This window comes from Carassius gibelio, chromosome B24 (genome assembly GCF_023724105.1).
Source record: "Carassius gibelio isolate Cgi1373 ecotype wild population from Czech Republic chromosome B24, carGib1.2-hapl.c, whole genome shotgun sequence".
NCBI classification, from domain to species: Eukaryota; Metazoa; Chordata; class Actinopteri; order Cypriniformes; family Cyprinidae; genus Carassius; species Carassius gibelio.
Window position 1 is genome coordinate 13,597,495 of NC_068419.1, and position 72,089 is coordinate 13,669,583.

At 36.9% G+C, this 72,089-nt stretch overlaps 1 protein-coding gene across 10 annotated transcripts; it reads right to left on the reverse strand.

Annotated features, from left to right (window-relative positions):
• Positions 1-3,382: 3,382 nt before the first annotated feature.
• On the reverse strand, positions 3,383-57,891 carry LOC128013683 (eyes absent homolog 1-like). 10 transcript variants are annotated; one of them, XM_052596821.1, is made up of 18 exons: positions 57,840-57,891; positions 38,587-38,714; positions 37,960-38,025; positions 35,797-35,874; positions 34,201-34,267; positions 33,691-33,836; positions 31,999-32,136; positions 27,755-27,837; positions 27,207-27,393; positions 25,773-25,915; positions 24,386-24,469; positions 18,893-18,982; positions 9,113-9,171; positions 8,857-9,017; positions 8,559-8,673; positions 8,215-8,336; positions 7,483-7,583; positions 3,383-5,423 (listed from the first exon to the last, which is right to left on the reverse strand). In XM_052596821.1, exons 2-18 carry the CDS (start codon positions 38,708-38,710, stop codon positions 5,343-5,345), a joined length of 1,845 nt encoding a protein of 614 aa, XP_052452781.1. In that variant the 5' UTR covers positions 38,711-38,714; positions 57,840-57,891; the 3' UTR covers positions 3,383-5,342. The 10 variants fall into 10 exon arrangements, with proteins under 10 accessions (XP_052452781.1, XP_052452782.1, XP_052452783.1 ...); XM_052596822.1 differs by lacking the exon at positions 57,840-57,891 and adding an exon at positions 44,547-44,866 and having other exon boundaries at positions 33,691-33,833; XM_052596823.1 differs by lacking the exon at positions 57,840-57,891 and adding an exon at positions 44,547-44,865 and having other exon boundaries at positions 35,797-35,865.
• Between the last annotated feature and the right edge of the window lie 14,198 nt (positions 57,892-72,089).

Consider the following 72,089-nt stretch of genomic DNA (forward strand, 5'->3'; position numbering starts at 1 on the left):
GATACAACACACAAGGCACTGCTTTAGTGTTGCACTCAAGAACATCCTCTTAGAATTGTTAATAGATCAAAGATACGTTCACTGAGCCAATGGGAGAGACACTTTAACAAGGCCAATATCATAAATTGCACATAACTCAAAAAATCTATGTAGTATAATGTAATAGATTACTGGATTTGAGCCAAGGTCCTCATAGACCGAACAGGACTACAACAATAAAGCATCTGAAGACTCGGTTTGGCGTAAAAATGGAATTACCTCTTCATGATACTTTCATACTCTGTTCCAAACCTAGTGAGCTTCTTCAGTAGACATCTTGAGCTCCATTTCTATAAAAGATTTGCACAAAACGTTTGCGATATTGTATAAATCTCAATAAGATAACTATTGCAAAATGCCAGCGTTTCTCTTAACAAATGGTATGCAACTAAAACTGAAAATTTTTCCTCTCGCGATAAGTTATGATGATGGATGCTGGAAGGTTTACATAAATAGCTGCCACCGCACTAGTCATTATTTTTAATCGAATGAGATGTAGGTGTGTATCTTTAGCGAAACAATGCAGAAAGCTGTATCTGGGATGATTCTGAATAATGCGACGGCGCAGCTGGTATAAACACAAGCATTAACTAGAGTCGTTGCAATAGAGCAGTAATGCGTCTGTGTAAATAAAGGGTTATCTAAGCATTAATGGCATGGAAAGCCCCTTATAATTGAGAGTAGCCACAAAAGAAGGTGTTTATTGGAGTTTATAGTGCATCAAAGAGTTATCATATGATTTTTAAGTCAGGTGACCTGTAAAATTTCCAATGCAGTTTTGTGAAATATAGCTTTTTGAATTGCCTGAAAACCACCTCATACAAGCGTCAACATATTTTTGCGATATGTGGGGGATTTTGTGAAATTGATTTGTTTCCATTCAGTATATTTTCAATGCACAGTTTCAGTCTGCACAATTTGAACAGTAATGAAAATGCAGCTATAGGCTGCCGTTCCAAAAGGGCATGTCTACACTTGGCAGAGAAACAAACACTGGTGCGATTGTTCTGTTTGTGTGGTTCATTTGAATAAGAGTGAACGCTGAACTCTACTCCTTGGTTCACGCCGAACAAGAGGACCGAGACCAACCTTTAAGGGGTCTCAGTCCGCTTCCAAATGAGCTCTGGTGTGGTTTGGCTGATATATGAACAAAACACTGACCAAAGACATCTAAACAAACCAAAAACAGGATGCAATATCAGAAGATGTGACTTTTAAAAGGACAAAATGCTCTAGGATGCATTGTTGTTCTCATCATAATACCTTAAAGTCATTAAATCACATAAAAAATTTTGTATCTGTAACTGTCTCAACTTTTTCACCCCTCATGAAACAAACAAAACAAAAACATACAAACCAAAAGGCCCACTATGAGCAGCAAGGCAGCTGGAATGGCAGGTCATTTGCTCCCCGGGAGAATTTAAGTAAGTCTTTACTCTGAGCAGTAAATCGGCCTGTCTAAAACCCACCATGAAAAGAGGCAACAATAACTTCAGATATGTTTTTCTTCTCCCAAAGGCAAACATCATAATTAAAGACGATGGCAGTAAAATGACAGGCACCGCTGACTTATGTAGTTTCATAATGTTACTGTTGGAGGAAAGAGGGAGGAATGTGGATTTCAAGTCCTTTATTAGAACACTCTCGCTCTCCCTTGTCAGCAGTGTAAAGACGAAGTGAACTCCCTCGGCTTGAAACACATTAGCTACCGCATCTGTGGGGAACAAGGGCCTTTTAATAGACCCTCCGGCTGTAAAGTAACTCATGCGGAGTGAGTTTTTATTGTTTGATATGTATGTAATACAATATTAGTTCACTTACGATGGACTAGGAGTGACTCTTTCTTTTTGGATCTGCATGAAATCGGTGTCTGGGCTAAAGCAGTAAATCACTCTGCTGTTTGTCAAGGCATTACTGGAATAGAAGTTTTTCTTTTCTTTTTTTTTAAAACAGAATGTAAAGTATAACTTGTAAATAATCAAATCTATGTAAAAAAAAAAAAAAATTAAGCTGGGTGAATTAGTGAGAAAACTATTTTTTTGTGTTTTGCATTAAAAATGCTACTATTTTTTATGTCGAGGATAAAATCTTTTTTTTTTTTTTTATCGTGGTCTCTTAGGGTCTTTTGGACCCCATTGTATATCAAAGGGAACAAAACCCATTCTGTCTCAATGTGGTAAATGAGCCTCTGACATTATTTTGGCTTTCAGTTGCTGAGTTGTGGGAAAAGGTTTTTTTTTTTTTTTTTGCATTCCAAGGATAACAGCCCTATCTGCTCTTCCTGCCAGCCTTCAAGTCCCCTGGTATATCACTCAGATGCCATCTGAAAACATAATTGACTTCAATATTGAAGAACAGAACCCTGTAAAATAAGACTCCGTGAATGCTTGATTCTTCTGAGCACTTGCAGGAGCGCCTCTATTCCTCTGCCAGTCTCTCGTTACATCTTCATTTTGGCCACCTCATAAAATCAGTCTCATAAATATTTTTCATGTGTTATATAAACCAACTCTACTCCCCAACTGCAAGTGGCCGAGCGGTGTGTTTTTTCGAAAAACACAGGGAAACATTTGTGGAGAGGAGCTGTTATTGGAAGCATTTGGCTGCGCTGCGAAGAAAAATCACAATTAGGTGAGGGTTTCACCTTCAACTGTCCCCAAGAACAACACAAACCTCCCGACTGACAAATCTGCGGGGCCTATGTAGCATGATTATGGCTCATTACCTCATCTGAATCCAGAAATTCTGGCTGAAGCAGAAAATCAAAGCAATGATCAGACTCATCATAACAAAAGGAATTTTTTTTTTTGCTGTCAGTTTATGAGAATTTTAGACGTTGTCTATAGATCACATTGTGTGGATGTGAGTCCTTTAAAACTGAACTAAACACACTGATTTTGATTGCACACTTTGAAATCCCACATATTGTTTTAACAGTTGCTTTGCACAGAGATGAGAGGGACATGGAGCTTTATATGGCATTACATCAGTTATGATGTTTTAAACAAAAGTGCCATACATGACGTGTTGTCTGAGAATCTGTCAGAGGGGGAAATGCTGAATTGCAGACCACCAAACGTCAGAGGAGGCCACACAAATTCTACATTCCCATCCCATAAAATGGGACTTTTATAAAGTATCCTTCTATGCATGTATATATATCTATATAAATTGTTTATATAATGATCTCTGGACATTCATCAATTGGAGAAAACTGCCATTCCGAAACACTTAATTTGGGGGGCATTTGATCGCAAGACCAAACAGTCAATAAATACAAACTCTGTGGCAGAAAATTGCAGAGCCACCATTTCAATCACTTGCATAAAGGGAAAAATATGTGTAACAGTTCACAAATCAGTTTTTATTAATTTAAACACAATCAAATAATAAATGTCAAAAACATCTGTACACATTTTCGTTTTTTTTTTTTTTTTTTTTTTTTTTGCAGACACGACAAACTGTTTCACAATGAGGCCCACATATTGTCAATTATTTCCAGTTTGCATTATGATTGCATCATTTATAAAAAAAAAAAAAAAAATGTGTGTTAAATTTAGAAAACATCTACTGTTACTGTGATCTAGCAGCAAAATGTGATTCCCCGTTACGGGAGGTGGCGGGCGATGCAATAAGAGGAGTGAAATTGTAAATGTGGTGAGAAAGGCTAGGCCAGAGAAGAAGACCTCACCTGCAGGAGCCGAACATTATCATGTGCCTGAAGGGAGAATTAAAAACTGATCGAGTTAGCTGGGGAAATTCACAGTTGATAGCACATGTATGTTCTCAACTCCATTGTGAGTGCGTGTGTGTAGGTGTGAGTGAGTAGTGGCTTTCTTTCTTAAAGTCTAAGAGCTAGAGTTTCCAGTCCACAGTTACCTTAGAACTACCAATATGCATCATGAAAATCCAACTACAGCGATTTCCAAATAAAATAAAAAGACTACTTCATACAAAATTACACTTGCTGTACAAGACTTTCTGCTTTTGCGCCGGTACAAAAGATAATAAAACCTATTTAAGCTTAAACGCCCATGGTGGACGCTGAGGTTCAATGTCCAGCTTGAGCAGGAGATACAGGGGATACAGACATTTACACTCAGTTCGAAGCTTGACATTCAAAAGATTATTATTGTTATTATGCTGCTAATGTTCTGCCTTAGAGTTTGAGCTACCATTGGGATTTAATTCACTTTGAAATCCTGACTGAAAGAGCCACATTTCATGGTGGAGAAAGTCTCTATGGACTCTGCAAGTTCTCACCACCTTTGAGGAGCAGAAGCCTACAAAGGAGGAAGCAAAACATCGCTGAAGAAAATTACGAAATTATTGACACTTGACATCCATGCTTTTGGTCATGACAAAACAATTTTCACAAAAAAAAAGAAAAAAAAAAAGAAAAAATCCTTATCTACATTTATTTATTGAATGAAACCTCGAACACGTCAACACTTTCAGGCTTTGCACGAGCTTCTGCGCCAACGCCTTTACGTACGTAGTTCCAAGAAACGGCTTTCCACAGCATGTACCTTAATCAATATAGGAAGGAATAGTCCAGTGATTACAAATTTACACACACACTCTCACACACACGCACACACGCACACCAAAATGGCTGTACACGATTGTCTCTGCAATGTAAATAACGTTTCGTTAATTTTTTTTCTTTAAATTATTTAGAAAATCCTTTTTTTTCCCTCCGTAGACTTCTTGGTGTAGGGGAATCAAAGTACTTTGTAATGCAAAAAGGCACAAGTCTCTTTTTCAGGGTCGGTGCCGCTCCACAAAGTCTCTCAAAGATTATAAATAAGAAGTGTAGGACATCCAGGGCGAAATAAGGAAAACGTAGGGCTTGTGCTCGACTGTCTTTGTACCATCGGTGGAGACATAAAGAGACAAAACATTACACCAAGTCGCAGTGGGATCGGAGTCCTGCTGAGTTCCAAAGGCATCGGTAGCTCAGTTTTTGTCACAGGTGTGAACCCTTGCCGAGTCCCCTGCATACACAGGGCTGTAAAACATTTTGATGGCTTCGGAAAAAAAGCCAATTCACAGTTAACCAGGGCCAGCAGCTGCAACGCCATAAATTCACTCTCCTCCACTTCGAAAAAGGTTTAGGGTTAAGACGAATTGCGGCCATGTGTCAACACGCTGAGCATGTCGCTCTCTCTCTCTACGTTATGTATGTGAATGGTTTTGTTTTTGGTCTGGTGCTGTAGGAACGCAGACGCTCGGGCGACGCAGGGTATGGGTCTGCAGGGCCCCCGCATGGTCTGGGACAGAGCGATAGGGCCGTCACAGTGCTACAAGTACTCCAGGTCCAGAGCATGATGCAGGGCCATGAGGTCAGAGTGACTAGAGATCCTCCAGAAAGGCATGTTGTGCTGGAAAACACAGGGAGAGAGAGAGAGTGTGTGTTTGAGGGTGAAAGAGAAAATAAAGAAACACAAAACCTGCAATGAACACTTCACTTAGAAAAACAATCACGCCCGTGAGTGCCGTCTGAACAGCCTCGATGGCCCGTAACAATCACACAAGACTTGAAAAGAGAAAGAACTGACAAACTACAACCACTGAAGCAGCACCATACCAATGAGATTACTCAGCAAGTATCAGTTAAGAAAATAATAATAATAATAAAAATACTATGGACAGATAGCTCAATATTACAAGGAAATAAATCTAGTTAAAAATAAAGGACATATATCTACTTCAATAAATGTATTTAATGTATTCTTTGTGTTCATGTTGGTTTAAAAGAAGAAAAAAAAACATTTTCAATTTAAACCATTTTTTTCCTACATTTTGAATACACATGCACATGTGTATCTTAATCTTTTTTAATAATATCAAAAAGGTTTTTGAAAATGTTTAAAAAAGCTTTTATAATAATAATAATAAATAGCATTAATTATTCATTCATAACATATGATTTCATTTTTGGGAGGTCAGCTCACATGATATTGTATAACCTGAACTTGGTCATGAAAAGATTTTAAGAAACTTATGGACCTTGACACACAGTCATGAGATTCTTCAGGGGTCCTCTACTTCTTATTCAGTTTTTTTTTTCTTTCTGCAGGATGATTTGGTGGGTACATGTTGTTCAAATATTAATGAGCAGTGAGGGAAATTAGAGGGGTAAAAAAAAAAATCAGTTTAATTTAAATGAAAAAAATATAATAATATATTTAAAATATGTAAAACAACAAAGGCCCCATTAGAAAACACAGCAAAATGTTTTACTACTTGTAAGGAAATGTAAAGGTGCAATATATATATATATATATATATATATATATATATATATATATATATATATATATATATATACGGCACTTCTGCACAAACTTATCTGAACACAACATTGCAAATAAGGCATTGTTCCTGGGAGAGGCCACAGGGAAATATGATTCTGCCAGAATGAAAGAAGCTTGTCAGCCCAGAGTCGTCTGCACACAAACCATTACTGAATCTTATCAAAGGTATAGCCTCTCTCAAGCATATGTTCCGCTTAAAGAAGCTTGCACTGACCCTTAAAAGACTCTTTTCTTTTGTTTTGTAAATTGTCTTTGCTTTTAACTTTAAAAGCCAGAGATGATATCTACTTTTGCCTTGGTCGGGTTATTAACTAGAGGGGAATTGTTTCTGGGATACGATGGAAAAAACGAAAGTATACAAAGGTTTAACTTTGCTTTGGTGGTTTCCTAGAAAGTCACTTGACGCTAGTGTTGTATCTGACAAAACTGTGGCATTTTATATCAAGCCGGGTTTCTCAAGTGCCAAGGACTTATTAAAATCCCCTCCGCTACGTCGAAACACTTTGTTTCAGAGGAAATGGGGACTGACACGTAAAGCTTAGACTTCCTACATTCACATTCCTTGCATGATCAACTGACAACATGGAACGAATCACTTGGCACGATATAATAATCACACCAACAAGTTTTTGTCTGTTCGGAACCTGTCTGAACAACAAGCAGCTTTGATAATTAATTACACAATGAATCATTTCAGGTTTTGTGGCTTACAGCTTTGGAAAACCTGGTGGATGTTCTGAAAGCACAGGCGGCAGGTAACATAAATCTTCTGGTCTGAACAACAAGAGACGGGACAACAACACTCCTAATGTTCTTCTGAATATCCTCGACTTATCTAACAATGATTTAAGCGCCTTAAATGCATGTTATATTTATGAACCGGCCCCTCTAACATGCCTGAGAGGACTTGTCTAGCATTACACACGGTGAAACGGCACAGTCACATGCAGGGATGTGTAATTATGTCATCTCCCCTCCTTTTACATTCGAGCTGTCAGGGGAATTGAGCTGATTACAATACGAGAATCATTCTCTCACTGGTCAAATGACATTTTCAGAGAATGGACTGGAGAAATTGAAGGTTTAAAGGGAAAGTGCTATAGAGTTCTAAGCATCTTCATACCTTTTTCGAACCTTGCTCCTCCTCCACGCCATCCCCCACCACCACATAAACAACTTTCCTCCCGAACCTCTGGATTACTCTCTCGAAGCAGCTCTCTTTTCCTGGGGAGAGAAGAATCAGGTTTAGGTTGCTGCAGAAAGCAAGGAAGCCACATCCAAGATCCAGTCCTGGTGAGGGGCTCTTTAAATACGCAATAAGTTACACAAAATTACGCAGTATAAACACTTTGCCTTGGCTTGGAGATACGATAAGATCGATGCTCCGATAAAAGTAGTCTGAAAAGCATTAAGTGTGCCTTATTCCTCCCACAACATGGGACAAATGGAGTTTAACAAGCTAAATCAACCTCACATGCAAATGCCGCAGCGAGGGAAGCGCTGAGCTTTGCGCGAATGAAAGTATGAAAGTACAGGTCGGTGTTTATTTTGCATTCACAAAAGCAGAGAAGAAAAAAAACGTCAAAGTGGAATGACATAAATTTGCCGAAGTGGTTTCATATGTAGACCTGAAAAGGAGAGGCCCAGTTCAGGCTGAGCTCCAAGAAAATAATCCCAGCCTGATTAGACCTCTTCCTGAACATCAACCCTCTCGTGTGTCCGCCACTTCTGCAGCCTAACCCAATCACACGCCATGTGTCTCGCACTGTTTACACGTAATATTGCTGCAATTATGGCCACACTCCAATAGAGTCCATTCATACACGCAGGTAGTCAATACTGAGCTCACACTCACCTATTTTCGTGGCGCTATAAATATTTTCAATTGGAAATACTACTCCCAGTCCGTACAGGAGGACCTTGGCGAGGGCTGGTATGAGCTGTGTTGTGGTCACTAAGATGTTCACACAGTTTGATCTGTAATTGAAAGGCAAATAATGTCAAGTTAAATCGCACAAGGGAGGACAAGGCTAAAGAGGAGCGCCATTTGTCATTCAGAATGCTCCATGAAAAATGGATGGTCACTTAAAATGTGTTCTTTGAGGTATTGGGGCATAAAGCACACTGTTATTCATGCCTCTCGCTGATTTATGTGTATCAGAGATGGGCTCTATATAATTCACTCGTGCTAAGGCCTACCTTGAGTGGATTAATGTTAGTGCTTTCAGAGCCAGTGTTAACCAGGAGTCAGTCAGGGCTTCAATTTCTGCTCGCAATTGCAACCAGGCTTCCCTTTTGGCCGGGCCAAGCAGACCTGAAATGAACAGAAACATTGTTTGAGTTGGAACGTCTTTGAATACTTTGCGAAATTTTCGAAATTTACCCAGACCAAGTGGTTTCTGCATAAGAGATTATTTGAGAAACTTGTGAGTGCTTTTGTTGACACACCACCCCTCTTCCCCAGTAATTTTAGCAAAGCAGTTTATTGGGGGATTACCTCCGACGTTATTTTTATAGGTGGTGTAAATTTCTTTTACTCGTCTGTAGCGGAAGGCCAGCTTTCTCATCCAGTCCACACCTCCTCGTACGCCGGTGGCCAGACACAGGTTGGCACTAGTGGCAGCAGCGTGGAATCCGTCTGTGCTAAAATTATATGTACTAAACAGAGAGGAGGGAAAAAGAGAATGAATGGCTTTTGAGCTTGACTTCAATTGGAGATAACTGTGAAAGGACTAGTAAGGTACTAGCTTTACCTTAGATCCTGCCCGTTGTCGTCTGATGACACGTCGTCGATATGGACCTGATCGCACTCCTGGAAACAAGCAAAAACAAAGGGCGGCCATGGTGAGCTGGTTGGAATTAAAATATACCAATTTGATTAATGGTTTTCATGTGCAAAATTGGTTGCGATCTGGCAGCTTGAATCCATGAAGTGAATAATGTCAACAACTGTGGAATTCCCAATTGAAGGCTGAGCTCTCTCCCGAAAGCTCAAATCAACCCTCAACCACTTCCAGCCTCTAACCCCCCACCTGCTAAATCTTAATAAAAATAAACACCATCATCAGGGGACTGGGGATCCAACCCATTTGACCACTACCACTAGGGGGATCTCTTGATATACACATCTGGTGGTATGTAAAGTCGGTATCGGTAGACTCCGGGAAGGTAGCAACTGCCTCTACGTGTTAGGTCTGCTTATCCAGAGTCCGGTGCCTGAACAAAGAGATAGCTGTGGGATAATGAGAGCGTCTGTGCCCCCTTCAGGGTCTCCACTTCTTGGAGAGGCTGAGTGATTCTCCAGCTCAAAGCTGATTCAGCCAGTGTCCACAGTAACACAAACCAGACTTTCTGGTAAATGTAACGTACTAGAAAAATTGAACCTGATGCTAACCGCCAATGAAATTATGACCTCTGATTGCTGCCGAGCCACACACCAACACAGCCCGAGGCCAGCTTTTTGGAGAAAGCAGACTGAAAATCTGTTATTAGTTTTCCATTTATAGTCGTTCTCTCTCCCCTCCCCTTGCAAGAGCTCGAGATGTTAGTGAGCAGGGCATGAGCATTCAAATCAAACAAAAATCACATGGAAAGACAGGGTTGGCGGCTTGTGTGTTCCAAAAATCTTCTGCAAGAAAATAAGTTAACAGATAAAATAATAATAAAATTAAATAATAATAAACTAAACTTAAATATATTATTACATATTAAATAAATTATTAAATAAAATATATATTACATCTATTATTACATTTCTATAATAGATTAAATACAATATAATTATGAATTAAACCCCATCCAATGAAGTAAAAGAAAAATGGGTTGACATTGCCAGCTCTTCTGTTAAACCTCCATTCATATTTCAAGTTTAATCCAACAATTTACTTGGTAGTTGAATATTAAAAGGGGGTATTTCCTTTTAGCTATTATTTTCTAATTTCCTTCCCAGAACTTTAAGCCTTTTAATTAAGTTTCAACAGGCTGCTAAGACACAAAAATACAAAAAGGACTTCCTTGTTTTAACTCAATCTGAACCTGGCCAAATGCTGACGTTATTGCATTCCTGTCTAATGCTACAGCAGGGTAGGGGTAAGCGCTTTAGACCGTAAACCTTTTTTATTTTACTGGTTCCCCTCTGAACAAATTTTTCATCTCTCTGGATTTGTGGGGAGAGGGAGGGGAGAGCGACGTGAAGAGAAACTCAAACCAGCTGTTCTTTAACAGAATTAAAATCTTGACCCCTAACCCCTGCTCTAATGCAGCCATTCTCTCGCCAAGCCTCTCCCAGCAAGCCTCGAGATCCAAAGAGGAAAAGACTTTGACCCGGTGCCCTGCTCCTCCTCTCCAGGGCTCAGATAAGGGGGAGGGGGGCAGGAGGCAGGGGCGTTTGTGGGGGGGAGCTGGGGTGACCTCACATGGAGAACTCAAGAGTGTTGCGGGGCCAAAAGATGGACTGCCAAATGCAGCCGCGGCTCAGGAACACCTCAAGCTATTTGTGTAATCTGTTTCTAGATAGTCAGCGATGGATCTGTAATACATCTGAAGTACCAATTTGTTTTCCAGAGAGGACCTTTGGACAGGCCAAAATCATTACCGAAAGCTGGGGCCTCCATCGCAACGTTTAATCCTAAGTATGACGGTTATGCTGACAAATGCGCCATTTCAGATAAATCAAATATACTGAAATATTTCCAACCGAAAGTATGATTTAGAAAAAAAATCCAAACTATAAAAATTGTCATGCAAAAACACGTTCCAGAAGTACCACCCCCGTTCGAGTGCGTGCAGCTGCCTAGGTCTCTTAACACGTTACCATCTCCGTTTGACGGAATCACCGCATGTTTACATTGCCTTTTAATTCGCTGGTTATTACGACACAATTAACAGTCATGTTGTGGGTTTCCAGACCTCCGGGATGAAAGTGAGGGCAAAGAAAGAATGCACAACCTCTAGCAATTACTGCACACAGCTGGAGCCCACATAAACCACTTGACTGCCTCTCTGGTAGCTGCACCCGGACCCTAATGGAGCCGCCCGGTCCTAATGTCTTACAGTAACTCATGAGACTCATTAGGGCAGCTTCTTAAGCACTCGTAAACACCGTTAAGCCTAATGACCGAGGATGGGCCAGCTTTAAGTGGTTAAATACAGCATGTGGTTGATCTTCAAGGCTGGCTGAAGGTATCTTCAAGAAGGTGTTATGTTGAAAGGGTGAGATAATATAATTATTGTATGAACAATAGCACGACTGAGCTGGTGGTAAAAAAAACACAACAATTAATATATAGGAAAAACCGAGATGGCAATGAAGTTGTCTTTTCTTTTATCGTACTTCTTGTTCACCAAGCAGTGGTTCTTACAGACTTACAATCGCTGCTAACTAACACCAGATGTTCCTACTGTAGGCTGTGTAAAGATCCTCCTCTGCAATCCGTACATAATTACGTCTTACACAAACACATTGTCTCTGTTTAATCCATCAATTTTTTGATCCCTTCTCATTCGTTAAACTCTCCGAAGGTCCTGCTAAAAGAAATAAATGTGTAAATGTGTGGGAAAAATTGCGGGAAACTGCGAGAGGAGCCTAAAAAACTACAAAATAAACACCTTGAAATCAGCTCTTCTCTATTTACATTTACTCGTTCTCATTTTCCTTTCAGTTCCTCCTCCGACTATCCCGGCCTAGAAAAACCTTTTCATTTATGCGAGCTATCAGAGCCTCCTTTGTTCGGCTGGCATCTGTCATTAAGCAATCAGGCCGGACTGGCTGATTCTTCCTGTTGGCCAGAGGAAGGGCTTTGCTGCCGACTGCACAGAAGCGACTGCTGCAGAATGTCAAAAAAGAAAATGATTATTTAAAACTACAAACCTCACTTTCCGTCTCGTCCCGAGCTGGAAACATCCGTATTGCATTACTCTCCCTGGCTACAACCATTTCTCCCCCCTCCCCTCTCTTTCTCTCTCAGCTCAGGAGCATTCATCCCTGGCTTTGCCTTTGGGCCAGACCCTAAACTCTGCTAAAGCGTAGTCTGGAGAAGGAACCGGCTCCCCACACAGGTGAGCGTCCCAGGTAACAAAGGCACAGTGTGAGTGATTACAGCCATCATCACAACATTCCTCCAAGCCTACAAGCTAAGTCCATGTGAAAAAGCCCGATCCACGGTTCGCAGGTTCTCAATGCTGCCACTCCATTGGCAGGTCTATCATCCCCCCATCTGTGAGAGGGGTTCATGACCCCAGTGTCCCCCCCCCCATCACTTTCCCACCACAGTTGGCCCACGTGAAGAGTGAGAGAGGTAGAGGGGAAAGAGGGAGGGTGCAGCTTACCTGTGGGTCGGACACAGGATATGGAGAACAAAGAGAGTTCTTCAGACCCACTTCATTCCAATCCACAGTTTGTGCTTGAACAGTCATGGAATTCAAACAGCCGAGTAAAACAAAGCTCTCTGGAAGCATGACCTTCCTAAAACAGAGGCTTTTCGCACTCTGGCATATGAAGATGGAAAAGAGCAGAGGCCAGATTCATGAAAATCTTCTTAAGAAAGAAACGGTATGATATGATACGATACTTACGATACAAAATATTCTTAACTCTACTCATAAAGAATAAGAATAGCAGTTAAGAAGAATTTCTTAACATTAATAAGTATATTTCGCGAAACTTTAAGTTAAGTAAACTCAAGTAAAGTGAGTATGATGCAGAGAAGATAACGGAAAATATGGTTTGAATTTGGTCAAACGTGGTCTCAGCATACACATCCAAGGCCCAAATGTTCCACTGCATTTGTACTTTATAGGTGTGACGCCAGTTAAAACAAAAGTCCGTCCAAATTGGAAGAAAAGCAAACACCTGCTCTTATTAACAGTTTGACGATTATATCAGCAAATAACATGATACATTGTTCTCATATTGTCTAAACTGAGGATCTTAATTTAAAACACAGTGTTGCTTAAATCCAAAAAAAAAAAAAAAAAAAAACTGCATAAGGATGAAGAAACATTCATTTGTCACCACATTGTTTATAACACTACATTTTCCACAGACGCACAACCCTTATTGCTTTTAGGCCCCATTACTGTGGGCTGCTGGGTAAGAGAGGGGCCGATGCTGAAAGAAGACTTTAGAAGCTCTCTTTTCTCTTTTTAGTCATTCCAAAACACATCAGGGCTCCTGCCTGGGGACCTCTGAAGCCCCGACAGCCAAAAGACACTACCTGCGTCTAGACGTAAAAACACATTAAATCCACAGAGTCAATCGTGTTCCCGAACACACAATGTGTGCAGGGAAAGTTATGATAATGACTTATTTCACTTTCAAAAGAGGTCCCTCCTCTATTTTGATTTGGTCCAAAGAGCTCGAGGAATTTTGATGGAACATTTGCTTGTGGTATTGGCCAGAAATACTGTATATTAAATAACAAAGCTACCATCTACCAAATCTACCTACGTAAATAACCGAGAGGAAAACTGCAAACTAAGATAGGTGAATTGCACTGGAAAGATTTCAGATTTAAACACTGTGTTAAATGTTTTAAAGTCACAAAAAAATGCAATTCTAAAAAAAGTCACACCTCTACTCAATCCCAGTTGTAAACTGATAAGCAAAGGCCCTTCATCCTGGAGGTGCTAAAATCGTCCCGTTTGCAGTGTCACAGGGTTGGCCTCAGGTATGCGTCTGCGGAGGTACGGCCGGGGATAATTAAAACCGTTCCCACCTCGGCAGAGCCAGGGAGGAGAACTCTGTCCGGCAGACGGCTCTGTGTTGTTTTCTCTCCCGGCGAGCAGTGGCCCTTCCCCACTGAGAGGGAGCACGGACGGGCCTCCAGAGACGCACATTCCCACACACCAACCCGCACTCCACCTCTCACCCAACACACAAGAATGCTTTCATCCCCAACACATCCTCAAACTCAGGTACTGCACGCTGCATATCACACAGACTGGGGTAATTGCATACAAGAATTATGGTATAACCAGTTGTGGTATAATTAAAGGGAAGGATGCCAACTAAACCAGTGTGCGTTTATTTATACTCATATTAAATGTGTGACTTCTCCTGTAAAAATGCTATTTGTTGTGCCTTGATTTCTCATAAAAACTATTAAATATTTAAACCAATTAAAGGATTTTTAAAGGGTTTATTTTAGTTTCAAATTCGATTGTGAATATTAAGTTTCCATAGAAAAAGTAAATTATTTTATTTAATTTAATTTAAAATACTCTATGCATATACATTACTTTGAAAGTGATCGGACCATTATGATTTCTTTTTTGTAAAACAAAAACATATTACTGTTATTTATCAAGGGAACATTAATATGATCAAAAGTGGAAGTAAAGTATAATTTGTAAAGTATAATGTTACAAAAAGTGTATATTTCAAATAAATGCTGTTTTTTTTTTTTCATCAAAAAAATCTTGGGGAAAAAATAATGGTTTCTTCAAAAATTATAGCAGGACAACTGTTTTTATCATTGATTATAATTAAAAAATAAGCATCAATTCAGCATCTTAAAATGATTTCTGAAGGATCATGTGACACTGAAGAAAATTATGCTGAAGCTTTGCATTACAGAAAAACACACTTTAAAAAAGAAAACCGTTATTTTAAATGTTAAGAATATTTCACTATTATTGTTTGTACTGTATTTTTGTTCAAATAAACGCATCCTTGGTGAGCATATTACTCAAAAACATAAACAGTTACTGACCCTAAACTTTGAATGCTAGTTTACTTAATGCTACGTGTAAATCAATGACAAAATATAGTACAAAGTAGAAGATTATTTATAAATGTAAAAATTAAAAAGGGCACAGCGTTTTTTAAGATTAAGTACATTTTACACATGCATAAAAAAAAAAAGCAATTCACTTTTTAACTAACCATTCAATAAAATTATTCATAAAAACATCACCAGACATTCTGCACACATTATTTTAGTGTCAAACTTGTGGTTCCTGAAAATAACCACTAAAATCTTCCTCTTTCATGAAGAAATTTGAATCAATATACTGCAATCAATACAAGGATCATATTGCTGCCAAGCATGAAATATTTTCTGTCATTGTTCAACATCAATAATTAAGTGAGCCAAAAAAATAAGACAGAGACCTCTGCGTCAGTATATGTGTGTGTGTAAGTGAAGTACATCCCTTATGACCAATACGACATGGCTTTTTATTACATCCCTATATATGCACAATCGTGCAATTATCAGATATTAAACAAACTCCAATCACACACAGGTGCAAGAAAGCAGGCGGAACCGCGAACAAATAACACAACCCATCCACTACACAGATCCCCCACACATCACCAACACACGCTGACGTTTTAATCACACAGGATGCGACCACAAGAAAATGTATCCATGTGCATTTCTACCCTAAACAGTCTTGGTTTATTCCCCAAAATGAGCGATGTAAGAGTTTGGAGCAAAGCAACTGCCGAGAGGCCGGTGGTGTATTTCTGGACTGCGCCGGCTGTCCTTTGCACATTTGTAAGTTACACAGTTGACAATCACCAGTCACCATTAGACATTTGTATGTGAAAGGCCAGAGAGAACTCTGACTATATTCGACTGAGCATGTGCATTTCTTCAAGGTCTCAAATACATTTCTGCTGTGGAATTATTTACAACTTGAAGTTCTCCACAATTTTGGCCTGTCCTTCTAAACACCCCGTTTAGTTCAAAGAATACATTCTGTTACGGCTTAAAGTAAGTTTTCTGCTTTTGCATGCAATCGCCGTTTTAAGAGAAATGTCCTTAGCTTTAAAGTGTCAAAACGAAATGCAATAATTCCGTTGCTGAGACGTAGTAGAAAGGAAAAACTGCGCATTGCACAATCCAGTCATTTTACAAGATGCCTCGACAGCCGAATCCTACGCGAGTGGTTTAAACACATGAAACGAAATCAAAATACAGGACAGATGTTTTGAAAAGCCACATTTAAGCTTTGTCACAAAACTGTCATAATGTTTTAAATGACAGAAGGGCATATTCATTATACAGAGTGCAGCGGGCACAACTTAGTGTAGCCCAACATACGGAAATATTTAACAGCCAATTGCTGCCAATTAACTTTGATCAAGATGAGTGCGATTGGAATCTCCCCGTCACTCGAATGTCTCGGGCAGCACAAACATTTTCTTTCTCCCTGGTTCTCGCGGCAGGAAAAGCGGAGCAGGGCCGTTGACTAATGAGACTTGGCAGACTCGCAACAGTTCTCCTCACACTTCAGTATCAAACAAAACATTTCCTCCTTCACGGGGTCAGCCACGAGCAGGACACATAGGAAAATCAATGGGTCAGTGGTGTCGGGTTCTGGGGATGAGGGAAGTGGCTCGAAAGTGGTGTCTGGGCTCGGGTGGGTTCAGTGGGATAGGTTAGAGCTGGTGTCCTTTCAAACACAAATTACTGTAATTCTTCAGTGGAACACAAAAGAAGATATTTTGGAGAATGTTCAAGCTGCTCCTTTTCATACAATTAAAATGAATTTGGACAGAAGTTTTCAAAAAGGAGGCAAAGACTCATCAAAGTTGTGCATGTGAGTCAAATTATTGCTTTGTGCGGGACTGAATTTTATGTATATTTAATCACTTATAATCTTCCAACTGTAATCAATGAGTTTAACCCTGTTAAGCCTGACAATTAAAATAAATAAATAAATAAATAAATAAATATATATATATATATATATATATATATATATATATATATATATATATATATATATATATATATATATATATATATACATATATATATATATATATATATATATATATATATATATATATATATATATATATATATATATATTTCCACCATTGTTGTTAAATTAACACAAAAAGACAATTTTCTGTCATATTTGATAAATAAGGCTTTTATTACTTATGCTGAATATTACATAATAAGAATATGGAACTCATACTCAAGGAAGAAGAGTAAAAAAAAAAAAAAAGAAAGCATCTGAATTTTACTCAGAAGCCCAAACAGAGCAAAAATATAAAAGTTGGTGCAGCTGCTGATATTTATATGGGCAAAAAGTAGAAAAAGTATGAAAAAATAATGGCTTTCAATGTAAATTAATTGTGACTATTAAAAACACACTACTTGTATTAAATTATTAAAAATATCAGCTGTTACTCTATATCTCCATTATGTCTCAGTAAGATGCTTTTTAGATGCTTAGTTTTATGTTCAAAGTTCTGTAGTTTTAATTGTAGGCAGGCAAAAAAAAAGCAATTTAATACAGTGATGAGTGAAAAACTAAAACAAATAAACTGTTGATTAAACATGATTTCCCCCCAAAAAAATACAAATAAAAAAAGATGTATGGATAAACCTAATTGCTTCAGTCCAATAACTTTGAAAAATATATTTTTCACTATACAATAGTTATGGTCATATTTACTTTATATAAATCACTGTAAAATGATATATAATATTGGAATTATATTGAAAGGCCTTTTACTTGTTAAAAAAAGTATAGACTGACAATCAGACAACAGTTTATTCAGCAAAGTTTAGATCATATTGATAATTTTGTCTTAGAAATGTGCATATAAAAAATGATACATAATCATATTTATTCTTTTTGTGAACGAATCATTCAGAACAGTTTTGTCTGAACCAAATCAACTGATTAACTGAATAGATTTCCAGCGAATAACAACCTCCATTTTTGTATTTTCTAGCACAAAGCTTTTAAGGGGTTGTGCATCTATTGAATGATTTCACAGTCTGTATTTACAGACCTGCAGCTATTTTAACAAGCCATATCGCTGATCTGTTCAAATCACTAAATGAAGTGTTAGCTCGAGCAACACCAGATCTGGACAAACTGAACTTCACTGCTATGAACAAGTGGAGCGCTGCCAATCACGAGCAGAAGTGACCCTACCAGTCTTATTTTCACCCCTCACCAGGCGGGGCAGACAGACACCTAGATAACCTCTCAGTATCTGCCCCCGGGGGCAGATTTGACAATGATCCGACATGAATCAGGCAGAGCGGGAAGAGCTGCCACTTTCAGACCGTGACTGAGAGTCTGTGGCCGGAGCGGACAGAGACACAGAGCACACAGCACGACATGCAGACAGTCAGAGCATGTACAGAAATATTAGAAGCTGACAAATCGGCCTGGGCGGCAGGGAATGGGGCCGGTGATGGCCGCAGGACGGGGAGACTGACAGTGCATGTCAAATTCATAGTGTCCCATGGGTTCCGAGGTAATACTTCACCACTGAGGGACGTTAGTGCGAAATAGGCACCCTGCTATTAAATGGTTGTTGATGCGATGGCTTAAACTTTAATGGACTGCTCTTGTGCTCGTAATGTAATGTATACACTGTGTTGTGACTTATCCACATCTTGGGGCTGGGTTTTAAATATGGCCGCGAAGAACGCAAGCTGAAGAAGTAATCACTGTATTAGAAGACTTGCATTAAGCTTCGCAGGGGGTGAAGAAAGATAGGGTGACCGCAAAAAACACAATCCCCCCAAAGTCTCAGCAAGTCCTGGACTTACCTCCAAGTCGTTGAAGAAGAAATGTGTGTCGGCCAAGTTGAAGATCATCTCTTCCATTCTTAGTCCCAATGACACTGACGTTGGTGGATCCTGAAAGACACACAGCAAGAAAAAAAAAATGTTTTTTCATATTTACTTAGGAAAATATATTTTGAACATAATACTACATCTCTCTCTCTCTCTCTCTCTCTCTCTCTCTCTCTCTCTCTCTCTCTCTATATATATATATATATAGTAATTTAATGATATTTTATCAAATGTTTCATATTATATGACAGTTAATAATACACACATACAGTATACTGTAGATAGATAGATAGATAGATAGATAGATAGATAGATAGATAGATAGATAGATAGATAGATAGATAGATAGATAGATAGATAGATAGATAGATAGATAGATAGATAGTACTGTGGGCAGTAAAACCCAATCTAAGATGCCTTATAAGTTGAAATGAGTTTGAGGTCAAGGTGTTCTCAAGAATATATCACTGTTCACCTACCTCAGAGCCCAGATCATATTTCTACACATTACTACTGATGCATTTCACCCTCATTTCCCCCAAACAATCTTCTCACATCAGATAAAGCATTTTCCAACAATTTGTGAGAGGCTGAAGTCGGGAATTTAATAGAAACTTCTAGAAACAGGAAGATGCACACTTTTCCTACACAAAACCGCTTTAGCAAGTGATGCTTAAACCTGGGCACTGGCAGTAATCAAAATGGATTACTCACTTAAATTATAATGGACTCTTTTTTAACATGTATTCCATGTATTCAGTTTCCACCGTAATGCAATACTGGCAAGTAATGGCGATCTCGTGTTGTGTTCGAGCTGACACAAAGATGGGAGCGACTGCTCTCTAAATAGTTAATGAATCATTTGCAGAGTGTTTTTTCTCTTTAATACCTAGTCAGCACTCATTAAGGAAGCTCATTACAAAATTACACCTTTGCACATGTATATGGTTAATTTTCTCATCCCAACTGAACTACACATATTTAGGAGTTCGTGCATTTAAAGTGACAGCGCGCAGTGTTGAAACAAAGAAACACTGTAGTACAGCACTGTAAGGCAGCAGGGTTTATTAAATGGATATTTAGACTAGCATTCAATTTAAAATCATCTTTGGTAATCTTCATTCCACACAGGCTTATTTTTCTAATCAGTGGCTGCTCTCTAGTTGTTCATTAAGAGGTTAAAGCAAGTGTGCGAATGAGCGAGGAAAGCAAAGGAGGGGATTTATTCCAGTGTCTGTACAGCCGTGCTGAGTCAGAGAGCTCTGCTCAGGGATTAGAGCTCAAAGCCACCTGAAGAAACGCCTGAGCTTTTCACTGATTACATGTCACACGCAACAAAGAAATCTGCAGAAACCACACAAGAAGAACAGAACCCCAGCAAAAAAAACTGATGAGGTTATTAAATTGATGTTCAAACTGAGTATAGTCTACAAATTAGTATATTTATGATGGCACACAGACATTTTTTTTTTCTGTTCATACACAGTACGATCTCTTTTGCTCATCAAAACTGAAAAGACAGTATATAGTAATAGTGTGAAAATGTAAATAACCGTTTTCTATTTAAATATGTTTTAAAATGTCGTGTATTCCTGTTATGGAAAAGCTATTTTTTTATCTGCCATTACTCCACTCTTCAGTGTCACATGATCTTTCAGAAATCATTCTAAATATGCTGATTTGGTGCTCAAGAAAAAAATTATTATCAGTGTTGAAGACCGTTTTCCAGCAATATCTGATGAATGGAAAGTTCAAAATAACAGCATGCATTTTAAAATAAGTTATTTTTTGTGATATTATGAATGTCTTTACTGTGGAAAAAATCTTACTGACACTTTTAAACATTAACCCACATGTTCTGTTGAGACTGACTCTCACAGACTCCAATTATGTACCAATTATGTAATTATCATGCACCATTTAAAATTTTTAAGTGTGAAATGTCAATTTAATACATTATAGTAACAACAGGAACTCCAGGTTTGAGTTCGTTGACCTCACAAAAAAATAACACACTACTAAAAAAAATAAAATAAATAAATTCGACTAAAACCACTGAAATTGGCAGGCACGCACTTCTATAATTTTTTTTTTTTGCATGTGAAAATCCATCGCAATTATTCTTTGTTTATATCGGAGGCCTCCCAAACTAAAATAAAATATTTCACGGCGGTCGCTGGATGCATGTTAGCAAGTTAAAATGATGTTTATAATCAGTTCTCATGAGTGCAGGAAGTCATCAACCTGATACTTCAATGTTAAGTATGTTTTCAGAGCTATTAAAAGAGTCGTGGAGTCTCTCAGACTGAGAATAAGAACATGAGGTTTAATGAAAAAAGCGATCAATCATTTCACAGTTTATATACACTACTGAGTTGTAACTTTTAATTATAAAAGAAGTTTTTAAATACATAACCTAATCAAAAATAGGTTCTTTCCTTCTTAAGCGCTTCTCCGACTTGTCTGAACAGTCCTCCCTTCCCTCCCGTCTATTTTGAGTCTGCCAGTCAGTGGACTTAATATAAACACCTGCGTATGTATCTGACAGTTAATAAAAGCAGGTTTGGTGGTGAGAGGTATGCAAAGTGCACTTCTCTGGCCCGATGAATCCTCTCCAATTAAATCTAAACAATCATTCAGCGGGAGAGTTAAGAATACAAGCAGGTCGGAGTGCCGGAGGGTCTTCTGCGCTTGCTGCCACCTGTCCCCAAACATCAGTGCCACCCAAAGGGTGCCAAATCCTCCCCCACGAAACCCCCACACCCTGCAAGCTTTCCCTCCAGGGCTGACGGCCACACAGCTGGCCCGAACCATCAGCTTTATGGGAGCAAACTGCCCTGATGCCAATTAGGATAACTGATAACCACAGCAGTGAGCGCTCCAACACGGCTCTATTTATAGAGCTCTTCCTCAACGGATTCGCTGGAAGAAATGCATTTTGCTGGGTTTTCTTACGGTTTATGTCATCTACTCCTCATATCGGAGAAACGTGAAGCACCTTGGTTTTTAATGTAAGGGTTTGAGATGAGTGTGCTGATATGATTTAAGAGCACATTATATGCGGTTTGCGATGTTGCAGGGTAGATGGGATAAGCATATTTCTTCTGGAAGGGCAACGTGTAATCAGATTTCGACACCAGAGAGGAGGACAAAGAACGATTTAGCACTTAAGAAACATTTCTTATTATTTTTCGTGTTGAAAACAGTTGTGCAGCTTAATGTTTTTGTGGAAGCCATGACACTTTTTTTTCTCCTCAGAATTCTTTCATTCTGATATGCTGAAACCGTGATATTTTATTTATTTATTTTATTTATTTTATTTATTTTATTTAATTTACAACTTTTTTCTAATATGCTCATTTGGTGCTCAGTTATTTTCAGTGTTGAAAACAGTTGTGCAGCCTAATATTTTTGTGGAAAACATGACAATTTTTTTTTTTCAGAATTCTTTCTTTCTAATTTTTCAGGTTTCTTTAGGTTCAAAAGAACAGCATTTATTTAAAATATAAATATTTTGTGACATCATAAATATATTCATTGTAATTTTTAAAAAAAATAAATTTAACGTATACATGCAGAATCAAAGTGGTAATTTCTTTAAAAAACAAAAAACAAAATGAAAAATCTTACTGACGAAACATTGGAACATTAGTATAGTAGGAACTGAAATAATTAACAATCATTTTCTGTTGAAACTTTCAGTATCTCCAACTATATGCTTAAAAGTAAATACAGAGAATTTGAAATTAATCTCTCTAAAAAATTTCTAATCCATATAATTCTCCAATTAAATTCTTCAAGTACGTTCCTCTGACCAGTCGAAATCCAGTAGACCGAAATTATTATGTGCGAAATTAGACTTTTCCATAGTAACAACTGAAACATCAGATTGGGTTCTGTTTGAACCTATAAGGAAACACACACACTTAAGATTGGTTAGGACCTTAAAATCAGCCATGGCTGCAGCGACGGCTCAGTTTAAGAGTGTGTGAGTGTGTGTGAGCAAAGTGGACACGGCTGAGGCGCTCTCAGAGTTTCGCTTCTTTACCCAGCATGCTCAGCCAAGATAAAGTAAATAAACAGTGCAGGGTCGAGGGCCAGGGCTCCCTCACCCTTAAAACAAAACACCACCCCCATCAAACACCCTGACTGAGGAACAAAGAGAACAAACCAGCCGCCGGGCCCCGTTCCACTGACATCCGAGCGCTGCTGTCATCTACACTCACCACAAAGAAAAAACCCTTCAAGAAGCTCAGTCAAAAAATGCCAAGGAAGCAGCTTTCTACATTCTTCAGACACAAAGAGGGGTTAAAAACATATGACGAACTCCGCTTTTTTATGAAATTATAATTTGGTGAATCGAACCAATGTTTGAGCGAGTTAAATAAAGCCATGAGATCATTGACAAAGTCTGAGAATTGCAGATCGACATATTTCCCAAATTGTTTGTTTTGAAAGTTCAAATATAGCTTATGACGGTTTATACAAAATAACAAATACAACAACCGCAGAAGTAAACTAGTTCTTACTGCATGTTCATAACCCTTTTGAACCGGCTAGATTTACATTTAAAAATGAAATGATCCCATATTATATAAAAAGCTAAAATGTTATCCACTCTCACACAAAAAATTTAATTTACACGTATATTTTAATACACATTTTGTATAATAAAATTATTGTATGTACATTACCCAAACATTTGAGGACAGTGAGAAATTAATAGTTTTATTTATTAATACTTTTTAAATCCGGTTCTATCAGACTTACTAATAATCGAATAACTCTTAAAAAAACATGTATAATGGTTTCCACAAAATATTAAGCAGCACAACTGTTTTCAACATTGGTGATAATAAAAAGGCTTTTTGAGCTGCAAATCAACATATTACAATGACTTTCAGTAATGATGCTGAAATTTATATTCTTTTAATTTTAAAATATATTAAAATGAAATATATTTTATTGTATCAATATTTTGTATCACCAAATAAATGCATATTCCTTTCAAATACAATATATATATATATAGAGAGAGAGAGAGAGAGAGAAAGAGAGAGGGGGGGGGGGAGACTCTTTGCCTTTATATGCTAGTAAATATATAATTCTAAAATTTAACTTTGCTATAATACATGAGCCCCTCTCAAATGTCAGTTAATGCAAATATTTAATTGAGCTTAACAATGAACCATTTCTGAAGGACAAAACCTTTAAGAAGTGTCAATGGACACTCTCGGTGCAACTGGTTTGTAATCCATGCCTGTTCCAGCCACATAACTCAGACAGCTGCAGGCCGAGCTGAATGCCTGCGAGGCCTCGACCATCTTATTAAAAAAAGAAACAATTACACCGAACTCGGAGTTCCTCGAAGCTGGACGGTGTACCCAAACAGACCCTCTTTCTGTGTATTATTCTAAACTTTGCCGCAATATTTGCCTGTGTTTGCATTTCAAATACATCCCTTACCCTTCCGAATCTGTTGGCGTAAGATCCCGTGAGCAAGGAATGGAAAACGATGATTGTTTCATCCAAGTCCCAAATGAACACGCGCTGAGAAAAGAAAGAGCAAAATCAATGGCTCACTCAGCATGCAAGATGATCTGATTGTCAATAAGAAGGGTGCATAGATTCATGTGGCCCGGGATCAGTAGATATTCAGCACTGATGGTCACCATAGCACCCTGCAACCACCACTGGACAATCCATCTCCTGCCCCTGATGCATTAACACAATCGATACCAACAAACTAATTAACTGGATTTGTTAACACGCTATGATGTCAGCTTGCTAATGGGGCCAAAACCTTCGAGAGCTTCAGGTCATGTTAATGAAAAGACCATGACCTGCACATCTCAAATATGATTGAGATATACAATATACTTCTAAATATACTAAGGCTGTCAAACGATTAATCACAATTAATCGCATTCAAAATATTTTTTATGTAATGTTGTATGTGTACTGTGTATATTTATCATGCATACAGTATATAAATACACACATATACAGATATTTGAAAAATATTTACATCTATATATTTATATTTGTATAATTTATACTATATATAAATATATTTCATATATAAAGTAACCATGTTTTTTTCTTAAATATATACATGCATGTGTGTGTATTTACATAATAAATGTACTCAGTACATACACATATACTTTGTAAACAAAAACTTATATTTTGGATGCAATTAATTGCAATAAATCGTTTGACAGCACTAAAATATACTTCTTGGTGTAGAAACAATTTTTACATAAGTTACACATTTAATTAAATGTGTTAATTAAATGTGAAATTTAGAAGAAGAAATTGCATAAAAAAATTGAAATTGTATTTTCTTTATTTTCTATATAAAAATGTACATAAATAAAAAACTTTTTTTAATTCAAAGCATTTTTAGTAAGTAAATATGCTGGGAATTTTCATTAATATATATTAATAATTATTTTATTTTTATTTATTTATTTTTGCAAAATGTAATAATGCAAGAAAACTATTTATATGATTTTTTAAGTCTTTTTTTTTTCAAGCCTTCTTGTCTTTCATGTGGCATTCACACAAAATAAACTGACAGAGCGCTGATTTAGGCTTTTGCATGCTAAGCGTGCAAAACATGCAAAACAAAGCTTTCACCAAAAAAAAAAAACTCAGTTTAGGGCATTTACATGTTGTAACATGTAAAACTAAGCATGGAAACACACTCTTAAACATGTAAATGCATTCGTTTTAAGTTAAAACAGTGAGCAGAATGGACAATTCTAGATAATCAAAAGTATCTAATAGTAATTAATGAACTGCTGTGATTCCAGCTAGATACATTGACTGAGCGGCAGCGTTCCAATACCTCAAGGTCAGAGTCGGGAGGTGGGGATGGGTTGTTATTCCTCCTTCCCCGGCCACGTGACTTTCCATCTGAAGCCCGACGCAATCGATCTGAATCTGAATCTTTAATGGGGGTTGATGGACTGTGGATTGTACTGTAGTCTCCTGCAAGAGAAAAAAGAAAGGCATAAAGTATATCAAAAGAGGAAAATAAAAAAGACTTTCACCTTCACATTGTGGCTGGATCCGTTTACCTCATCTAGTGTTCAGTGCTGTAGCTGCTGCCCACATGCTCTAATATCACGCTGTTTATCTGATCTCCTTATACCCTAGATACCATTTAAGTCTTAGTATTGGCAATGAGGGTGTTATGCACCATACCATCCTTCCCTAATTACATGACTAGGCAAATGTAAGACAATTCTGAATGGGTCACTGGAGGAGCGAAAATAGTCTAAACAACTGGCAATAACAACCATTTTTCCTGAACGCACAATGATAAGAGCACATATTATCTAAATACATTTTAAGTTTAATTCGTTTTCTATGGAACCCAAGAGCACCCAAACAGAAGTTAGAATCCATCATGGCGGCGCTCAGCGGTTACTCCGAAAAAAAGTGGATAGTATCAAATACAGTGTGAGGATATCAACTACTTGTTTATAGAACTAAGCAATATCAGTTCTGGCTGATGCAAGATAAGATGATCATTATTTTCACATTATGGACAATAATCGATAAATGGCAAAAACTAAGAACAATAATTAATGGATATAAATAATAGATTGATATTAATATTTGTATATTTATATTCTAAACTATGTTTTAAATACATGCTAAGCATCACTATAATGCATGCACATACATCACACACTAATAAAAATCTTATAGATTTCATTTAATAATTTAATACATATATATTACATAAATGTATAACTATTTTGAATATTGCTTTTCAATAGTTTTAATAAATTAATGAGTTTAAAAACTTCATAATACTTTTACAAAATATAAATATTTCAAAACTATTTATACAGATTTTTATAATAATATTTAAAGATTAACTTTGCGCGAGTGTTAGATGACAGCAAGATAAACTAAATGTAAAGAATACTGGAAATAATGCACAAATAATGCACAAAAAAAGTTTGATAACCAATATGGTACCAATATATTGTATCGCATCACAAAAAACATTTACTGGTAATTTAACATTACGTTTAGGGACATTTTTAATCGTAAAATATTGCACACTGTAGTGCATAATTCAAAAAACTGGTAAAACGATAGAAATAAAAAATAAAAACTCAATACAGATAATTGCACATTGGGACATTTTCGATTGCACCATCAGGGTTTAGTGTTGCAAATTTAGCCAATCACGTTTTGTCTTTACAGCAACTTGTTGTAGGACCTCCATACCTTTTTATTTCTCATTCAAACCAAGCTTTCTTACCTGCCGGCTGCTCTGAGAGGGCCTGGCTGGTAATCCCTGATGGAGGTTCCTGTAAGGTGTAGGTGGCAGTGGTGGAGGGTGTGGTGGGGCTGGTGTTGTTACTGGTCATGTATGGAGAAGTGTAAGGGCTACTGTTGTAATACTGCGCATACTGACTCTGGCCAAAAGCTGGGTAGGAGGGGTAGTCCTGCAGAAAGACATCAAGTCAAGTAATGTGAGATAGCCGCACGCAACGCTGCTACTTTACAGCGCAGATTCCAAAATGTAAATGTGAACATATGTCTCCTGCGCGCTACATCTGGACAGCGATCTGTCTTCACTCTTTTTTCCCTCCACTCATGGCATAATTCATTCGCAAAAAGAGCAAGAGGTAATCCTTGCGTACAGTGGTCGAGACATTTCGAGTGATTCATATCATGCGAGCGTACACATGTTCTATAAAGGCTTACAGGAGGAAAGGAAAAAAATACTGGGCGCATGTGCCAAATGGAAGAAAATGTGATTTCAACAGACTAGATAGTGAGGGATAGAAATTTGATTACAGCTACCTGTTGTGTACTATTGAATCCAGTCGAGTTTGTGAGGGAATTGCTTCCAGCGTACAGCCCTGAAGTTGTTGTAAAACTGCCTCCTACGAGAGAAAGAGACATAACCGTGAGCTATCGCAATGCAAAACACACAAAGATCAAATCAAATGAGGCTTTGTTTGCAACTGATGTAATTCTGAGGAAGATAAGTGTAATATAACCGTCAAAATAAATGACATTTTTTAAATTGGAGATGGGGGTCGAGTCAAGCAAGACCTAAAACACCTCAAAGGCATTTAAGACAAAGCCTTGTAGGTCCTATAGGGGCATGAGGGATTGTGTGTGTGTGTGTGTGTGAGAGAGAGAGAGAGAGAGAGAGAGAGAGTGTGTGTTGGTGGGTTGGATATAACAGTGACTCTATATTTTCTTTCTTCATATCAGTGATTGGATCTTGGCCGATGGTTGGAAAGAAAGAGGAAAGGGGGTTGGGTCTATTATTTCATCCATCGCTACCTTTACAATGACAGACACATGGCCACTGTTGGGAATGAGGGGGAGGGAGAGGGAGGGAGTTTTACCTGACATCCTGTCTCAATGAATATGTATATCTGTCTTCTTTTCAAGCTGCTCAAAGAAGCACCTTCTGGGTAATTAAATCTCTCTATGGAGAGATAGCATCTAATGACTTAATAACATACATGACATGAGTTATAGGGGCGAGACAGCCTGGAGGCAGGCTGCGTTCTGAGGCGCTTCTTGGAGTCACGGTGCTCAAAACTGTTTGGAATTCTAAAGCGGACTGAAAGTCTGGTGTGGAAGAATATTCTGGGAATTTATTAAGATTTTCTACAAAAAAAGCCAAAGTCTGGGTTTACAGTGAGACACATAGAATGGAGGCAATTGGATCAATTTATTCAAATATTTCTGTTATGTGCTTTTATCATTTATTATATTTTTATTTTTATTTTCATTTGTTATATAATATTTATTACATTTTATTTCACTTTATATTTATTTTTAATTTATTGTTATATTATTTACATACAATTTTTAGTTTTAGTAATTTTAGTATTTCATATTAAGCTATATTTAATTCAGCTAGTCGCCAAGGCAAAAACATTTTTTTTAGAAAACATATTTATGTGTCTTTAACTAATAATTTTCAATAGTGTTAGTGTCTAAGTAAACTATAACAACACTTAACGTAGAAATGTTAAAGTGCTAAAGTGCTTCGATAAACAAATTTTTTTTTACGTTTCTGCTTTTAAATCCTCAAAAAATTTACCCCATTCATTTCCATTGTAAGTGCCTCAGAGTAACTTAGATTTTTGCTTTTTCTTTTTTTTAAAACAATCAAAACCCATTAACCCTGGAATCATCAAGTATACAACACTCATAAACACAAAGTGGGTACAACATTAACTCAATTTACATAAAAGTGTAACTGGACATATGTTCAGCAAAAAAAAACGTAGCAAAGCCTTTCATCTTCTGGTGTTCAGGAAAATGAGGCCCCTCAGACTGTAACAGACATACAGCTTTACTTGTGGACTACTGTCTGGCTCAACAAGCAAGTTTGTTTCCTTTTCTTGTTTTTTATCTCTTGTTTTTAAAGAACAGCGAGAGGTACTCTAAAAGCTGTTGACTTCCTCCCCAGACTTGAGCCGTCACATAAAGTGAGACACATGAATCTCCCAATGCACAACAAATTAGTTAAATCCACAGTTCAAAAAGTCATAAAAGCCAGGACTCGTAGGAAAGCAGTTGACTCCAGAGAGAGTCCGGAGCCACATAAAAGCCAAAGAAGACCCCCTCCGGTCCCAAAAGAATGACTCCATGCTGGGGAGAGGCCTGGTTTTTCCCAGGGGCAAAAACTCCCCCATTCCTCCCCCTCTCTGCTCTGTCTTGCTCCAGTTAGTTCACTCAAGACGAGACACTGGCTCTCCTTATGGCCTCTCCAATTGGGAGTCCATTTGCTGTGCTTGATCAGTCCTCTCGCCATGGGCTATGTCTATCATCAGTGCACAATATTTGTAGCAGAAGTTTTGTAGGCGTCTCTAGGGAGCAGGCGATCAAGTCCAGATGGGCTTCTTTAAAAAGCAGTCTGCTGCTCCTCTCACACGGTGTGCTGAATGGACGGAGGCCCAATTGTTGCTGTAATTATCATCTACTTTGAGTGAAGTCAGTGAGAGAAGTCACTCTATGGCTCCACTTGTGCTTTACAGCCATTATGATTATGGAAAAGGAAGCCAAGCTCAAACAGGTGTGAAACTGGAAAATTAATTCCTAATTTATACTTGGATGTACTGAGTGAAATCAAAAAGCCACCAAGAAGTCTTACAATTCATTGACGTACAGCGATTCAAATTTCCACCAAGATACATAGATCGATAGATTTATCTTTAAATGTAATTTTTATTTGTATTTTAATTCATTGAAAATATTAATCTTTATTAAAGTTCATGTTCAAATAAAATACAAATAACGATATATATTATATATAATTATTAATGAAGCAAATTAAGTAACCACAATTGATCAAATATATAAATATTTTCGGAGAAACCTCGCGTTCCAAAAATTGAATTTTTAAATTTCAACATAACGGAACAAAGGCCTGATCACGAGCACCCTGAATTTTGATCTGAAATAATATCAGTTAACATTCCCATGTTCTCTCACTATTTTGTTCAATTTATGATAACGCAACAATCTGTGTTGACATTTCAAGCCAGGAAGGGTCCTTCTGTGTTACATTACTGGATCATGTTCAGAGAAAGCCAGCGTCGTTCCATTAGACTTGAAAGAGCGGGGTAAAAACATTAATTTAATTGTATTCCCTCTGACAGCTGGGTTCAGGCTCGCTCTACTAGGGTTATGGGACAACAGTTGGTATCATATAGATGGGGGTCTACATTTGGCTACCGTGTTGAGTCTCTTCCTCTGAGTCCAGACCTGCCTAATCGATGAGGCACAGAGAGGAAGCCAATAGAGACAGACTGGCCTGGTTAATGGTCATCTGTCATCTGCTCTTGCAGTCAGTGGCTAATGTGTTTATGGGTGCGTGGGCTTTGAAAGGAAGACGGAAGGCACCTCAGTTTCTGACGTACAAAAAACTCAATGCAGTGTCATTGGGAAATGACAGTTAAAGAGGTATTTTATGCTACAAATGGAAATTCTATCATTATTTACTTGCCATCATGTAATTCCATACCTATATGCATTTATTTGTGGTAAAAAGAAGTTTGAGAAAGATGGTCACCATTAACTGTCAAGATGTGAAGATGATCTCCTATAGTTTGGAGTGACACAAGGGTTTTATTTTCATTTTTTTTGGGGGGGGGGGTGAACTATATCTTCAAGGACCATTCTTGCCAAATTTTGATGAACAATCATTGGCTTTTACTTAATGTCTTTGTTGATTTTATATCATCTGGAGGCTAAACAAGGTCCTTTAGATTGACTAAAATTACAAAAATGTGGTATCAAACACCATTGGATGCATTTTTGGGGTTCTACACTTTCATGACATTTAGTTTCATTGGACTTGAACGGTGTGAACAGGCCTTTAAACTTCTGCGGTTGGGAAAGTGTAACGCTTACAACCCTGGTGTTGAGGCGGCATCAGCAGAAGCAGAACGTTTCTACTTATGAGGCATGGAAAAGAAGCTTCAACAGACCACATATGTCACATTATTACTCTGGAGAGCGTTCAGAAACGTGGAGATGTTTCTACTGTCACACATTATTTGGAGATTAGAGAGCTCAAACCGGCGCTAACTGTTGGAGGCTCGAAGAAAAACACTAGAGGGAGAAATATGGGAGAAAAAGAAGGGCAGAAAAAGACTGTTGGTTTTGGAGGAGGGACAATGTCTCAAAAAAGAAAACAACAAAACACACAGAGTTTGCCTGATGCACGTTTAATTCCTAGTACGCAAGTGTGACTTCCATGAACTGACCTCAAAGATGAGAGTCACGGGTGTTCCTTCTAAAGAAAACATACTTAAGAAAGTACAGTACATGGCCGAACGCAAAGGGGAAAAGGGGATTTTTGCCATCTGTGTTGGTTCTCTTCAGGCCTAATGCAAAAAAGACTGTGTCTAACTACAACCCAGTACAACCATCTGCTCGGGGATGTTATGAATTGGTCCGTGTCTGCCATTAATTGTGTCCTCTTTTGAAAGGGGCCAGAGAGGAATCACGGCTCTATTTTGTCACTCCACCGGGAAGAGCAGAAGAGGAAAAGAGTATAGGGTGTTCCTGACCTTGCATCTGGTAACTGTAGGGTGCTTGTCCCGTCTGAGGCGTGGAGAAGCTGGAACTGTAGCTGAGGAAGCCACTCTGGCCTGGAGACTGAGCCTGGGTCAGTCCGCCCTCTGTCTTGATGCCTGCCCACAATGGACCTAAATCAGTTAGTGACACCAGAGCAGCATGATGCACAATCCTCAGTGTTACTCCTTCCACGTCAATCAAGAATAAAAGATAACGGTGGCTTGTTTCGCACTGGGCCGTGGTTCAAGCAACCTTTGCATTGAAGTGTTTGTGCCAAACTCGGCATGGACTTCCAAGAATTGGCTGGTTGGAGTTCAAACAAACCTGCTTTTTGATTAGATTGAATCAGGCCCAATGCAGGTTTGCATTTTGCTTCCACTCAAACAAACACGTGAACTCTCGGGAACGTATTTCGAGATTGTTGTACCTAAACAACATTATCTGTGTGCATATTTTCACAAAGGTTTTCATAACGTTCAAACCCCTGGAAAAGCATTTCTAGCTTGAATTGGGCTCTCACAGTGTATAGACGAGGAATCGGAATCTTTATATCTCTCTTATCTGTCGAACTAGCAAAAAAATTGTAACTGTCTAAAGGAGACACAGACTCTGCAAATGCAAAACAAAAGGTCAGCAGAGTCCCAAGGTGGGAAAAGGGGCGACTAAGGGCTGAAGCAAGCATAAGCCTAATCTTAGTGATCAGCACACTGTTAGCTAAGTTTTAGAATTGATCTTAAAACTACATGCTAAGTATGAGACAAAAGGTGCATTCCGTTTGACAGGGTCCCTATGCAGTGTTCACTGCTCCCTACTCCCTATGCACGAATATCCATTGAAGTGGACTTCTATAACAATAATTGCTCATTTAGAATGCGCTAGAATGTCAGCAAAGAATGGCAGCGACAAGATCACGCAGATTATGATGTAACATACATATTGTTATTTATTTTACTTTCAATTTTAAATACATATAAAATACAAATAAAATTATGAATCTAATAAAAAAGTCAGAATTTATGTGTTTATCATACTTGTGCCATTTTCAGTTACCTTCGAACTGAACATGTTCACTCCTTTTCGGGTTGAATCCACTTCGCAGTCCACTTACGGTTAAATTAAACACACCAAAGATGCTAAAAATGCTAAATGCTCAGATTTAACGGAATCTCATTTGATGACTTGTAAATCAATTAAATGCATTAGAAGGACCAAAAACCATTAAATATTGGCCACAATTGTCAACAAATAAGGAAATATCGAAAAACCCGCTCATGAATTTGACTTAGATAGTGTTCGCCTGGTAGAAATATTTTATTTCTAAAATGTGGGCAAGCAAGACAAATCTTGTAAAATGATTATTTGCCAAAAATGTTTTTTAATATTATTCCTAAAGAAATAATAATAATAATAATGAATATATTTATAAAGCTGTCCACATTTCTATCACTCTGAGTAAATAAATAAATTCATTTTAAAAATGACCAAACAAATCCTAAAGCATAAAAAAAAAAAAAAAAAAAAAATCAAATGAAGAATAATTGTTTTAAATACTAATAAATTTAGTTTAATACTATGGCAGACAATATAGAAAATGCTTCATAAGTTTATCTGCTTGAGTGAAAAGCAAAGCACAATCTAAAATGCAAAGCTTTAAAGAATGGAAAAGAATGAACTGAGTCAATTACCATAGGCTGGAATCGCATAGGGCTGTCCTGGCTGAGGGTACGTGCCATAGGCAGCAGCCTGCTGCATTCCTGTGGTGTATTGCGTCTGTCCGTACGCCGCCATATTTTGGGCGGAAGGAGTCGGAAGAATGTGTGGATAGGGTCTGCTATTTAAGAGCAAAATAAGAGAAAAGGGAGACATGTATTTTTACCCAAAAGCCCATATCGCAATATTTGCTCAAAGACAAATTCTCTGTGATTCTGCTACTTAATCATAAATATTTGGCCAAGCTGTGAAACGGAGAAAAATCTAGCCATTTAGCAGCTGATATACATTGGGAAAGAATAATAAATCACAAGGAACATTTTTTGCAAGATAATAATTACAACAGATTTTGGAATACGCAAGCTGCAGACATCAATGAAAACAAAGCAGCTGGGGAGTCCAGAATCTGGCAGCAGGATCTAATTAAAGGCCCAAATGAAGTTGGATGCTGCTTATTTTTTAAAGAAAAATAAAAGAAGCCTTACTTGGAAGGGTAAATCTGGGGAGAGAACTGGTGAGTTTGTCTTGGGCTGAAGCCACTGGTTCCAATGGCTGTGGAGAGTTAAAAAGAAAAGAGGCAAGCACATATTCAAACATTAAAAAATAGGGTAAATATTATTCTTTGCCAACAGAACTTCTGGAGTCCAAGGAAACAGTAATTACATTGCATTACACTATTTATTTCTCTAACCTTATTTTAGGTTGAAAAATTAAGAGCAATAATGAAGGAAAATAATCAGGTAATATTGGAGCATTTTCTGCTGACTGTATACATAAAAACCTACACAGGATGGAAAGGCCTAGTGTCCACAAACAGGCACACACACGGAGCTGGGAATGATGTATAGCCGCACACACTGGAGGGTTTAAAGTAGGCCGTACAATGAGAAATCAGCGGGCCTGATTACAGGTAAGTAGTACACACAAGGAGCCTTCATTAGACACATACTGGCCCTGTGGTTCCCAGCCCTTAATGACGGTGTGGAGGGCCATTCAGTTAGCTCACACAAACCATACAGCAAGATGAGCTCTTTTGATGTGCCAGTGGATGCATGACTTAAGTTTTGAAAATAGCACTCAAATTGTAGTGCCAATATAAAAGGTACATCTCTTTGCCTTTTTTTTTTTTTTAATAATAACTATTACTAATACTATAACTATACTTACTACTTACTATTGCTGTTTTTAGACTTCTAAATATGAATTGGTCCTTTGTGAATTCTCATTTTGTAGGGCTTGGATGTCTTTTCTTTAGGGTCTAGGTATTACGAATAGGCAATTTTCTTGCCTTGCATGTATAATTGGCTGTGACATCTAAAGTAAGGGTTAGTTAAGGAGCTCTTACTCTATGTAACTGTATTCTTTGCACCCCGAAACCAGGACCTTTTCCACACACTTCAGCACCTGGTCTGGGAAAACACTGAACCTCTACACAACTATATCCCCTGAGTATAACGTGGACTCAAATGACTTCAGTTCATTCATATTGTCAGAGATAGAAGTCCAAGCCTTGATTTATATGAGTCTAACATAAAGGTATCAGGTACTTAGTCAAATGGGTAAGGAAATAAGACAAATTAGCAGGAATGTAATACTTTATGAATAGTTCTCACATTTGCTTAGTAAGTAATGTGAGGAGTCTATAACATGGAGAAGACCTAACTAAATTTGTATGCTTAAGTTTGAAAATAGACCATTGAGAGTATAACATTTTTGACACAAAGCAAAAGAGCTGGTTTTGTGGCTCCAAAATGTCTTCTCAATGGAGTACAAATCCAGTAGTATCACTTTACATCTCCCGTCTTAAAAAACTTTATACAGTTTTGAGGTTTTGAACGGCATTTCATAATTTATAAGTCGTGCATCTAAGACCCATAAGATGTATGGACCACCGATGGGGTGTCACTTGATTAGGGCCGAGAAGGGGGATGGGAGGGTCAGCCTGGGAACTGAGACAGAGCCTCACACTACTGGAGCTGGAGCCACAGAGCCACTTCCTGGGCCTCTGCTTATCAGTAATCCATCTGTGGAATCATCTCCCACCAGTCAGCTCTACAGCTTCGAGTGTGTGCGTTTCGTACCTGATCCTGAGAAGCCGTCTAGAGAGCCGTCTGCTACAGAGGTGGTGATTTCACTGCTGCTCATTGGCTCTGTTTTAACTGCAAGCAGAAGGAAAGCAGAGCATTTGTGAGCTGCACTGGTAAAGCCGGTTGTCAGTCACACTACAGGCAAATGCCTTTATGCTTGTAAAATCAACATACTTAATCTTAAAGTAATGCGTGAATTAAAGCATTGCCAAAAAGCAAACTTTTGTAATGCCAAGTGCTCATCCAGATAGTTTTATTGCCTCACAATGTGGAAAGGATCATTAGGTAGGTGGTTGGGTATTGTAAGGATGGCATAATGAAGTGGGCTTCTTTTGAGATAATAAAGCTTTCAGGTTTCAACAGCTCTTTCCTCGGTATCTCATAAGAGAGGCCTACAATTAAAGCTAATCTCTTCTACAAATAAAACAAGGACACTTCCCTTCCAATACACACAGCTCTTGTGTTGATTTATGGACAATAGCCATACTAAACACTATTATTCAAATGCATAAACCAATCTACTTCTGACAGAATGACATGTAAACATCAAAGATCAGAGAGTAGATAAATATATAGTTTCATAAATAAATAACTAAAATATAATATATATATATATATATATATATATATATATATATATATATATATATATATATATATATATATATATACACACACACACACACTTTGGATTCAGTCCATTTTTTCTTTCTTTTTTTTTTCTTTTTTTTTTTTGTTGTTGAAAGAAATCCATTACAAAAGATTCTGTTCTAAACATATCACAAAAATATTACATAGCACAACTGTTTTCAACATTTATATTAATAAGAAAATATTATTTAGCATCGAATCGACATATCAGAATGATTTCTGAATGATGGCTGAATTTAGAAGAAAAGGTTGCTTAAAGTCTGGCTTTGCCATCACAGGGATCAGTTAAGAAATATATAAATAATATTTTTCAATATTTTTCAATATTTTTCTATCTATCTATCTATCTATCTATCTATCTATCTATCTATCTATCTATCTATCTATCTATCTATATAAACTTTCAGTTTAAATTGTAACAATATCACAAAGCATTACTGTTTTTACTGTATGTTTGATTAAATGTATGCACCCTTGGTGAGCATAAGAGACTTCTTTCAAAAACATTAAAAACGTTACCAACTCCAAACTCTGAATTCTATATAATATACTCTTGTTTATTTATTTACTTTTTTAACATTGACAACATTGAACTTTTATTTAATGCCAAACTATGTATTCTAAATATCATTAGTCACTCGTTTTCTTACCGGAAGGGTTTTATGTAGCATCAAGGGAAAACAGGCAAAAAAGGTGGAATTTAATGGCAGGAGTAAACTGTGGAATGCATGGACGTGCAGCATAATTGATATGTCAAGGCAATGCATGGTGTATAAAATGCGTTTGACCCAACCGCTCCGAACTATAAGGGCAACCGGGAGATGATTTCACAGCATTTAGACAGGCCCGGATCTTTGAAATGAATCCATCTCTGTCTCAGGAGGGGGTGGGGTGGAGGTTTACATTTATGAAAGCAAAATTCACAATGTGGGTACAGAGTCATGCCCACTGAAATCCCTCATGGCTGAGGTAGCCATCAGCTTGTCATGTCGAACATGTTGCAGCTATGCTCTCCCTCAAAGGAACACATGTCGATAGGGAGCGGTTTGAAAACGTCCCAACGCTCCCCCCACCCCTCCTTCTCGAAGGGATACGGGAAAATAGTGGCACGGCACATGCAGAAACTAGTGCAGTCAAGTCTTATCACATACCACACATAACCATAAAACCGTCCAGCGGAACATCAAATAAAAAGCTAAACACACATTACGTGTGCCCACAGCTTTTTAACCATTCATTGATGGTCTGGAATCATAGCCAAAAAGTCTCAAACCATGCTTTCAACAGATTCACCATAACACAACACAGAATGCCAAACAAGAGTCCAAATGAAAGGCGCAATAGTTGAAGAGATGTGAGCGCATCAAATTGGCTTTTTCACATTTGTGAATACAATCAGATGGAATTGTTAGGATGGCCTCAGGCTGAAATGACTATATAACGCATGTAATTTCACATATGACGCCAAGTATTGTCCTTTCATTGTTTCGCCAGAACTGCACAAACCTGCAGCGGACTGTGAACTAGAACTTAACAACCAGTCAGCTGTGGTAAGCATAGTGATGTTATCACCTATAGGGAGAAAGAATGGGACAGGACACATGACAATCTGCACTGGCACAGGTTGGGCCTTATCACTGCAGAAATGGGAGAAAACCACAGTTAAGATTACATTGTGTAAACTACTTCAGAGCTGAATAAAATTCTTATGGGCTGTAACATGATCCGTAAAAGAACTGTAAGGTCTACAGTTTATATTGTGCACGCATTGAGTCATTTTTAAAATGAAGCGCTAAAGTGCACTGATGCCTTTGTAATAACTTATGTAGAAATATAGATTCAAGATATTGCAGAGGTCAGGGAAACAGATATTTCAAACTCATGTATATTTAAATGTAATTTTATTTAAAAAAAAAAAAAAATAAGTATATGAATCCCCCTGACATGACAAGCATATCACAAATCCAACAGAGCAAATATCTGCAGATGTTTAACACGGATTCAGCTTTTCACAACTTAACGGTGCATAAATGTTACACAAAGAGAATGGACAGGTAAAAATCCTTGTGCGGTAGTGCTAATAAATCCACAGTAATGAAGGTATACAACCCACCGGAGGATGTGGAGACGTACCTTCAGTGCCATTTGGTGTCATGGAATTGTTATTTATATGTGAGTTGTCGATGTTGGGACCGTTTGGGGACTCACTGCTTCCACTTACTCGGCTGTGTGGACTAGCTAGATCCTGCATTTCCATAGACCTAAGAGGAAGAGACACACGAAATGGTCACATGAAACTAAATGACACGTGCACACACGCTCAAACTAACAAGTACATCAAGATCTGAAATAGGAGTGATCGTTCAAAATACACAATTAATTACATAACATTGACAAAAAAATATTATTACATAATAGAAATCCATGTTTATTTAAAAATCCAATACTGACATTTTATGAAACTAAAATAGATTTTTAGATGCATGTAAAACAATACCTATTACCTTTATAAACAATATATATACTATTAATTATCATTATTTAAATCATTTTAAAATGAAATGAAAACAAATTACATTAAAACAAGAACATTCCAGCAGCTCTCCAGAGAAATCCGCTTAAGGGCATTCCTTTGAGGAACACCAAATGACATTTGACACAAATTTAACAATTAATGAGACATCTGATGATTGATTGACTTTTAAGCATAAAAATGAACCACCATTGGCCCACCGCAATTTTCATACAATGTTCATTTCCCTCAACGATCTCTGATCTGAAACAGATATAACCAGGCCCGTGTGTGAGAGAGAGAGAGATGTGTGATTGTGAGGACTCAAACCTCAACAAGAGCGAATGAAGAGTTCACTACAGCATGATGTTTGCTCTGGCGAGCGTCTTAATTGTTTCTTTGTTTATGTACTGAGGGCCACGCCACTGAAAACATTATTCTACTGGCTCCATCACACACTCGCTGGATTTTATTATGCATAGCAAATGGAAGGTCAGGCCAGTGTGCGTCTGCGGTTGGATGTATGTTACGGGTGTTTGTGTGTGATGTGAATGCGGTCGCAAAACTAAAACACACATCAGTCTCCAGAAAAGCATTATTGTGCTAATTGCGCCAAAAATGTGATTCCTTGTGTGCCGGGCTGCCAGAATCAATTAGGAATGGTTGTGTCACTGCTATCAACAATCAGTTGGATTTTTATGAATAACAAAGAAGAGGAAATAAGAAACGCATTATCAGCGTAGATTATCATACCTCTTTTTAGCCGTCGTTCTTGATCGGCTATAAAATATCCGTTACAGATGGTCGCAGTTAAAACAGGGAAAAAATTACACATGCCATAGAGAAATTTTTAAACTCAACTTGCTTTTTTAAATAACGCCTGTTTCTGACACAAAGCTTATATGTCAAATGTTTTCCTTCTCTAACACCTCTAACTCTCTCTGTCTTGATTCTTTCAAATGTCCAGCAGTTTACAAAAACTTCCAGACACCTTCTCCTGATGTGTCTCAAGCCGTTGAACTTATCTAAACAAGTGGCTGCTTTTCAGTGATGCTGCTGGCAGCAAATCAGCTCCCTCTTACCTGAAAATGGACGGACCTCAACCATTTATGTCAAATAGTGTTTTACCTCGCTTTCTTTCTTTTTCCCTATCCCCTTTTCCACCTGCCAGGACCCTAAAAACAATATCGCTCCTTGTTATTTCAGCTCGATGTCTCTGTGAAGAGCCATCCGTGACACAATAGACGATGTCTGAGAAAACATTTTTGTTATTCTCACACAGAATGGCAAGAGAGGAGTCAGTGGAACAGAGAGGCACATTGTCTGTGTCTCAACCCCTCCACCGTTGTTTCCTCCTTCCAGGTCTTCCCTCCTCCCAGCAGAATGATGGAAAGGTGATTCATCATTGGTCTACGACAGCTGCAAACTGGATTAGTCCTCCCCCAATCAACATGCAAAGCGGCTTAGCCAAGGTAAGCAACAAAGGGAGGGGTGAGTGACCAGGAGGGGGGGGGTGCGGTTTTGGGCGAGCCAGCCAGGGGCGCCTGCTCTTGGTCGCTGCCGCTGTTTCCTCTGGAAGTGTAGGGAAGGGGGGGGGGTCAAGGCTAAGAGAGATGGGACTTTGTTGAACAGAAGCTAGTCAAGCATGACACCCCTAGCATCTTTCATCTGCAACTGACACTATCTGAAATTTATCTACACTCCCGCTCCAGGCGCACTGACAGTTCCTAATGATGGTCAGAGGGATGACTGCGACTTCGCTTGAGGGTTTGGGGGACAAATAGATACTACTCATTGCATCTTCTACAATAAGACATAGTGAAACCTATTTGGTGTATCTTGCTTAAGAAGTTGAACGAGTTGAACGTATTGAGTGCATCTTGTACAGTTGGAGTGGAACCTTTGGGGCCCACATATGTTTTCTATGATACTTCAAATGGTACAATTACTCTTTTTAGCTGACAATTACATTCTGCTGTCCACTACTGCACTGATACCTGCGGCGCTATTACCCAATATCAGACCGGAGCTGAATTGTTGGATCTAGGTCACGGTTATTCGGCCTTTCCACCAAAACGTCTGAAAAATCCTTGCATGAATTTTTAATGCTGGGCTGTTTTCATGATTTAGTAACCCGAGCTGTTTGGTCTTGGTGTTTTTTGCCCCCCTCTTCCCACAATGGCCATGCTGTGATGAATAATGGTCAAGTTTTTTTCCAAATTTCTCCTTCTCTTGACCCCGTCTAGTCATATTAACACAGTTTTGTGCTCTAAAGTCATTCTTTACATCACCCTAAGCTTGGGAACATTACTTTGGCTTTCTATAAAAAGTCTAGCACAAGCTGTTTCATTGCAAGACAAGGGAGATAAAGAAGGAAGGGATATAAAGAACTTGCTACGGCCTGCATTCAGTGCCCTGAGCTTACGAGGCATTACGCATGCCGCTCTCACGGCAAAGCCCCTCATCCAGCAGGTGATTTTTTCACCAGGTGAACGGGCAAAGGAGGGGCCGGGGGGGGGGGGGTTTAAAAGCAGAAACAAGCCCTTGTGCTGTACTGCTAAATATTTATTGTTTAAACAAAAAAGGAGTGCATTCAGCATCTTTGATGTGCGCTTCAATTCAACCTGAACTGAGCTGTCTTTGAAGCTCTCGGGAACAAAGGGCTGCGTTGGAAGTGTCATCAAAAAAGCCGAACACGCTTCACTCACAACTGTTTGCACGGCTTTTTGTCTCGCTTTGCTTATTTCAAGCGCTGTTTTTTCTATCGGCAAACACCGCCAGGCTTTTAACATTGATCATTGTAGAGCACGCGGGTTGTCTGAGCCGCTCCGTCACAGATGAGATTCACCTGAATACTTCAATTCTGATGTAATAACAAGCACAGCTGGCATATTTTGTGGTATTTATTATACTGTGGGATTTTTTCTTTTTTTGTCAATTATATTTTAATTCAAATAAGATTTTTCAAATTAAAAAAAGATATATTGAAATATTATCATTCACTTTCCCCTGCCTGCTTTCCAGCCACGGTTTACAAGATTGTAATTTTATAGGGCAAGACATGCATGTCTCTTTTTGAATTTCATAGACTATGCAAAACATGTGTTGTAAGTTACTAGTTTTGAAAAACAACGCTTTAATCAAAATAACTTTAAAACAACTAATCCCAACTTAAGCTGGTCAGCTGAATCCACATGGTGGCCCAGGAAAAATAAATCCACTTGCAAAGAATGTCGATGTAGACAACAATTGAACACAGATGTGACTAGAATTAGACACAGTTTACAAAATGCTACACTTCACTGGACTCTGAGAGCAGAAAGCAAAGAAATGTGCACTGCCAGCAAAACACTGATTACCTTAAGCATAAAAAAGAACAGAATGGGAAATGCGTGCTTGTAATATCAGATTAAATTTTGTTGCAGGCATATGCTTTAAAGCCCCCCCCCCCCCATAACAAAATTATGTATTTAAAATTGTGAATGAACTAAAATACTAATAATATTTTAACAAGAAATTACATGAAAACTATCCACTTAAGATAATCAATATATACTTATAAATGAGGCCTATAAAAATGTATGTGGAAACGCACACTTTATGTGGAAACACACACTTGGACACATTTTCACAAAAAAAAAAAAAAAAAAAAAAAAAATTGCTATTTGCTTTTTTAATTGTTCATTTAAACAGAGAATTGAAACTTCATTCTGAACACGTGATGCAGTTTTCTTATTTGTCTCTTCAATTTTGTTCAATCTGAGCTCAAGCAATGGACAGTGAAGCTACATTAAATCTGTTAATTTGCTCAACTGTTTCCAGAAGTCCATCCGCTTTGAATGTCCACCAGAGAAGATTTAAGGTACACATCTGATCAAATTCTCCCCACCGCAGTGTAAAAGGAAAAAAAGCGATCACACTGCGAACACGTAAATTGTTACTGAAAAAGCATTTAATTTTAATGCAAACTTTTCTTCTCGACTTTTAATTTTACAAAAACACTCCATTGCAATTAATTTAAATAATAAAAAAACAAAAACTGATTTTATTGTTAGACATTAACATTTAATTTTTTATTTCCCCTATTTTCTTTAATTCACAACACTAAAACCTGAATCTACACAGACATCCTAAAAGCAAAAAAAAAAAAAAAAGATACTCAGGTTTAGCTCATCCTCTGCGTCTCTGCTTAAGTAAACAAACTCCTTGATTACATGTAAACAAACACAAAGGATTTGTTCATGTAGAAGAGCCGTAATCAATTGAGCTTCTCAGCCCTTATTTCCTTCTCCCTGAGCGACATTTTCCTGAGACCAACGGTGGCATGTTAACAAAATAACACTCTACTGTGTTTAGTAAACAACTAATCGCCACAAACTGTTTCCGCTGTCTCTATCTCGTAAACAGTGGAGCGCAGCAGTTTCAATTAACCCTGTGTCTTTCACCGCGCACCGTTTCCAGCTCGGCCGCACACATACGGAACGCATTGGGCCTTCAGCAAACAACGGCGCGTCGTTGGGCTGAACGCATGAGGGCTTATCAGAAAGAGCTTAATGCAGTCGAACTTATGGCTTATTAAAACAAATACACTGTGTAAACAGTAGAAATCAAGCAGCCCATTATGAGGTAATTAGATAAGCGGGGTTATTGTGCGAAAGGAACACAGAGAGAGAGCGGCTGGAGGCAACACCGTATTAACACACTCTGGAAAAATCAACGCGAGCCGGGAAACAGCTGCCGTGGGGATGGCTTTTCAATTATTATAAAAGAAAAGCAGATTTAAGAAAACAATTTCCAGTGCTTCTTTACTAAATTAATGTACAACAACTTAAAATTACAAGACTAAAGTAAGAACAACATTATCAATTTTGAGAAGTCCTGCATAATTTGAACAGATAACACAAAATGCAAAATTCTCAAAGAAACTTCCTAGTTCTCCCATAGGAAGCAACTCTTTCAAAAATGTACGGGTGTCTTGGTTTTGGTGGCTGCCTGTTGGTGTCTTACAAGACCCCAGTCTGCCTTTCTGTCTACCCTAATGCATTCCTGCCTGCAGCAGATGGCATTGGATGTCAACTGCTAAAACTGAATTGGTTTTGTTTATTCTGCCAGCTGAATAGAATCTTGGGTTTTGCTTGTTGGATGAAAAATAGAAACTTATTGTCTAGGACTCAAAATGGGGTCATTGTTTACAATGCGATCTCTTATTTCATTGCCTTGTACACCTGTTTTAAAGTATCAAAATGTTGTCCCCATCCGAGGGCTAAGGAGATGTAAAAAGGTGAATCTGAAATGGGTGAAGATGTGAATCAGGTGCGTGAGCTCTCAGGTGTGAGAAAGAGTCACTGGGGATTTAAATTTGAGCGGCAAATGGTGAAAGTGACATGATGCATCTTAAAGACTTAAAACTGTTTAAGCTGTATCTTATAAGGAATTTTATGTTAAAATAAAAAGTGTGTATTCATTCAAATTTTTTTATAAAACTGAAATTGCTGTAACTCTAAAGATTACGTGAAAATTTCAACACGGGACGCGTAAAATAATAAAAGTAGAAGAAAAGACTAATCAAAATAGTACTCACTACAATGATGGTAGAATCCTTGCACTTTTTCTTTTATTCCTCCCTTTTTTTGCAATCTTCTGTTAAGTGTCTGTCCGTTCCAGAGCAAATAAAGTAGTATTTAAAAAAATAAATAAACTTCTCTCAGAGTTGGTTTTAAACGCGCAGATTAGCGATAAAAGTCAACTTTTTTCTTTTTCATTTTAAGGGTGAAAAGTCATGGAGCCCCGTGCTAGATCTCAAGAGACAGACTCCGAGCAAGAACGAGAGTTGTCCGATTACTGCTGCAGGCAGTGACTAGCTAGTGTCTGACGAAGAGAAAAAAAAAGAGTGAAAGAGAGAGAGCCAGTTGAGAGAGACTGAGGGAGGGAGGGAGGGAGCTTGCAGTTCGAAAGCGCAGAAAGTTGCTCACTTCTCTCTTTCACAGGAAGACTTTAGTTTGGAGGAGGCACTGGGGAGTTTTCTTCACACCAGTCCTCCATATGTCATTCGCTCACAGCTTTAAGCAATATAGCCTTCCTCTAGATTGTATCAGTGATCCTAAGACAATGAAACGGCAGATCCTGCATGTATCTCTGCTAGTCTGCTGGATCCTGTGGCTCTGCACACACACAGCCCCAGGGCAAAGCTTTTTTTCCCTCTCTCTCTTTCCTCTCTCTCTCCCGTTTATTTTTATTTTCTTCTTTCCACAAACCGGCTCTTTTTTGTGGCTGATTCTCTCTGGTTTGTCCCTGACAAAAGGATCCTAGTAGGCATGCATTGTGTAAATATAGTTTGTAAATGATGGAGGTGATTTTATTGGAGCAAACTGGCTCGTTCGATCAGCGTTATAGTGGAAGCCCTCCATCAACAAGTAGACTGTTCACTGCTGTTTGCAAGGTAATGACTGCCGTCTGTCTGCTCCAGCTTATTACTTCATTTGTTTCCAAAGTTTACCTTCACTGCTTCCTCACAATGGAATACTACCAACTGCAATCTATTACATAAAGAAATGCATTCCTATTGTGGAATTTATACATTATTATATACATAAAGATATACATTTACACTGAAATAAAGATGCATACTCATGTATTAAAATATAACATGCAATTCCATTTATTTTAAATGTAATTAGATCGATAGCTAGATAGATAGCCAGTTATGTTAATATGTAATATATTTGTATGTGTGTGTGTGTGTGTGTGCATATATATATATATATATATATATATATATATATATATATATATATATATATATATACAAACACAAACACACACACACACACACACATTATGAAATAACTTTATATGTTAATATAATGGTCTTAATTTTAATGCCATTTTAAGCTAAATTACAAACATAACATAGTTACATTATTAGGACCATTAAGAATGTAAATGAACATATATTAACAAACAAGTGCATGTCTATATTATACATTATATACATATAATGTATATAAAATATAAGTATATATAAAATATAAGTACATTTATTTTATACAAAAATAATAAAAAATAACACACACACACATACAAACAAACATAAAGTGAATTTCTACTAAATACATATAAAATCTAAATATAATAAAGAAATATGTAATTAAGTAGCTTGTTTGTTTGTTTTTAACCTGTAAATTTATGAGGAAAACCTTTCTTTTTTTTAACTGGAGATACAATACGGTGAAAACTATAATTACATTTTTCAAATAATTTATGAAATATAAATAAATATCTATACAATTTGTTCTATAATGAACAAAAGCAGCCTTATTTTGTATATACAGTATACAGGCCTATAATAATAATAAAAACATTCCCAAATAAGCTACGAGGTGGCTAAAAAGACAAACACACACTCACAAATTGACTCGCACACCTTCATGAAGCTGGTGTGTCACAATGAAAAGGGCTCAGCAGCCATATATGGGACAGCAGGTCAAACCTCTGCCATTCACCTCAGTATAAATAGACCCAAGCTTGACTTCTCCTCATCTAGATGTGGTGCTACTAAAGCAGTTGTCATGCAAATGCACAGGCATTAACGCTACAGATGTGCCTACAGGTAAAAGCCAGCGTTTCACATTTCAGCCTGAGAAAATTAAATATATTGCATTTTGAAGAGGCTCTTGATAACTCAATAGACTAATAAATGCAGAGGGGATCTCAAGTAACTATTCGCCGTAGCTGAGGGGTTTATACGCCAATCGAGTTATAACCCCCTCTCTCGCACATAAAATTAACTTTCAATGTAATTTTGCAGATATTTTAAAATTGCACAGCATAATTATCCCAAGCTCTTTGTCTCCCAAACAAACACTTTCAATTTCCCCTAAGCAAAGCTTCAACGTCAACGGAAAGGTATGTTTCACATTACTGTACCGTAACTATAAATAGCACAATATCAGGTGAAAGATCTCTCATAATATTCAATAAGACTGAGATTAAGATTCTGAGAGATATATTGACTCACTTAAATGAAAGGCCATGAATAACTTAACTAAATTAATATCATGGGAAAATAAACAAATTGCTAGTTTCAAAGTCGAAAGCTAGTTTCAAAGTTCTGATAATTTGGTTTTATCGTATTGTGTAATATTGCTGTGTGAGTATATTCAAATATATTTAGTTCTGAAATCTAAGCCTCAACAGCCTTATTTTTCCACTAGACTTAAACATGTAGCAAAACGGCCCTTTAGAATTAGACAATCAAGCTCGCGATGTTCCTATTATGTGCCCGCGGTGGACTTAACAAAGATGCATTGATAGTCCTAGACTGACATCAGTGCTAAAACATTACTTGCCAAAAACTATATCACGCTAGAAACATGAGAAGTGGGTAAGATTAAAAGTGAAGCCGTTCTTTATTAAGGATTATGTCGATGGGATCCTGCAGTCTTACTGGGAGGCTGCAGAGATGTCTGCTTGAAATCTAGACACATGGGGGGATCTACAGTGTCCTGCATTGCACCGGGGGTTATCAAGAAATTATGTCACAAATGCATAATTATGCTGTGATTCATGCATTGCCCACAGCTGACCCACTAAAAACAACTGGCTGAAGTTGAGCTACTCATTACTCACTAAAGTAATTCAGCTGAAAGACAATAAAAGGATGCCCTGATGGAATGTCATTATTGTTATTGTATAGGACAATTACGCTTCTTCAAACTACGAGCAATTTCTGCTTTGAGAAAACTGAGAAAACATACAGCCTTTGTGATGCTAATAATGCTAATGCTAACCAACACAACAACACTGGGTGTTTGCAATCCGCTAGCCGAGTGTTTACACAATGTCACACTTCGAGGGGATCGAGTTGCTTTTTCTGCCCGTCTCCCAGAACATAAAACTCTAACGCTTCCCCCAAGATACGAAACCTGAACTTCAGTTTGTGAATAATGAAAGCAACTTTTTACACATTTCACATAATATTTACCTACTAACGAGAGGGAAAAATTATTCTGGGCCTCTAAATTCATGTCCCTGACAGGAGGAGGATGGGAGAGTTGGCTTTGTGGAGATCTTACCAAGCCATCAAGCAGCTGATACTGGATATTTCTTCATACTTTAAAGGATTATTTTCATAGCAAGTACGTTTTTTGCTTTAAATAACCGAGCTACAAAAAAAAAAAAAAAACTGATTATAGACACCTTTGATGTAAATCAACACATCCTAAACAATTAACATTTTACTAATACTTTAAAAGATAATTCACCAGGGAGAAAATAAAAGAGTTACTTACTAATCACAGTCAATTTAATGGCATGTTTAGCATGCGTTTATGAGGCCATTTAGCATATTTTATATAATCTGTACAGTAAAATTGAGGTAAACCTTAAAATAAGACAATACTTTTCCAAGACTGCATATGTAAATAATATGCAGTGTTGGAAAAAGTCTGCTGTGTTTATATTGTCTTATGTACAAATCCTTATTGTCATTTTGTGGGCTGATACTTTTTTAAAGGAAGAAAACAATTGTTTTCAACAGTGATAAAAATAATAAATAATAATTCTGGAGCAGCAAATCAGAATTTTTGAAGGATCGTGTGACACTGAAGATGACTGCTAAAACTTACGTTTTTCATCACAGGAATAAATTACATTTTTAAATATATTTAAATAGAACATACTTTAAATTCTAATATTATTTCACAATATAGCAGTTTTTACTGCATTTTTTTATCAAATAAAAAATGCAGCGTTGGTAAACAAAAAATACTTATTTTATCAACCCTACTGAATGTTTGAACAGCAGTGGTTTAGTTATGACGAATAAAGACAAATAAAAAGGATTCTAATTGTTAATCTGAAAAACTCAATCCAGTGCTGTTGCATTCAAAAGTAATGGGCAAAGCTAAATTCAAACACAATGTATGAGACATTTTATGGATTATTCGACTCCATCAGTGGGTGTTTTTCTCTCCTACTGCCTGATCCCACAGACTGCATCATCAATCTCCAAAACTACATTTGCTGATCCAACCTGCAGTGCTTAATTTCAGGAGAACCAATCAGACAGAATCTGCTCGACAGAGCTCCATACCCACTGTTCAAAAACCGGCTTCATTTGACTCTAGGGCAATCTTTGATGATGATGACGAGTTGTCACCACAATAAAGATTTCTACAGCACAGACAGATAATTTTAAAGCCCCCTAAGGTAAATTAAAGCAAGCAAAGAGCTTTCAAGTGTTGAATAAAAGCTGCAGTGAAGCTCCATTTCTCTATAAACAAACATCACGTTCATCTCCTAGAACTACTGGACGTATGTTCATACGTAATGCCTTTGAAACAACTGGATTTCTCCTCAGAATAATTCAGCTGGTTAACTTCAAAAGAGCGCTGAATAAATCGAAATTTGCAATCATGGGAAAGACGAACTGGAGAACAACCAAAAAGATGATACATATGTTTCATATTCAGTTAGTTGCTTTCATTCGATTGCAACTCATCAGTGTGCATTTCCAACTACTATGATGTTTGTACTTTAAAAAATCAGAGACGTTAAAAAAACATCAATGCCGACAGTGTGTTTGTTTAAGAGCGGTAACAAAGGACACTTCTACCCATGAGTGCACCGCAGACTGCACTTTATGAGGATCCGAGCACACCTGGTGAAGTTCTATGAGGGCCCTCTGAACCTCAAGAAGGCGGTTTATTACTCTCTAGGGCTCTGAAAAACAGCAAAACAAGCGAACTGCAGAGACCTATTACTCAGAAAGAGACATCACAGAGGATCATGGTGATATACAGGACATACTCCCTACTGGAGTGTTTATTTAAATGCTGTACTCGAGCCATTGGCTGTCGTTAAAAAGAAGAGAAAGCAGGGCAAGGTTTGAAGTAACTTCAGCTGTTTATATTTTCAATCAAGATTACACTCTGGACAATGCATTAAAAAAAAAAAAAATGTTTGTCCATTCACTATCCTGGCCGTATTTCCACTGTTCTGGCAGTGCTGATGTTGACAAACTAAATTACCAAATAAGTTGCAGGTGCTGTAAGTCACAATGTCATATGAAACCACACAATGCCTCAATCTAGAAATCAAGCACTGTCTACATGAACTAAAAGAGTGGCACCAAGTGCCACAAAAAACTACTGGTCAGGAGTATAAACAAAAGCACTACTTAAAATAAACTTGCATTTAAAAAGTTTTAGTGTTTTTAGAAAAATTATTTAAGAAGTTAATACTTCTATTCAGCAAGAATACATTCAGTAAAGACTGTTCAGAACAAATGTGAATAAATGCTGTTAATTTAAACTTTCTATCAAGCAAAGAATGCTTAAAAAATAAATATCCTGGATTCCACATAAAAATTAAGCAGAACAACTTCAAGGAATGTTTCAGACCGTATAATATATGCATATTAGAAAGATTTCTGAAGGAGTATATCACACTGAAGACTGGAGTAATGGCTGCTAAAATTCAGCTTTGCAACACATGAATAAATTGCATTTCAAAATATAGTGAAATATAAAATGGCTAATTAAAATTGCAATAATTTTACACAAATTACAATTTTTACTGTATTTTCGATCCAGTAAATGAAGGGGAACATAAGACACTTTTAAGGAACCTTGAAAAAACCCTTTTGAATGGTAGTGTGTGTTTGTGTGTTATTTATGTATAAACATATAAAAGCATAAACATACACACACACACACACAAAAAGAAAAACCCTTTTGAATGGTGCAGTGTGTATGTATAATATACACATAAACCATAACTATAATCTTAAATTCCTGAATGGGAAAGTCTGCTTGACTCCACTAAATTTAAATCAGCTGCGCTCTAAAATACCAATACGTTTGGTAATAAATTTTCAGGCCCCTTTCAAATGACTCCGAGCAAGCATGCCGGGCGTCCATGGGAACATTTGTCAGCGCTGGCCCAACTGTCTTGGTTTTGGTCAGAAATGTGGCATTCCCAGCCTTCACAGCTGCCTCCCCCAGTTGGGTCCAGGTCAGCAGAGTGCCGCGGCCAGACCGCCGCTCCCTGGCCCCCGGAATGGGCTCTCCCCTGCAGAGAGGACACTTCGGCTCTCAGGCGGAGGGATTAGTTTCAGGCCAGCAGAACTCCCAGTGGGGGAAGAGCACTGAAACTACAGAGGTTATAGAGCCACTGTTTCCTTCCAGCCGGCTGACATTTGTGAAGCCAGGAGCCCACGTAACAAAAACACATTAGGCAAATGTCTGGTTGGGGTTGTCTGTTTAAATTGGCCAGATGAAAGCCACTTTGATTGGGGCACTGCCATTCTGCACAATGGCAGTGGGCAGTTCCAGGGAAGGGGTAGGCACATGGAAGGAATGCAAGAGGGAGAATATGACTGTGTCTCGGCGTAAGGGAGAAATGGATCCGTGTGCACCTCAGCGGGTAGTGTAAATGTGCTAGATGATACCACAGCTTAGAAAAGTGCAGCCTCATTGATATGTAGGCATCATAGGTTAAAGCAATGCAGGCATCGTGAAAGGCCTTTTGTTCTAAACATACGGTTTCTCTCAGCATAAAACAACTTCTTCGTGGTTTATTAAAATACAGTACACAAACAAAAAATACAGTGGGCCAAAAAACAAATGAATGAATGACTAATATATAACAAAATATAAAAAGTGGGGAACAAAAGTTTAAAAGGGGCCATTTATTTAAAAATTATTCTTAAAAAAAAAAAGATGCACAAAATATATGCTTATTTCTTATTACAAACAAACAAACACACACACACACAACTGCTGTCATATCTATTAATCATGATTAATTGCATCCAATATAAAAGTTTTTTTTTTTTTAATAATATATGTGGGAGTACTGTGCATATTTATGTTTCTATATATATTAACACATACATATCTATATTTACTCTATCTATATTTTATCTATCTATCTATCTATCTATCTATCTATCTATCTATCTATCTATCTATCTATCTATCTAACTGGGAGACATCTTCGGCCTACAAACTCTGAGGAAGCAACTAGAAACAATCTGTACTAAAAATATTTCCACACTTGCTCTTCAGGAAGTATAATTAAATCACTCAGGGCTGCTTACCATATATAATGGCAGGGTTGTTATAGGGCAGCAGATTTCATTTTTAACTCTAGTTTAGACGTTTAACAGCTGAACTTCTCTGGCTCTTTCTTTCTCCTCACGTATATGCATTTAAAATAATGCTCAGATTATCTGGATATGGAATGCCGTTCGTTTTATTGGACAGGAAGATGCTGCAGTGGCCCCTGAAGTGTGTGAACTATTAGCAGCTTGCTTGGCCAGCGGTTGCCTCCCATCATGCTGGCGTCATATAAAGTGACTTGAAGCATGACCAGAAGTTCAAAAATAACCAAAGGTTAATAACAGTTTAGGACTATCCATGAGAGAGAGAGAGCAAAGACACATGCTAATAGCATCCCCCGATGAGGCCAAACTCCCCGTGACTTCGGGCTCTGGGTCTCGTCTACCTAATTGACAAAACTCGCAAAGACATTTGCCTTTAGTTACAATAAAAATCTAGCACCCCAACTTTGTGCAGACTTTTTCAAGGGGGCAAGTGCACCAAATACACTTCACATCAAAATGCCGAAGTGACAAAGTCACAGTTTCTGGACTGACGTGCCAACTTTCCATGTTTATTTCCTTTCGGAGCAGTGCTCAGAAGGTGATTTCCTCTTTGAGGAAATGGAAATTGCCTAGTGGGCCTTTTAGCTGAACTCTTCAAAAATATGTCAAACCTTGTCTTCTATATATCTAGGCCTCTCAATGATTGACATGATAGCCAAAAATCCCCTCTCAACCCCAGTGGGGTGTCATGGATGTACTCAAAAGAGTAACAAACTTAAAAGTAAAGCCACTATACGAAGGAGATGTTCATTTCCAGATGTATACATTCTGAACTTTCCTCACAAACACATTTCTGCACACCAAAACCACAGGGAAAGGGCTTTTATTGCTCGGTTGCATGTAGTATACTTGCTCCATGACTTCACTGGGGTGTATCATGTCACCATGTCTGAATGGGATGTGCAGGATTCCTCGTAATGGATACGCCGGAGAGGAAAAGTTGTTTCAAAACAGCATTTGAAGTTCACCTGATAACACATCCTCTTCACAGACCCTCTTCGACCTCTGCCTACTGTCACAGCCCATGGAAATGTGACGAAAAAACACTGACAGGAAGCAGTAATCAAGGCTCATTGGTGACACAGATTCCGAGTGAAATGTGCTTTGACAAGCAAAGAACCGAGGAAAAAACAGGCCATGATGGAGGTTTGAGAAACCCTTCCATTAAAATGCAGGCTCACAGAATCCCTGCTGCTCTTCATTTGATTCGTGTGACTAAAAAGTTTATGGGAGACGCTGACTCACACTTTCATTTTGTGAAAAAACACACAGAAAAAGAAAAAAATATGATGCCTGGCCAACTTGAATGCTTTCAGACAGGGTTATAAAATCCTCTGCATCCAATAACATTAGCAGGCCATCCGTATGTCGAAGGTTTGGCTTTAATAGATGATGATAAACGAAGAGAAGGATGACTAACTTTGCCCTCAGATGGCTAACATGTGATTCAGTCTACACACTGCCACAATCAGCAAAAAAAGACACTCATATATATATATATATATATATATATATATATATATATATATATATATATATGTATAAAAACAGATTTGTCAAAAATTTCAAAACAGGTGTATTAAAGGAATTGATAAAGTGTGTCGTGAATGCTATGCTGCATGAACATCTTCAATTCCTTAACAACAAAACAGCGCAAAACATCATTTTTTAAAACAAACATTAAGTAAAGTGATATCCAAAGTCTCGTCGTCAAATGTCTGAGGAGTATAACTCACAGCTCACAGCAAGATTGATCTATAAATAGAGAAGCGTACCATGGTAACACTCCCTGCCAAGTCTCGGTTACACGACTCGCGACTTTTTATAGGCCGCAAAAACTTCCTGTTGCTATGGATACAACGCAGAAGAATAGTCCGGGATTTGGACGGGAAACAGGTAGGACTGGTCAGGTCAATTAGAGGAGCCATTTGCTTGAATGAATGCTACCAGAGGGACATTCAGGGTAATTGGGGGTTTGTTCATTCACTGGGTTGGAATTGTTCTCCCTCTCGGCCGCACCTGGCTTAGACTCACTAGAAGAATGGAAATGACATCCAGCTTCAGTTTTAATGGCTGCTCAGCAGAGACAGCTGTCATTTCTGTCTTTAGATGCATATTAGAACAGTGGATTAGAGAGGCGAGGCCTTTTTGGAGATGTAAGGAATGTAAAAGATCTTTTTAAGAGTAAAAGTCAAAAACCTGCTTATTGTTGTATAGTAAGTTTTCTTAATTTTATGGTGAAATACTGTTAAGTTGTCTTAGAATTATAAAAGAAAAATATTTATAGTTTGTTTTTTGGAAGTTATATGCATTTGACTTTTATGTTACAACTTAAGTTGGTAAATTAATGTTTTATTTTAGTGTGGTGTCTTTTACTATGATGGTGTGTTGCATTTGTATGATACCGTGCACCTTCTAATTATTAGTATTTACCACAATTTCTGACATTTCACAGAATTTTTTGTATAATGTGCTAGTAGCTCGTTTATATTAAGCACTGGAGCTTTTAAGTATTCAAAAGAACACAAAAGCACCAAAAAGAGATTGCATTTAATCAAGGAATCAGAAGTAATCAATGCAGTTTGTGTATTTTATTAGTATACTAAGTGTTCTGAATTTGTCTATGTGAGAAACAGACTGAAATGTATGTTGGTATTCCCTAATAAACCTCCAGTATTATTAGGAACTGAAAAGAAATCATCAACCAATCTGTGAATAATTCAGGGAACCAATCGTCAAACCAATCCGCTAACAAATCACTCATATTGATTATATTTTTAGTTTATTTATAAAATTACTTTATTAATTAAACATTTTACAAAACATATTGAATATATTAATATTTGAAAAAAAAAATTATGATGTGTACAGTTGTAAGGAAAATGTCACATTTTACTTGATGGTTAAACCACATACATTTTTTTCTTAATTTAAGTGTTCTGAAGTATTCTGAAGTGATCTCTGCAAAAAAAAAAAAAAAAAAAAAAAAAAAAAAAAATTCCAAAAATGAAATAAATACAAAAACAGACCAACTTTTATGTTATTCCCTGATAAACTTGCCAGGTTATTAGAATCTGGATCAGACTGATTCGTTCTGTAACAAATCATTTAGACAGTTTTGGAGAACCAAATCAACTGAATCAATCCAAAAGAATTCAAACCTATACCAATTCTATGATACTTTTATTTTTTGAAGCTTCAAAGCTCCACTCTCCATTCCTTCACGACTGCACGGAAAAGAAAAACCACTATTACAAAAAATGTGTCCCGTTGTGTTTCACAGCACGGGTTTATGAGGGTGGGTAAAATATTTTGGAGTGACCTTTAAGTAAATGAACTCTTTGACAAAGTGAAACCTCACCTATTCTCTGTCTCTTGAGGTTCTTCTGCATTTACCGGCATGATGAATGACCCATCACATGATGACTATGCTATTTACAAAATTACAAGCTAGCTGAAATTCTGTCTCACCAAACGGCTGCTCTGGGCCTGAATAATTGATCAGATATTGAAAAGCTCTAATAAAAGGAGGCAGCCTGTTATGCAGTCGACATTCTTGTCTTCGGCTGTTATAGACACATCTCTAATACATGAAGGAAAAGGCTGATTAGGCAGAAGAGTGCAAATGTTGTTCCTTTATTTTTATCCCTCCAGGAGAGCAGAATTTGAAATAGAAGATTAGGTTACCGTGGTGCAATCTGTCATGCAAAGGGAACACGCCCAACCGGTGCCAACGCCAACTAGCTAAGAGCTCCCTGCTGCATGGAGTAACACGATCAGAACAAAACAGCATATTTATGACATACTGTAAACGGTATAATGTGCAAAAATAAACAAACTTTTCTCATTTTGTCAAATGAGAATATATAAAGATGTTCGGAATACACAGATAGACCCCAACAAAACACGATAAACACTGAATTAAAGATTTCTTTAAAGAGCCATGCCACCTCATAAAAACAAAGCCTGTCAGAGGTCAATGTCTCCTAAAATATCAGATGATTTGACTTTATGACACAACAAGATTCAGGTTGGAAAATGTCACGTTTTTTTTTTTTTTTTTTTTTAAGCAATGCCACAGAAGAACCATTTTTTGGTTTGCTTTAACTGAACAGTTCCTAAAATATATATATATATATATATATATATATATATATATATATATATATATATATATATATATATATATATATATTTTCATAGTATGAAGAACATTAAAAAAATCTAAAGAACCCTTTTCCACTATAAAGAACCTTTTGTGGAATGGAAAGGTTTCCTGGATCTTATACTGTGGGTTCTTCTGCCAAAAAAGTACCTTCATATTTACGAGTGTATGAAACCAAGAAAAATACAAAAAGAAAATACAAAAAGAACATTAACACAGGTGACATCAGCTAGATTGTCCGCTTTTTTTATTGTTATTTTTATTTTTTAAAAAAATAATTAATTAATTTATTTATTTATTTATCTATTTTAAATAAAAAAAAATGTTTTAATTGTTTTAATTGTTTTTTAATTGTTTTCTTAATTGTTGCTTCCACGTCATGTAAATTGACCCATCCTGCCACGATTTGATCCCGAGTGCACCCATTCCCAGCGTCCCTGGCCTGCAACACCATCAGCTGTGGTCTCTTTCATAAACTGTACCTTTTACCAAAGCAAAAGGTGATGAATTGAAAAAATGTTTAGCAGCACGATCAATTATTCACGATGCCTTTTACTCAAATCAGCTCTTGATGAATAATTAAAATTAATCTCATTACAGGAGATTTCATTATGAGATAATTTAATTAAATGTAAGCCCAAGGATCTCAGACGTTCGTGAGACATGGGCGCTCGCGGTGCTGCTTTAATGGGCCGAGGGGGCACAGGAGTGGGAGGTTACACACATGGGTACCTACATTATTTAATGGCGTCTTCTAAATAAAGACAAATCAATAATAAGTTGTCATCTCATCAATGTGTTGAAAGCATTCCAGAGCCACGGCTTATCAGCTGGGCTACATCACCTGTCCGTCATATAAAAGATACTAATAGTTTAGTGCTTTAAAACAATATACCTATGCATCAGGGCTAAATGCATGTGAAAAAAGACAGCAACAAAAAGAAAAAGCTCCTTTTCCACTGAGGTCAAATGTGCCTCTACGAATTATGAAGGGTACAACTTGTACATCTGATCCGAAAAATAAATGATATCACGGTCTTGTGGGAGCCATTAGGAAGCTTTCTTTGTGGGGAGATTTTTTGCATGTCTTGTCTTCAGGAGCACTTAAGAAGCCGAGGAATTCCTCTGAGCCTGTGATACACATCTAGGTAATGTTCCGGCTAAAGCCATTTTGTGCCATCCAGATATCAAGTGTTAAAGGTTTTTCACACACTCACAAACACACGCTCGTCCACATCACATTATATCATAATAGGTGGATTTAGGTTGAGTCACGGAACTGCACGTCGCTTATATAGTGGAGGAATGTGTGAATAAATCACACATGAGTGTTTAAGAATGTCACGCCATGACACATTACAATAGCTGGTTAATGTTACAGGTAATGTTTTAATCATGTACAGGTTCAAAAGAAAAACTTGAAAAGGAATTGTGGCCTGATTTTCTGTTAAAAAAGTAATTAACAGCTTTCAAATACTTCTCAAATATAAAGATTCTAGTCAATTCTGGTATTCACGGGTCAGATATTTCTGAATACTGACCTTTGTACATGGCAACACTGAACTGACCACTCATTCGGTTTCCAACAAAGCTGGTCTCTCGGTCTCCCCATGACCTCTGAAAGAAAGAAAATAAGATCATTTAAACTCAAATTAATAATTAATTAATTCATTAAATAAATATAACATTAATTTATTTATCTGTAAAATAGGCAAGTGCCTAACTAGATGTTCAGTTCCCTGAATTGGAGTTCAGTGTCCTTGGACACTCCACTGCCTTTTTCTCCAAAACAAAACAAAACAAAACAAAACAAAACAAAACAAAACAAAACAAAACAAAACAAAACAAAACAAAACAAAACAAAACAAAACAAAACAAAACAAAACAAAGCAAAACAAAACAAAACCAGAGCACAAAACAAAACAAAACAAAACCACAGTACAAAACAAAACAAAACAATTAAAAAATGTGATAAAATTTCAAAGTAAAATAAACTGTTTAAACACACACACATTTGTTTTTGTGAAAAGTGGGTTCATCCCATAGGCGTTATGGTTTTTATTCTGTACAAACTGTATATTCTATCACCCTATAACAACCCTACCCCTAACCCTAACCCTCACAGGAAACTTTGTGCATTTTTACTTTCTCAAAAAAACTAATTCTGTAAGATTTATAAGCATTTGAAAAATGGGGACATGTATGTCCTCATAAGTCACCCTCTCCTTGTAATACCTGTGTCATACCCATGTCATTATACAGACTTGTGTCCTGATGTATCACAAAACACACACACACACACACACACACAGTATATATATTAAGTTAGAAAGTTTTTTTTTTTTTTTTTTTTGCAATAATGACAGCCTGACTATACATTACTATACATAAAGGTTTAAACTGTACATATACGGCACCATTTATATAAAGCTGAATTTACACTACATATTAAACACATAAAGTACTTATTTCATTTCTTCATAATAAGGCATGGTAAATGAAAATCCTTGAATGATACAAGGCGAAGGACAATAAGCTGTTGAATTTCATTTCAGCATAATGTATATTCAGACGCAGGCTTCAATTTAAAAGAGGAAACCATGGCCATAAACATTAGCATTTTGTGCAAACAACTGCGTAATTTGTTTAGCCTCATAATAAGCTGGAGATGGCATACAATGAAGGAAAGCCTTTTGGTTTTAAAATGAATAAAAATTGATTGCGTCCCAATAAAAAACGAATTGGCAGAGTGTTAACTGAATTGCACTCAAACGTCTGTAGCAGTCCCTGGTCGCTTTATTGTGTGCTAATGCAATAGAGCACACTTAGCAATAAATGCATCTTTCTGATGAGCTCGGAGAGGTTTTCCAAAATGGCCTGATGAAATTGTCCAAATTAGATTAGGCTGAGCTGCTAATGACTCTTAAAACAAAGGAAAATCTCCAAATAAAATTAGCCGAGCCTCTTGTTCTCTAAATAAATCATATGTAAATTACTGTCATTGGAAAAAGATGCCTGCCTGGAGGGTAAAGGTTTCATTATCTCAATGGGTTTGGAACTCTAATAAGGAGGCTCCTCCAAGACAATTAAAACTTGAAAATAAATCACAGGAAATTTATCTAACTCGCAGAAAGCCTCTTTGAATCCTGATACTATATTTAAACTCAGAAATTTCTGATTTGATTATCCTTGGGCAGTTGCTCTTTATGTCTTACGTGACGTCTTATATCAGGATGTGACAGCTTATGTTGTTTAATAGACTTTCCGACTCATTTCTTTCTTTATCGAATTAAAATTCAGATGAGCATGGGAAGTTTCTAAGGAAAAGTTCAGTTGTTTAGAGTTGATTTGAATAGGTTCCAGTCACTCCGTTGACAAACCAAACAGGCTGCTATGACAAGTCCGCAGCAATTACTACAGCAAATAAACAGAATGAATGACGTTTGAGAACAGCTTGAGTGTGACTCAATACAAACACGGGGATTTCAGTTGCTTAGGTACACGTAACCGCTCTAGTCTTCCTGCCATTCAGGTAATTCTGTGTATTGTTCGCATTTTATCCCTGTTTGACCTGGCGGACTTGCTAAGCGTTGGTGGAGAAGAAAATGTCACTGAGACCTGAAAACACAACCTCATATAGGTGCTCTTGAAATAGGCCAGAATTGTGTCGTTGTTTTCTGCAATGCAGAAATGCTGCTAATTCACTAAAAAGAAACAATGACATACATAATGACAATAAGGCAATATTGACATTAACATTTTAACCATGGTAAAATCACTGTAACTAACAGTTTTGAATAGCTTATTGTTTTATTTTTTGACATCTTCAAATGTCTCTAATCCAATCAGAATACAGAGTTATTGTAATTTACTTTCGCTTTCCTGATCTGTCTATATTCAATGTACACCCCTAAAAAAAAATTATAATAATAATTTATTAATTTAATTAATAAGTTCAAAAGAGCTTTTTATATAAATCTTTTGAAACATGTATTTACTGTCACTTCTGATCAATTTAAAACATTCTTGCTGAATAAAATCATTTATTTCAAAATAAAGAATATCTTACTAAGCCAAAATTTAAACAGTAATTTAAACAGTAGTGTAAATTTACATAAGAATGTGTTAATTTTATTTACATTTTGCAAATATGATCACATCCACTTAATTTAGGTTAATAAAACGTACCAAGTACATCTTCTATATCTGTCAGAAAATGTCATAATTCACTTCAGCAAATGGAGCGACATTAATTGCTCCAAGTGTTCTTAAAGGGGCTAGAAAACACATTACCATAATTGAAAGTCCATACTGTGGTAAAAATAACTGTTCCCGTGTCGAGCTAGACCCAGTGGTGCCTTTTGCTGTCTGTTGGTGAGAACTAAATATATTTTCTGCATTCTGAATGGCATTCCAGTCCAAAGTGCATGTGCCAGTAGTTAACATTGTATCATAAATAGTTTTCTCAGCCAAAGCATTTTCAAGTTGGGTCTTAAGCGGTGGAAGTGCAACTTTCAGAGTTATTTGTCTTTTTATCCTGCTAAAAGCACACTTTGGCAAATGTTTTAATATCCAAGTATTCATGTGAATTGATTTCTGGCAACACAGTGGCGTTGTATTGCAGGGTCTCAACACTGGGCCAAAATTATGTCACTTAGACCACCTGTTCCTGGAAAACGTCATCACCCTTAAGCAGTTCCGGCTGGCTTCCAAAAAATGAACTTCTGAACTGCTGCCTTTGGTACTGATTTGTGAGTAAGCAGGCAGCAACAGCCACTCTAAGTTTGTGAGAGTGGTTAGAGGGCTTACATAAGGGATGGACGGACTCTGCACATGTCACTCAACATCAGGGTGCAGCAGTAACAGGTCAATTTAAGCGCTAATGAGAACACAGTTAGGATGCAAAACGTATGTGAGCTCCTCCATGTTCTAATAGTTTCATGTTAATGCGGACCGGCTGTGTTGTGGGATTCTGAAGTCTGACAATCCATCCATGAATTTGTAACAATGGAAAACTAATGATCACAGCCCAACAAGCAAAACTTTAAAGTACAGTTAAAAGAGAAACTCATTATTTCCTCACTCATGTCATTTAAATCTGTAAAATAAGTTTTTTTAGAGAGCAGCTTTGGTAGAAGAGAATGGAACCAGTGAAAAAAAAAATATATATATATAATAATAATAATTACAAAAATCTGCCCTACAACTTGAAATAAAGCACACAACTCAAAACACAAAATACAAATTTGATTTTAAAATAACTTAAACTCTTGCGTTATGGAAAGATCTGTCTGAAAATAATTGTAAAAATGCAACTTTTGCATTTATTGAAAAAAAAAAAAAACAGTACACTACTGTAGAATGACATGTGTAAATAATTACATTTTTGATGTTTTAATTATGCTATATACACTGGTGATGGGCACTTTCAAAGCACTGCTTTATGTAGCTTTGAAATATTTGTAATTGGTTTGTAAAAACTACTTTTATGCATGTTTTGGCCTGAGTTTTTGCTGCATTAATACAGTTTAGACCAGCAGGAATCACCAGCGTGTGGTGTTTTGAGCACTTCGAAACAGTGAAACATTTTGTGAAGTAATTGGTTCAATTGATTCAAACCCATCGCTAATTTACACTAGCTCCACTCACCAATTTAATAATTGTAATAAATATGATATAAATTCAATGTTATTACTTCATATGGGTTAAGTGTAAACAGCTTCTACTATTTGCACTTAATGCTACGAAAATGCTACTATTTTTTACACAAATAGAATTGTTATTTGCAATAATAGAAATTAGCATATGACTATATGAAAATACTGCTATTTTCACTTATTGTAAATCGAGTCCAGTACTAAAGCTGCTCACACAATTTCATAAAATGAAAGATCAGACACACACTAATTCTCTCTCTTCCAGGTGCTGACTTCAGAGTACCCACTTTTTGTTTGTCCACATTTTGCCGAAATTGTTCTCTCGTGGAAATTACATTTATTATTTTGGGAAAGCTTCGGTTTTTAAGACTAAATGTAGAGAGAAACACAGCCGTTTCCAGCAGAGAGAGTCCTTGGTGAAATCACTTCACACTTTGAGAGAGGTGCTGACAGTAGGGATCAGGGCTGCGTAAGTTATTCCAGAGGTCTCAGCAGGATAGCAAATGATGTGACCTAAACAAGCAGCCGATAAGCCTGTGACATACAGGGAAACAATCTCTGCTCTACCTCCAGCAATATATTCATCTGCATGAGCTGACTGCTTCAGGAAAGGCCCCGGGGGCCAGCAGAGGGGGTAGTGTGCTTCCTGACACTCATATTGGCAGGCCCACATGGAATCGGCAGACTTTCTCATATTTTCTTCATTACTTGTAGTGTAAAATCTTTGGAATTCTGCAGATACAGCAGATAAATCTGCAAATAGGCATCCACAGATTGTGCGCGTCATAATACCATACTGAAAAACAAACAAACAAACAAACAAAACCTTGGTGTAGGAACAATTTTCATTCAAAATTGCTAACAAATTTCATAAAAAGAGGGAAGTGGAAAAACTGAAATTGTATTTTCCTGTAAAACATACTCCAATAAACTTTATTTACAACTTTTTTACAGTGTAGAGTTATTTTAGTCTTATCTATTATTAGTAGAATTATCTATTATCTACTTAATTAACTATTATAGATTTTATTAATCTATGAATGAGCTTTTATTTTTACATTTTCAGTTCTGTTCATTATTCAGTTCATTCATATTTTTGACTATTTTATTTAATTATATTCATTACTATTTTTAAATTAAATTAAATTAAATGATTAAATTACAATTTTAGTAATTTGGTTAAGTTAAATTTTTTTGTATTTTGGCTATGTTTTTTGTAGATTTATTTATTTATTTATTCATTTGCTTGTTTGTTTGTTTTTATTTATTTATTTATTTTTGTTTCAGTTTCCAATCATTAGTTTAAATACTTCAACTTTTCAGTTACTTGCCAAGGCAACATTTATAGTTTTTGTTATTTCAATTTAAATTAATTGATTTTTATTTATTTAAATTTTAGTTTCATTTTTATTTATTCTATTTGTTTAATAGTATGTAGGTTTAATTTATTTTCATTTTTCAGCTTTAGTTTCAGTTTTTATTCTTTAACTTCAATTAAAAAAATACAACATTTCAGATTTTTTAATTTCAATTCTTTTAAATGAACAAAATATGTTTTTTAGTCAGTAATAACCCTGCAATAACAAGTTCCATTAGCGAGACAACTAAACCAGCTGAAGAGTGTTTACATGGCAATTATTAAAGATATCCAAAGATGCATTTAAAGCGCAGCAAAGACACTCACCAACAACTGCTGAAAATTTAGACCAATTTTTGACATGAAAAGAAGTTCATGTAAACAGCGGGATTGCATGAGCGTATAGTTTTTTTTTTAAATCCCTACATGACATAATGGGCATGAGATTGGAGGCTGGGGGCACTTTATCCACATTGACTTTACACACCTATTTAAAAACAGCAGCCATTCACACCAAGTTTAACAGGAAAAGGCAGTAAAACTAAATGGGTGAGACATACAGTATTTCATAATTAATAGTAAGCGGCGAGGGAAAGTGGTCTGCAGTGACGTAAAAATGTCAACAATAAAACAGTGACAAAATAGTCATCAATCTCTCTTTTTATATAATTCAAAATAATGAAGAACTGGATAAAATCAGTAGTGGCCAGAAGCGAGGCAGAGTAACTGTGATTGCTTTAACTGTAGACATCTCCTGCAAGTGTTGTGCTATAGCGAATAGTTTGGTAAGTTCCTGCGGTGGTCTCCTGCTCAGTAGGAGGCCACACCTGCAAAGCGTACAGTAAATTACTCTGCAGGCCCACTTGCCCTTGTCTGCTACACTGTGCTAACTCTATTGTCAAAGCTTAATCACCACCACAAGATTTATATCCTAGGGTTAACTCGTGGGAATGACTCAATAAAGCTTCGAGTTATTTGTTCTTTTTATAGTCAAATACTGCTGTACGTTTAGAAGGAGTGAAAAACTTTCAGCGATGAACCAACATATTTAATCTAACTCATTATTTCTGCTGAGATTTATCAAATAGAAATTAGACACTGGGGGAGTAAAACAACTTTATGGCAAAATAGAGAACAGAGAAAAGACTGACGCTTACTTGTTAAAGGATGTAATTTAGCCTCAGCTCTCAATGTTTGCGGTAGGGGGTGGAAGCCTTTACAAACCTGCAGCTAAAACAAAGTTATTTTCATGTCTCCATCATATAAAGCCTTAATATAGTAGATCAAATGAAAAAAAAATGTAAATCATTTTAGTTAGTTATCTACCTTTCATCCCACGGGTCTTTTCTAAGTTTCCTTCAACTAACAAAAGTAAGATACTTGTTTGTTTTTTTTGTTTTTTTTTTTTTTTACGGTATAGAATGACAGTCATAGAAACATGTCAAACCAACCCGATCTCACGGCAATTCGTAACATTTTTCACAAGTTGGCTTATTCGTACGAATTCGTAGGACCACACTCGTACAAGTTCATACGATTGTTGCCAAATCGTACGTATTTTACGAGTTGCACAATTCGTATGTATTTGTACGAATGACCTACACCTGTGTCCCTGCCCCTAAACCTAACCGTCACTGGGGTTTAGACAAATCGTATAAAATCGTACGAGTGAGGTCGTACAAATTCGTACGAATAAGCCATCTCGTAAAATACATACAAATTAGCCGTGAGATAGCGTTGGATGACTCAATGCATAAGGATCAACTGATAGATAGATAGATAGATAGATAGATAGATAGATAGATAGATAGATAGATAGATAGATAGATAGATAGATAGATAGATAGATAGATAGATAGATAGATAGATAGATAGATAGCAGAAAAGGAATGAACTATAGCTGCAGACGACCGTTTGGCTGTGATGAGTAACTGTGTTAATTTCAGAGAGTTCATTTGCGTGATAAAGACGGAGCATTTGCTTTTCCACTGTAGATTAAAACAAGTGACTTAATATGGTATAATCAGTTTATAAAAACCCCAGGTTTCAGAGCAGAAATGAAGTTGAAACCTCAGCCAGAGCGTTCATAACCTGTAAACATCCATCTTAATCATTCACTGCATTAATGGCCAAAAGTGTTTGCAACACTCAGTTCATAAAGCGAGTCGAACGCTTAGCTAATTCATCGATGCACTCAAGAATCAGGAGCTGGGGAAGACAGAGACAGAGAACAGCGATCTGGCTGAAGGGATGTGGTCTGTGTTGAGATGTCAGGAGCATAATGGCCAGCTGAGTCATAGGTTATAAAAAGCTGTCATTAGGGATTTCAACCCACTGCAACTCATGACAGTGGAGTAGTGAATTATTTATTAAGGGGGAAACTTAAGTGCCCCTAACTCAAGGCTGCCTGTTTTTCTGTGTTTTTTCCTTCAGGCTTGTTTAAACCGCTTTGCCAATAATTGTCATGTACGCAAGTTTAAATAGGGATGATTTATGAACATGACATTCATTGTTATTTCGTTGCTGCCAACTAATTTTGTTACATAAAATAATAAATGAATACATTTAGAAAATATGCCTTATATACGTTAACATAGGTTGCTGAGCATGATTAACATTGATTGATGTGCGTAAATACAACCCAACATAAAGTTTAATGAACAATTTATTTAAATGAGAAATTTATTATTTTTACTACATTCAGTTATATTTTCTGTTTATGTTCTTGGCAGAGACAACAAAAGATTGTGAACGCAGTGTTTGTGAATATTACCAAGCAGGTAAATTAGAATAAAAGTGAAGTACTAATTTTAAGACCATAGGTTATTTAATCAGTCAGGGTTTCTGCAGGTTTTATGAAGGTAGTCTTAAGTCTTAAGACTTTTATAGTCCTTTTTAAGACAAAGTAAAGAATATGTAAGGAATAAACTGAAGGGAACACAATATTGTCAATATATTCTAAAAATGTACATGTCTAAGGAGCAAAAAATAAGTTTTAGCAAGACTTAAAAAGAAAAAAATATTGCAAATTCCAGCAGATCTCTATTGCATTTGAATTCATTATACAAAAAAACTCAACCACTAGAATATAGAAATAACTATAACTTTTACTGTATCTACAAAAAGTGATGTGCTTTCTCAGTATTTTTGTCTTTTTTTTTTCCAGTTCAAATGTCTAGACTCTTACACCAAGATACATTTACTTGATCAAAATGAAGGGTTTATAATAAAAAAAACATGGACAGATGTATGCTCAGAAATGTGTTCAGAAAACAGTTGAATATAAAAGATATGAAAGATATTTGCTCTTGCTTTGAATATATACTCAATTTAGTAGGAAAATAGACTTCAGATTTTCATTTTGCATCTCAAGTAAATGCATGTTAAGGTTTGTATTGAAAAACAAGACTAAAACACAGAGAAAAGTATTCAGCTGGCATAACTTTACTCCAATTCAGGGCCTTAACAATGGTAGACCCGCTGCAACAAAATGCATTGCTGTATGTAAAAAAGTGAACTATTAGTACTTTAAATGAATAAATAAAATTAAAAGGTGATTCAAATTTCCACTGCAAACTAAATAATTTTGGCGCAATTTAACCCAAGTTATTCAAAGCCATTAGCGAATACCCAGTAATTGCTTTTCAATTGTACATGTGTGTGAACATTTTCTGTACTGTGGCAAATGCAATATTTCCACAGAAATTGTACCAAGATCATTATATCTCCACACACTAAACACTTTTTGCCGACAAATCTCACAAAATATCCCAAACTCTCTGCTCCAAATCAATTTCACATCGCGCTCATTGGAGTTTGATTGCCAACTGCACACAGATCAGTGAAGGCATTCGCTCTTTGTTTTCTCCGTAGTGTATGAAAATGGTTAAAAATCCCATGGGTCAGTGAAAATGATCTGTTCATTCCAGTTGCCTGTTTTAAGTCAGTCAAAACATTCCAGACTTCAAAAGGGGGCTTTGCCTTCTTAGGCCATTTCTGCGTCCCCTTCTCAATGGCCCAGGAGGGCTTGGTTATTTGGATAAATTAATTTCTGGAGTCTGCCTGCTATTGCAAAAGCACCGCATGTCTGACAGCAAATTAGTCTCACTGAAACAACAGAGACTTCAAGACGGAAAGAAGAAAACACCACTGAAGGAAGGTGGCATGGACAAAAACGCAACTTGATATAACACAAACCTGAAATGCAAATTGTGTCTTTTATTTACCATACTGAACTTTTTTATTAGTAGTTTGAAGCAATTCTATCCGATCACATGGCTGTTAGGATAAAACCAGCACATGTAATGGATATCGAGTTTCTGACCTCACCTCAAAAAGCAGAAAACAATCACTCGAAAAACATCCAATCGCAATAAACATCTCGCAGGTATACATGCCAGAAGCAATCAAACACTGCTTTTTTAAAAGTAGTTCACAACATAACTGTGGGTATTGTATCATGCCATTAATGTGCTCATATCAGTGATATTTACTCGAAAGTCTGAATCATATCAGTTCTCGACGACAGAAGTTGATGAAAATGTCTTCATAACATGGACTCAGACGCAAAGCCGCAGACTTAGAGCAGAGGTCTTTAAGAGCGGAGGCCTAGACCTCAGCCAACACATGAAGACAATTCAAGATAAATGGAGCATGCTATTTTCACAGTGCATGAAAGGCTGCCCAAGGACACTGCTCTGAAAGAAAGAACACAGCTAGCCAGTAAAAGCGGAAAAAGAAGAAACTTCAAAGTTGTACCAAAACACATTTTGATTTAGGATAATTCATTTGATGAAATGCTTTGTGGGTCTTGGAATCGGTGCAGTTACCACTCTGAGTGCTTGAAGTGTAGCGCGCCACAACATGAAACTACACACCGTTTGAGAATAACACCATATATTAGCCTTAATGATAATGTAACGTAATGGTCCATAATGCAGATAAAGGCCTTCAATTGTAAATTACAGTTGGAATTGGGTTAAAGCTAAATTTAAACTGGGCATGCATTAATAAACACATAATTAATGCTGTGTCGCAATGAAGATCTTATGGAGATTATTCTAGCGTGTGACTGTGTCTTACACAACAGGACATAATAAATGAGTGGTTACATTCATTTATTACTCATTATGCTGGAAAAAAATGGTTTAGAAACAGTTTCATTTAGAAACTGCTAAATTTCATATTTAATTACAAAGAAAGGGAAAAGTCATTTATTTATTTATTTTTAGAAAGTGTAATAGTATTTTCTTGTCAAATATACACCAATAATAATGGCCATATGCTTTATATATGAACATGGTAAGATAAAGCATTGATTAACAACATTTTATTCATTTCCACTCAAATTTAATCGAGGAAAAATGAGAGAGAAGTCAAATGAATAAGAAAAATTATATTTCAGGATGTTAGAAATCTGTTTAAGTGAATAGAACAAAATGGGGGCAAAGAGATATGATAATTAAGATACAGGGAAATAAGAAATAATTTAAAACCCATTTTTGTGCTAAAAAAACTGCAATTTCTTTCCTTGAAAGGTAGATGGTTTTTTTTTTCTTTTAGAAAAAAATAAAGTTACCATTACCATCCCCCTTTTTTTCCATTTCCAAAATGCCATTTTGGGAAACATAAATTATGTAATATTTAACCTTTGTACGTGATGTTTAGCCCCCCAAAATGCATGATTTTACACACTGGCAACTCCATATGCATACGATTTACAGTATACAATTTGCATTTTAAATCCTTATCTTTCTAATGTGCATTTCTCAATAAGAGGCAGCTGTACTCTCTAACCAGTGGCATGAGTGAAGTCTATGAATTTTGTTTTGCCTGACATTTGTATTACCAGACAAGCCAAAACAGTAAAATGACCAATTTATTGAACTTGATCGAGTATAAAACCAGGGCTCTCAGTCTGGATATAAATTACTGCACATATTCACTTCTACTGCAGCTCAACCTTGAACTCAGTGTAATGACACCAGCCGGGTAATGAGACCACAGAGCCCTGATGACGCTACACATCTAACCAGAGGAAGGGCTAGTGTGTAAAACCACATGCGCTACAGTGAGACCAAACCCAATGACCACTGTTACAGTGGTCTGAAACATGTTCAGTTCAACTGATACCACTCTCAATGCAATTTTCAGTTGCCATGTTAGTCTAAGAGAAGAATACTATCTTAACTGCTGATTTACCTACTATGGAAATGTGAACGCACACTAGCATCTATATTCAGAATATATTTATATTTTTTTTAAATAATAAAATAAAAAATTCACATTTTTTTTCATTAGGTGTGTTAACTGAAATGTAAAGGCAGACTGAGAGAAGGAAATAAAACTCACCATATTCAAACTCCATTAAAAAATTTAAAGAAATAAATCAGAATAACACAATTTGTGTTACTGACTGATTTATACATTTTGTTTGCAATTTGCACATTTACTTTTTAAATTAAAGATCCATGATACACAATATATTATTAAGCTTATGACTACATTGCTTGTATTATTATTCGTTTTCTAGAAATTAACTGAAAATTAAACTTTTTTTGGTAGCAATAATTTTTTTTTTTTTTTTTACAGTGTTCTTGTTACAAGTCACATTTTCTTACCAAAAACTGTAAATTGTGCATAATTACAAACAAATAACCATAAATCAATTCCTAATCTGAACCTTATAGTAAGTACATGTTGTTATTACACAGTAATTATCTTAATATTTACACTCCATCAAGGAAATCTTAATGCAAAGTGTAAACTTAAAATACCCTACCTTAATCTTAAATGTTACTTAATTATTATTTTACTAATTATTAAGGCTGCATATTTATCTTTATGAATCTTTACTAACATTTTATATGACTTCATTCAAATTCTGCTAAATCTTATAGTAATTCTGATTGGTATGAGTCATTTTAAAATGATTTTAGTTTTGTGTGAAGCCTTGGAAAGGAACAGACTGATGTTCCTCCCCTTCTTGTTCCCCACACCCCAAGTAACAAAACACAATTTTATTTAGGCATTAAGCACAATTGGTCATAAGTAAATTAAATCATTGCAAAAACATCTATTAAAAAAGCTACCTTGAAAAAAATAAATACCTTCAGGTCATATTATAGCAGCACATACTGCAGGGTTCCCCTTCACCCTTTGACTGTACTTGGTTTTAATACTGAATGTAATGTGCCCCCTAGAGGAAGTTCCTTCAAAACACTTTGCATCCTATGCAACAATTCTGACTGCCTTTAAACTGACCTAAATGTGCACACACACACACACACATATACATATATATATTTGTCATTTGTCCAAATTAAATATTTAACCACTGGAAAATAGAATTGAATGAAACAAACTCATGAGCCCCAAACTTGAATTCCATCCACACGCATCCATCATTGTTTTTTATCCCTGTCGACACTCAAACCAGGAAAAACTGTTTATTTTCAGACGTGAACATTACGACTTGAATTGACCTCATCGGTTACAGCTGAGCTTTAGAAGCCGTGCTGCTCGAATGACCTGCCATTAACCCTGTAGTTCCACACAACTCTATTGTGGACGTAAACCTGTTAATCTATCCCACTTGCCGTCTCCAACTAAAAGTTTTCTTCAATTAATCTCTTGTCGAGAATCAGTTAAAATAGCATTCTTCATCTGTAAGAGGATCACAGGCGCGAACGCGGTACCATCAGAGAGAAAAGCGTCTGCGAGCGAGCCCTGCTTTGGCAGGAGCGCATTCTTAATTTCTTCATGCTCCATCTGTTGAAATGATAAAGTGCAGCCATAATGGAACACAACAAGATTAGATTAATTGGGTTTGTCCATTATACTGCAGGCCCTTCCACAGATGATCGCAATTTTCTCAGTTAGGGCCATTATTGTGAGATCTGTTTAGCGGCTGATGCAATTAAAATGGGCTTAATGTAAATTTAACAATACAAATAACACTTTCCCTCCATGCACGTTTGAGTGGGCGGCCTGCACAAAAGTCCAAAAGCGGAACAGATAAATAGCGCAGCAGGCCGTATTTAACTTCAAACAAACCAGCGCTCGATTTGATTAGTCTGAACTCTGTGATCAATAACTGTGTTATTGATGTGATCAGTGAGCATGTTTTCATGTTCTCAGGGATGTTCGGGGATCCGATTACAGAGCATTCTCGAGTGTTAGATGACCGATCTACTGTGTTTAAATCACTCGAGGGCCTCAGAGTTTACACTTCTCCTATATGCTGCTAAAGCGTGTTGATGTACAGACGTGTCAAAGCCGAAACACAAAAGCGAAGGGCGACGGAATAGTGAAGTGGAAGAGAACAGGATAAGAATTTCCTTTCATGTCTTTTCCCTCGTCCTTGTCGATCTGATAGGGCTCTTATTGGCGGTTTCCTGCAGCTGTATCAGGTCTCTTTTAGGGGAGGAGAGCAGGAGGAAGTAAAACTGTTGTATGCATACAACAAGTATGCATTAAAAAGCTAAATAAAACAGCAGATAAAAAAATAAATACATATTTAAAAACTAAATTAGAAATCGCAGTGTTTTTCAATTACATGTAACCCTATATCCTAACCAATAACAAACGTCAACGCATTGTAGATGTTGCCCAATTGCTGAGCATGTAATTCCTATGTAAAGAATGTGTTAAAAATGGTAACATAGAACCTTTGGACGGTTGAGGTTCACTGAGAAATGTTAATAAGCTGCTTTGCCTATCCAAATACTCTGTTAACTTGGGTTTTGAGATGTGGCGTAAGGGTAGAGAGCCAAAGT

Excerpts from the sequence above, each read along its gene's own strand:
- LOC128013683 (XM_052596821.1), bottom strand. The coding sequence starts at position 38,710 with ATGGAAATGCAGGATCTAGCTAGTCCACACAGCCGAGTAAGTGGAAGC. Across the intron at positions 32,137-33,690 it reads CTATGCGATTCCAGCCTATG|GTCCATTGTGGGCAGGCATC; the intron begins GTAATTGACTCA and ends TAACTGATTTAG. Across the intron at positions 8,674-8,856 it reads CTATAAAAATAACGTCGGAG|GTCTGCTTGGCCCGGCCAAA; the intron begins GTAATCCCCCAA and ends TGTTCATTTCAG.